Source organism: Hibiscus syriacus, unplaced genomic scaffold, assembly GCF_006381635.1.
Source record: "Hibiscus syriacus cultivar Baekdansim isolate YM2019G1 unplaced genomic scaffold, ASM638163v2 tig00110151_pilon, whole genome shotgun sequence".
In the NCBI taxonomy this organism is placed as follows: Eukaryota; Viridiplantae; Streptophyta; class Magnoliopsida; order Malvales; family Malvaceae; genus Hibiscus; species Hibiscus syriacus.
This window is the reverse complement of record NW_024062603.1, coordinates 3903166-3975254: the sequence shown is the minus strand read 5'-3', so window position 1 is coordinate 3975254 and position 72089 is coordinate 3903166. Positions and strand designations below refer to the sequence as shown.

General features: G+C 33.6%; 1 long non-coding RNA gene across 1 annotated transcript; it reads left to right on the top strand.

Moving 5' to 3' along the window:
• The first annotated feature begins 17571 nt into the window (after window positions 1-17571).
• On the top strand, window positions 17572-23266 carry LOC120215679. The gene is made up of 3 exons (XR_005524983.1): window positions 17572-17609; window positions 23075-23120; window positions 23231-23266. It is a non-coding gene; the product is annotated as an uncharacterized LOC120215679 (long non-coding RNA).
• The last annotated feature ends 48823 nt before the right edge of the window (window positions 23267-72089 follow it).

The window sequence follows — 72089 nt, the reverse complement described above, 5'->3', positions numbered from 1 at the left end:
CCTTTAGCATTTTTTATTTTTGTGATTGGCGATAGCAGTAGTCTTAATTTTTTCTTTTTCGCCACCGTTAATTTTTTATCTTTGTTACTGGCAATAGCAGCAGTCTTAATATTAATTACCGATCATTGATATTCATTATTTTTTATTTTATTTTATTATACCATATTTTTTTATTTTTAATAACTCTACCTTTATGATACATTTTTCTTCCTTTATAACATATTTCTTTTGCTTTGGTAAGTTTTTGATCGTTTGGTCATTACTTTCGTTTATCCTTTTCTCAGGGTTAGATTTGATATCGTCACGATTAATTAAGGTGGTATTTATTTGTTATCATGTTGATCTTCCCTATTTTGGACCCTAGATTGGATTTGGATACACAATTTGCGCTCGTAGATAGTTTTCTCATGTTGTTCGATTCTGATTTGTAGCTTATTGAACTATATTTTGATATAAAAAATAAGGGCAAAATTGTTTTGAACTTAATTGAATTTGTTCAAAGATTTCAAAAATAACTCAAGCTCCATAAAACAAGAATTTGAACAAAAAATAATTTTATGGGTATGTAGTATAGATATTGTTCTTATAATATCGATATTGCATCAACAATATCGATACTACATGAACAATACCAATAATGTTCTTATAGTATTGATACAAAATAATTTTTCAATATGCACAATTGATATCAATACTCTAGGAGTATTGATACTATTTTACATAATAGTACTGGTACTGCAAAACCCTAGTATTAATACTGGTCAAGCCCGATGATCATTAATTACTATTTTTTTCAAATATTATAAAGGAAGTACCAATACTTTAAACCTCAGTATTGATTCTCCTTGTGCTAGGCAATTTTATTTGGAGCTAAATAAGTCCCCAATGACTCTAAACTTCCTCAAACGGCTAGAAACAACCATAAGCTCATTTCAACTTATAAAAACAAGTCAAGAACACTTGAAGAATGTTACAACACCTATCCAAGCTTAAAGATCAAGAGATAAGCCCTTCAATCTTTATTTTTCATTTTCTCTTGTACATAATGTTTTGAGTTCATTGTAAATCTTTATATTCATTCTTTGTGAGCTTTAAATCTTGTAAACACCTACCTTGTGAGGTTTTCTTGTTTGCATTTTTTATCTTTTGTAAAAGGAAAACAATTCCATCTTAACCTTTAAAAAGATAGGAATTTGTAAAGGTTACTCTTGAGCCTAGAAAGGAAAAGAACAAATTAATGAATTATTTAGTAATCCTTAGTGTGGAGCTAAGATAGTAGATGTAGAATTTGATTGATAAAGTCAAACCACTCTAAATCTTTGTGCAAATTTTCCTATCTTTATTCCTTCTACATCTAAAATTTTAAAAAGGCAAATTTACCCTTTCTTGGCGATTTTTGTATGATCATAAAGCCTAAAAATCCCAACAATTAATATTAGACTATGTCACAATAGATGGTTTAACAACCTTGTGAAGATCCTAGAAGTGCTCAATCAATTCCCAATTCAATCGAGAAGATGTAACACCCATATCCCATATACCTTTCCGTACACGAGATACAGAGGTCACATCACTTTATAAAACTTTTGTCATTTGAAAACCCGTAAAATTTTTTGTATCAATTTGATCAACTACGAATATGATATTTATAGAAGAAACATACTAAAACTATCACTTAAGAACATTACAAAATATTTACTATGGTTTAATTACATGTTAACTAAGTTCTCAAAATGAATAAGATTGACATAATGTTACTGATGAGTCAACCTTTAATTGATGAAAACTGTTGCTACTGCTACACTCCTTACTCAACTAATCTTTGCTTTTACCTACGTGTGAAATAAACACACGTTAAGTATTTACTTAGTGAGACATAATACTGTAAAGATATTACTATTATACAACAGTATCTTATGAATACTGAATGAAGAATTTAATTTCATTATTCATAAGGACCATTTAAGCTATTCTCAATTAAACCATAATTCTTTCATACCCTCATAGAAAATTATTCCAAATATGTCCATCTTACTTATCATTCTGTATGTTTTTCCCCTTTATTCTTTATTTGCCCTGTGTACATTAAATATGAATGTACTATACATATATTGCTCCAAGATGCTAATTGATAATGTATCTTTTATAATCATTATGGCGTCACCTTAAAAACTGATAGTACACTGTTTTGTATTTTCTTTCGGGTATCCTTTCATGCCTATTATGTTCTGTTTACGTTTTCTTTTATAACATCCATTCATACTAGTTATGCATTGTGGTAGATTATATATATATATATATATATATATATATATATCATCCCTTGATATCATTTATATATCCTTCATATCACAGTACATGATAATTCATTTATTCTTTTACCCAAATATATTTAACTTTTCACCTAACTTGCATATTTGACACAATGCACAGCTAGTACATTATCCATTTACTCGACAGTGTTTAACCGTTCATCTTTTACTTAACAGTGTTTAACCTTTCATCTTTTACTCAACAGTGTTTAACCGTTTATCTTACTAGCATAATTGACACCTTTCTGCCAATTACTCAGTTAGGCCTCAAAGGCACTTAGCCTTTCATCTAATTGGCATAAATGACACCTTTCTGTCAAATACACAGTAAGGCCTCAAAGGCACTTAGCCTTTCATCTAACTGGCATAAATGACACCTTTATGTCAAATGCACAGTTAGACTTTTAATCTTGTATCTTGAAACAGTTTCTACTATAATAATTATTCTTATATATCAATGAACTCTTTCAACTCATTATAAACTCTATAGTTTACATTGGTAGTGTTAATACCATCATTTCTTAACCCTTACTATAATTTAGGTGAATTGCATACCCGCCACTACTATGAAAATTCATAAACTTATTATGAATTTCTTAGTTTTTGAACTAATTTGATCATCCATAAGGATTAGATAAGTCCCTATTATTGAAACCAACTTCTTTCATAATTTTTATCATAAACATTCTTAGTATTTTCAACATACCTTTCTTTTCATTTTTCTTTAATAATTATTCGTTAATTTTCACTTATGACATCCTTTCATGTCTTAATGCATCCGTTCATGCATTTTTAGTTATGGCATCCATTCATGCCAATAATGCATCTGTTCATGCTTTTTTTGTCATGGCATCTTTTCACGCCAATAATACACCCATATACATTTCAGCTATGACATCCTTTCATGCCAATAATGCACCCATATGCATTATTATTTTATGCCGAGAATGCACCCATATACATTTCAGCTATGGAATCCTTTCATGCCAATAATGCACCCATATGCATTATTCTTTAACTCTTTTATGCCGAGAATACACCCATATGCATTTCAGCTATGGCATCCTTTCATGACAATAATGCACCCATATGCATTATTCTTTTATTCATTCGTTCTAGAACAGTTCATACTCTAAAACTTATTCATTATATTCTTTCCATACATTAAATAAAACTTAGTAACTATTGTAAAACATACTTCAAAATTTAAACATTCTCATTATACTTATTGCATATCGCCTTTAAATAAATCGCATACAATAAATGTACTCACTTGACTTTCCTTGATATGTATCTAAAACGTAAGGCTAATTACTCCAGTATTGTGCCTTTACCCTTAGTTTTGTTAGTCTCTGGACCTTGGTTCCGATATACTTAAACATCCATTAAAACATGTACCATACCCAAATATTAGTATACTCTTTAACCTTATACTTTAAGAATATTCAAAATATCATTATCTCAATTTCTATAAAAATTTTAACATAATTAGTCATTCCAAGCTCAATAGTATCGATACTACTACCCTGGTACCGATACCCTATTTTGGTATTGATACCCATTTTGGGTTTGATGTTTCCTGGTATCGATACCCTTACCATGGTATCGATACTACCATACTATGGTACCGATATCCTTTTCGGTATCGATACCAATTTTAGATTCGATGTTTCCTGGTAACGATACCCTTACCATGGTATCGATACTACCCGTCGGTATCGATACTGATTGAATCAGTATAGATACTACTCAGCTAATTCATCCCATTTTAGCCTATAGTATCGGTACTGTTCTATCAATACTGATACCCTTGCCCAGAGTTTCCAGTTTTTACCCCAATTGTTATACAAATGAGGTCAATTTTTGTTAGGATTACCTTCCATATTACTATTAAACTCTTCATTACTTATACATACTAACTTTCCCCCATTTAGTTACTTAAAACATCTAGCATCCTTCAATATCATTTGATTCTAAGAATCACACCACATTTTCTAACTTGTTTTTAAACTCATCCATTGCTTCTAATCTCTTATTTACCTTTTTGACAAGTCAAAACTACTAACAAACATCAATAAACACTTATATATTAACATATCATTTCAAAACCCATTTTCTATAATCTCTCTTATCTCATAGTTTTAATCTCGTCTAATCCTTCCTTAAGCCTCTATTATGCTCAAGGCTTTAATAACTAACCAAAAATACAAGGATAAACCATCAAATTGAAATCTCACATTTGTTATGAGGGAGAGTTTTTCCACGGGCAAGAAGAGAAAAGAGAGAGATATGGCAAACTTTCCTCTTTTCCCCCTTTTTAAATCCCTAATAAGGATATATTAAATTTCAATTCCCTCTTAAAAGACCAAAGTGCCCTCTTTATTCATCTTTCTATACAATTTAGTACAAAACACTATTCCAAATCATTTTCTCATCTTTTAGCATTTATTCAATTAAATCTTCAAATTTTAATTCTTTTCAATTTAATCTCTGACCTAATATTTGGGGTATTACAGAAGATAACTTTGATTTTTGGCTCGTACTACCATGAGGATTCTCACTTCATTATAAGACCTTCATACTTCAATGGTGCCAACTACTCCTATTGGAAAAATAGGATGATGTTGTTCGTTCAAGCTAGCGACCGTTCAATTTAGGTTGTCATCACTGATGGTTCTCCCACCTCTCCAAGAAATAGGTCAGAATGGACAAGTAAAGATGGAAAGCTAGCCTAACTCAATCTCAAGGCTATGAACATCCTCTTTTATGCTCTTGGCCCTGATGAGTATAGTAAAGTATCTTCATGCTCTACTACTAAGGAGATTTGGGATAATTTGGAGGTGACATATGAATAGATAAGCCAAGTGAAGAAGTCAAAAGTTAACATTCTCATTCTGAACTACAAGAACTTCAAGTTGAACCCCGATGAATACATGAAAATGATATCCACTCAGTTCACATACATCATCGATAAGATCAAGAGTTTTGGGAAGGGTTATCAAAATGATGTAGTGATAAATATATTATCTTCCTTACCAATGTCATACGAAGAAAATAGAACCATCATCGAAGAATCCAAGGATTGAAGGTTTTCATTCTTGATGAACTCATTGGATCATTGCTCACTTATGAGATGAGATTCTAAAGGAAAGAAGAAGATAGTGAAGAAAAAAGGATAAGAATAATAATAAAGTAGACAATGCCTTTAATTCCGCCAATGAAAGTAATGTAGACCCAAGTTAAGAGGTGGATAAAGAAGAAGAAATTACCAAGATCTTCAAAAGATCCATGACTTATAAAGGAAATGAAGTGAAACACGAATCTAAAATGGGTCACCCCAATTTGCTTTGAATGCGAAAAGCTGGGACATATCAAGTATGAGTATATTCTTCTAAAGAAGAAGTCATTTGTGGCTTCTTAAAGTGGTGAGGATAACTCTTGTAACAACCAAATCTGATCCGACCCAAAATCTAAAGGATTTGATACATGGAACTACTAGAGTAGCTAATTATTTTTTTTGAAATCATTTTTCATATTCCTAATAACCCATACATAATTTAAAACATAAACATTCAAGTTTTACAAAACGGGGAGATCCTGAAATAACATCTCAAAACATTTGAGTTTAATAAAAGGAATTAGACTCAATTATACATAAGGTCTATGAAATATATGCCCTATAAAATAACCAATACATACTTTGAAGCTTGAATGAATCTAGAATTCATAACTTGACGATAACCTCCTCAAACTAGCACATAAGAACTTATGAATATAAATAATTATGAACACTGAGTTACGAGCTCGATGCCGTACAAATAACTCTAATATACTATATAAATCCACTAAATGAGTATACTAACAAGTATAGTCACGAAAAAACTAAATGCATCAAACATAGATCACAACAAAGTAGTACATGTTATTCAAAAATTTTAGAGCATAGTGGAAATGCATTCATATAACTAAAGTTCCTCAGCACTGATACAAAAGTACATTAGCATTGATACTAAAGTGCCTTAGCATTGGTGGAGTTATGTTCGGATATTTTACATTCATATACTTTAGACGATCAACGTACATTTAAGTAGCTCAGGTGTCTTCTTCTTTTCCTGAGTGTCAAACAAAGAAATAAATCTTATGAAATATTTCCTCTTAATGTTCTTATGCTTATCATACAAATATTAGGGGTTCTCACTTGTAAGCTTTTATTATTAAGTTTATCGACCCTTAAACCCCTCTCATGAACCTCAAGGATAAACAAACTTTAGTCCATTCTTATTTACGATGGAACCAATACTCATCTTATAGTATCAGTACTACTCTCTTATGATATCGATACTGCCTCGAGTATCGATACCTAAAATACAGCTAATGTTTTGAGAGAGCCATAGTATCAATACTCCAATATGTAGTATCGGTTAGGGGTGTTAAAAAAATAGTCTACCCGGTTGACCCAGGCTCGTCGACCTAAACCTAAAAAACTTGGTATTTTTTTAAAAAAATTACCCAACTGGCTCGGGTACCCAACCCATGATTTTTCTCAGGTAGTTGGACCAGGTTTGGGTCAAAATGTTTTGTATAACCGGGTACCCAACCCGACCAGACCTAATAGTTTTAATATATATATATATATATAACACTTTAAATTATATTTTTATTTTATGTTCCTTAATATTTTTATCTTAAAATTAAATTAAAATCCCTATTTTTTTCTTCGATTTGTATTATGTACTTTTAAGTTTTGAATTTATCAAATACATTTTTATTAATTTCTCAATATATGATTCGAAAGAAAAAAAATCATGATTGATTTTAATATTTTTAATGTTTTCTTTTGGAAATAAACTTTTATATATATATATATATATATATATCCTTAAAACCAACTTCAAATCACTAATTTTTGTGTATAAACTGTATATTATGAACTTTTAAACTTTTATGTATTTCTTATGTGATTTTTAATAAAATTAAATAAAAAATAAAAAAATATATAAATCAGGTACCCATGACCCAAAAATACAAGTACCCAGATTTTACGAGTACCCAGACTTAACGAGCCAGGTCACGGGCTGACAAATACACTACTCGGAGAACTGAGTATCCGGTACTTTGGGTACCCGAAAATGTAGGTACATGATCTTGAACACCCTTAGTATCAATACTACACTCTTAGGGTACCGACACCACCTTAGGTTTCGATATCAAATTTAAATTTGATATTTGAGAAAAATAATTCAGCATCAATACCCTTACTTAGAATATTGATACTTCTTCTTTGTGGGGGTATCAATATTGCCCAAGTACTTATACCAAAATTAGCTACTGAAATTTATAACTTAACCTTGGTATCAATACCCTTCCTTTGATATCGACACTCTAAAAACAGAGCATCGATACTTTCTGACCGAAATCCCTTGAACTTGTATTTTCAGACGAATAATATCGGTTTTGTTCATCCAATACCAATATCCCAAACCCATAAAACTTTGTTTCCTTATGATAAAGTCACTTCTCTTTTACCCAAAGCCCTCCTATGGCCCTTAAATGATATTTAAAGATAATGATAGTTTAAGGGGATCATAATATATCATTTTCATGAATGAGAAACACCAAAACACCTTATATCCCTCATGAACACAAATGTACACATTATGCACTCAAGAACTGATACAAGCAAGCGACCTACACATAGTGATACGCAAGTATTATAGACGAGTTAGGAATGTGTTACTTTGATTCAAGTTGCTGTGAAGCACTCAAGGTTACCTAAGAACAAGTTTTTTCTTGTTCTTACCTTTGGAGCTCTCTCCAACTTCTCTCACTAATCAAAAGCAAGAAAATAGATTACTAACTCATTTAAAGACTTAAAATAGGTAGAAATATGATTCTCAATCCTTAAATATGGATTAGGAACTCCCTAGAGCCGTAAAACCCAAAACCCATCTAAACCCCACCATGGCCACCATAGCCAATCCTAGAAATTAACTTAAAAGGAAAATTCTAGGGCAGGAGATTATCACTATTACCTTCCCAAATCTGACCTAGCAAGGAGGAATGGAGAAATTCTCACCTTAAAAAATCTTACAATGGTAAGAAGAAGAAAGAAAGAAAAAAAAAGAAAGAAGACAATGAAACATGTCTTCCCAATGTGTGACTTCATCAAATTTAATGGAGATCATCCTTATTTTCAAACAAGGGTCTAATTTTCATTTTACTCATTTCGTTTTTTTTATCATAAATTAAAAACACCCTTTTTATTATCTTTTGGTCTCAAAATAAGCCCGACCCATACTACACTTAACCCAAGTCCTTCATAAAGGCCTACCTTAGTCACCCTAACCCAAACAGGTTGACCAAAACTACTAGCTTGATATTTAGGGTGTTACAGTTCTACCCTCATAAAAAATTTCTATCCTCAAAATTTATTTGAATTGAGCAAGTGTAGGTGCTACAGTTGCATAGCTTCCTCGATTTCCCATGTCACCTCCTCAAGGCCATGATTCATCTAAAGGACCTTTATAATCGATATCCTCTTGTTTCGTTGTTCCATGACCTATCGTGACAATATTCTTAATGATTTCTCGATATAATACATGTCTTAACTCACTTCGATATGTTCTAACAGAATGATATGTGATGGGTCATAATGATATCTTCTAAACACGAACATATGGAACAAGTTATGGGTGTGTTCCATCTCTGGTGACAAGGCTAGAAAGTATGATACTAGACCAACTCCCTCAAGTACTTTGTAAGGTCCAATAAAATGTGGGGTTGACTTTCCTTTCACCTAAAAAGAATTATTTTCCTCCAAGACACAATGAACTCTATTTCCTTTTTCTTCATATATGTGTAAGATCTTTATTTGTCGAAGACCTGTCTCAAAAGACCTTAAATTAAGCAAACTTTTTCCTTCACCTGTCGAATCAAATATGGGCCACCTAATTTCCTCTGGGTGAGTTTCATCTAACACAAAGGATCCCTACACTTCCATCCATATAATGCCTCATAAGAAGCCATCTGAATACTAGTCTGGTAGTTGTTGTTATAGGAAAACTCGACCAACAGAAACTGATCCTTCCAACTGCCAACAAATTTGATGCCACAATATAGAAGCATATCTTACAAAATCTTGTTCATTCGCTTAGATTGACCATTTGTCTAAGGATGGTAAACATGACTAAAGTGTAAGCGAGTGCCTAAGGCCTTGTGAAGATCATTCTAAAACCTTAAAGTGAAACACAAATCTCTATCAGAAATAATTGATGTAGGCACCCCATAAAGTCTCAATATCTATCAAATGTACAATCGAGCTAATCTCTCAAGGGTGAAAATTATTCGTACTAGAAGAAATTGGATTTTCTCTATTAGTCAGTCCACTACTACCCAAACCGTGTCATGTTGTTAAAGTGTAATCGACAACCCGATCATAAAATCCATGGTCACCCTATCTCATTTCCACTACGATATATGAATGGATGAACTAAACCATAAGGGACTTGATTTTCCTCCTTAACTTACTGATAAGCCAAACACTTAGACATAAATTTCATAGGCCTCTCTCTTCATGCCCGACCACCAATACAACTATCGAAGCTTCTAATACATCTTTTCACTCCCGTGGTGGACTGTGAACGGATTATTAGCACTAGTACCCTATGCATATTATATGGATATGGTATTTTAATTATTTTTTATTATTATCATTTGCATGCAATTTTTTTTTATCAATATCCTTGAATAATATTGTTAATTATTATAAATATCCCTAATCGGTTATTATTGTGAGGATAATAATAAAATAAGATTGATATGAAATTTGATAGATATTCATGAGATGAATATATGAATGAGATGCAAATCAAATTCGTATGTATTTGTTGAGAACATATATTAGATCGACTCAATTTTAGATTAAATCATGGATTAAAGTTATATATTAATTTCAAAAACTTTTGTCATTTTACACTTATAGCTAAAATTACTACTATAACATCCCAAAATCTGGGTTAGTAGTTTTGGGTCGGTAACAAGTCATTTTCATGATTTTCAAAAAGATTATGTTTTAAGTATTTGCAAATATGGTGTTATTAAATATTTTGTTAAGTCCATACACACAAAAGCTAAGCAAAGAATGGAGAAAACTTGTGAGGCAATTAAAAACGGAGTTAACAAGGGCTAGCGCCATGTTTTCTTTTAACCAAGAGATTGGGTTTTGGTTCACATACGAAAAGAATGATTTCTAAAGCATATGAAATCTAAACCTGATTCTTGAGGAGATGAACCATTCCAAGTCATCGAGCGAATCAATGACAATGCCTACCGTATTGATCTCCTAGGTGAGTATGATTTGAGTGCATCTTTTAATGTTTCTGACTTATCTCCCTTTGATGTTTCAGATTCGAGGATGAATACTTTTAAGGACGGGGGAGATAATACATGCACTACACATCATACATCAAATGAAGATTGGCTAGCTCTTCCACTTGGTCCAATCAAATAGGCTAAGTCCAAACTTCTGAAAGACAAGATTCAAATTTCTATTCAAGCATTCATCAGTTGAAGAATTCAAGGAAGAAAATCTATCACTCATTCCAACAACATCTACTTAGATCACAATAACTAAACTTGAAACAACTTTAGGATCAATTAATGACACATCTAGAGTCAGTCTTGAAAATGTCTTTAAAGTCCCTTAAAGGATCATTTTATAAATATTACAAATTTTCAATATTTTTATTGATTATTTGTAATATAATTTAATGTATTATCTTTTAGGACTAGATTTATTATTTTATTAGGAATTAAAATAGAGTTAAAACATTATCTTTAGTTTATTATTATTTTTATTAGGAATTAGGATAGACATAATGCAATAAAATACCCCTAACATTTGACAATATTGTCAAATTTGCCCTTGTTTTTTTGGAACATTTAACCCCTTAACATTTCATTTTTGGTCAAAAACACATTCATTGGATGAAAACCTTTAGTCAACTAATAATCAACGCTTGAAGTAGACTCAACAAGAACATGTGGAGGAAGATGCTGACATGGCATATCCATATCATAGTAGATTATGACATGGCATGTCAATGTGTGATGCCACATTAGTAATTTTTTCAAATTAATTATAAATAATTATTTTTTATTAAATTAATAACACCAATCAAGAAAGGACTTGACCAACAAATGAAAGCATATCAGTGGTTTTGATGACTACCATATAATCTAAATAGCATTATTAGTTTAATTTTAACATACAAGGGATATGACCTGGTGGTTAAGCGTTGAGCTTTTTCATTCACCAGACTTGGGATTGAATCCCATTGATATGCTTCATTTGTTAATCAAGAACTTTCTTCATTTTAAACCAATCATATATTGCCACGTGGTAACATTTGATTGGTGCTATTAATTTAATAAGAAATCATTATTTATAATTAATTTGACAAAATTTGCTAACATGGCATCACACGTGTACATGACACGTCATCATCTACTATGACATGGAAATGCCACATCAGCATCTCCCTCCACATGTTCTTGTTGAGTCAGCTCCAAGTGTTGATCGTTAGTTGACTAATGATTTTCATCCAACGAGGGTGTTTTTTGACCCCAAAATATGTTCCAAAAAAAATAATAAGGGTAAATTTGACAATACTGTCAAACATTAGGGGTATTTAGAGACTCCATTCACCATTGTAAACATACATATTTTCTTGAATAATAATACAATATGAGTACATTTTTGCAAGTGTTGATAGCCTTGTGCCTTCGAAGCATTCTTCAACTCTAAGTTCTTCAAGCTCTTCGTGAGGGAGATCTTCACACTTTAGGTTTCCTTTTCATTGTGATTAGAAGGGATGGTTATAACTTATTATCTAGTTTAGTCAATTACAACTAGGAGGGTTCATCACATCAATTAATCTTCATCATCATCATCACCATTATCCACGACAACTACATCTCCATAAACCCTAGATCATGCCATCACCATACATACTAGGGGGAATTTTCAGTTCGAGTTATTTCCAATCATTATCTATCTTTTTGTTGATCTTTTTATATATTCTTTATATATTTTCAATTGTCTTTCAAAGGATTACCTTCTTGTTTGATTCTGTGTCAATAATCATTTCAGCCGAAAACTCTTGTTCTTATTTGAGGAAAACAACTTCAAATTAAGAACCCTAATTTGGGTGTTAAACTCCATTCTTCAACCAACCTAGACTATCCATGCTTGAATTCTTCAACTATGAACAACATTCAACAATCTGCCACGATCTTTTGTCACTCAATAGTTATATTGAAACCAAAAAAAAAGTTCAGTGCTAAAATTATAATGTTTTAAAGTTCATGAGTAAAATGTGTAATACATTATATTTATATTATTTATTATTAAAAATAATAAGTTTAAAATGGTTTATCAAAACACATCAATATAAATATATACTAGTAAAACGTAAACGACACCAACTTCATGATTACAGAGCATTCTCCATTTCTCCTCATTTGAGGCATCAAGCTCAGGCTACGGACCTCATTCTCCATTTCTCCTTCCCTAATTTTGGATGTAATAAGAAATTAAATTGGAAACAATTTGCTGGTAATAATAGTTCGTCATCTCAATTTTTAAGAAAATCTGATTGGAGAGAGTTGATGCACATAATACATGTAAAATCGAATAAGCTAATAAATAAAATAAAAATATATTAATTATTTTATTAATTTAAAGTGATTATAATGTAGTATTTATTTAGAATTTTATTAATGAATTGAGAATATATTTTTTACAAACACAACTCTTTGAATCTAAATTTTTTATAAAAACTAATATTTTTATCACTTAAATCACTCATCGGCATAAAAAATATAATGCACATAGTAAAAACAGAATAGATTACAAAGGATAATTTTATTTTCAACCTCAGCAAAGAAATAAATAAATGTATAGTGGCAAGTGGCAACACCACACCCACTACTCAAACCACTCAATGTGTTTTGGGTGTAAATACGCTCAAATCAAAACTAAACATAAATTTCCATAGGCTTGTAACATAATCAAATCTCCACTATTTAATAGATGCGTCTTCATCTAATACTAGCTCATTGGAGGCTACCATATAAGAATTTATAGCAAATACAAGGACAATGCTGCAACAGCATTCTTCAGCTATCACTATACCCACTTTACAGCATAGCCATTTTGTGCACATTAAGTCATTTCTCACTTCCAATAGTTTATTTATAAATCTCCATTTTTAAAAGAAAAAAAGAAGAAGGGGAATATTGGTATAAATGGTCAACGTCTTGTCTTGTTATACGTAGATTCTGTAAGGAAACCCACCAAATACATTTGAAACATAAGTCGTGGACTAATCAGGACAGACAAAAAGCAGTGTTTAACTGAACACTGAAAATGTAACAGGCACGCTCGGTCCTATTGGTAAGATGCAAAAACTATTATGAGTTTGAATTTTATGTATCTTTAATTTGTTTTATGCTGTCAAATAGAGGGGAAAAAGCGTTGAATTTGATTTTGTTGATGCCTGGAGGAATTGGGACTATTTCGGGTGCCTCCTTCAGCTTCTTTGGGTGTCTTTTTTATCATGTTAATAATAATATTATAAAACGAGACGTTAATATTGACAGAACAATTAAAATAAAAATTATATAAAAAGAATTTACAAACTATGTTATGGGAAACTATTATTTTAGCAGTAAATTCACCTCTATTAATGCAATTGTTGCATTAGAACCTCAATTTTTTTTTTGAGATTAACATAGTCTCTATAATTTGTATACCCGAAATTTTGAAAACAATTTTTTTTTTCATTTAGTCCCTCAACTTTACTTGTTTTCATTGTTTCCTCAATTTATCCTTTGTTTTAAGTTCATTTTGATCAAATTTAAACCAAATGATCCTCTACCATTATAGAATAATATGTCAACTAAATTTCTCTTTTTGATAATAATTTTTCTCTTTTTCAAAATTAAATCCCTCAACTTTGTTTTCATCCAAAAGTTTATTGACTTCTTTGTACTCTCATTAATATTTTTTTCTTAAATTCTATTCTTTAAAAAATAACATTATAAATATGTTATATAATTTTACATGATTTTGATTTATTACAAATCTAATTACAAATAAAAAAGAATATATATATATGTGTGGGGGGGGGGGTTATTGAGAGTTATTTAATTAGAATCAATTAGTAACCTGATATTATAAATAATTAAATTTGAATTGAAATTCAAATAAATATATTTATTTTGACTCGAATCTCAAAAACACTTGACTTAAATTTTTTAAAAATAAAGTTTGAATGACAAAATGAACTCGTAAACTTGAGTAATCTAAATTCGTTTTACTCGAATCGATCGAATACTCACACCTACTCGAAAGGGCACCTAGGGTCAAATTTTATCTAAATTTTAATGGTTAAATTAAATGTTACTATTTATTAATGTGACATGCCATCAAACTAGCATGAGTTAATGGCTCAATGACTAAAATGTAATGAATTGATAACATGAGTTACCAAATTTTTGTTTAAATTGATGACCAAAATCAAATGAATAAAAAATATAATGGATCATCCGCATTGTTTAACTTAAATATTATTTTGGAAAGAATAAAAGTAAAATCTTTTTTAAATATAAACATTCAATCATATTTAGTTTTAAATAATAAATGATGACAAACTTATCAAACGAGTTCAATGGTTAAAAGAATGTTATTATTTATTATTATATTTTTTAAAATAAGAATGTTATTTATTGAATATGTATTATGTTGTGATCACCTCATGTAAAATAATAATAATAATGATAATAGATAGCAACGCTCTATCTTTAATGCAACTTTGTATTTCTCAAAAAAATCTAATTAGGCCGGTAAGCGAACCGAATGTTCAATGAATCGTTCGTGAACCGTTCAGTAAGAAGTTTATTTATTTATTAAACTAACGAACATGAACAAGATTTTATATTTGTTTATTTAAATGAATGAACATTAACAAAATGTTCGTTCGTTCATTTACGTTCATGAACGTTTGATAATCTGTTCTTTTATATTCATTTATTTATGTTTGTTCGTTTATGTCGTTTATATTCTCCAAGCCTGTTTGAAATATAAAGATTTAATAAATTTTAACCTTATACCCATTAATATTTTTAAACTCGATTAATTTTAAACCCGATTAATTTTAAACCCAAATAAAAAGTACTCAAATCAATTAAAAAATATAAATCCTAAAATTATTTGAAAAGAAAAAAAAACTCTTCTCAAATATAGACCCAATTAATTTTATGTTCGTTCATTTATGATCTTGCATTTGTGTTCGTTTATCATTTAAACGAATGAACATGAACGAACACGAGCAAGCTAAATCTCTTAATGAACAAGAACAAGTGATTTTGTTTGTTAGTTATTTGCGTTCGTTCGTTTATTCGGTTAAAGTTAAATGAACAAATATGAAATACTTTTATTCGATTAATTATAAGTCTAAATCTAATCACATACATATTTAATGATAATATAAAAAAATCACCGTCCAACCATGAAAAATCGTTAGACATAATGTTGATATAATAACTTGTGTTGATGGAATTATAGATTAGTAGAGTTAGAATATCCTCGTGCAACACCTCATTTAACATCTGAAGCGTTGAAAAAAAAAATACGAAAGAGTAGGGTGGGGTGTGAAATCTAGCGATTTGACCAAACTGACACTCTTTAATCGAATATCTCATTTTTTAGCACTGTTTGTTCTATATTTCCTGAAGTGACACCCTTTCGGCTAAGGTGGCGAAATACGCATCCCCGGGGACGCGCTTTACCTGGTTTTACGTTGAGTTGGATGCCACGTGTGAAAGGCGCATCACCGGGGACGCGGTTTACCTTTATTTTGCTGATTCAGTTGCCACAAGTGAAAGGCGCATCCCCGGGGACGCGCCTTTCATTAAATGTCTTAAATGCCCATCCGATTTTTCCCCAACTACCCCTCCTCCTCCTATATAAACCCCCTCAACCCCCCTCATTCTTCACACCAAAATCATCTTCTCATTTCTTATATAACTCAAATTCTCCAAATCTTTGAGTTTTAAATTTCTTATTAGTGGTAAGAAATTTATTTTTCAGTTATTATTATTTTAAATAGTTATTATATTTTATATTAATATAATTATATAAATATTATTTTTTTATTAAAATAATATTTATATAATTATTATTTATTTAAATTTATTAATTAATTATTTTTTGTGTTATTATTTTTTTTGTCTACAGTTATAATGGAAAGTGAAATGCTGATGCTATTGGATGCTGACCATATCTTTAGACATTTTAGCGATATGGTAATATTTTTTTATAATTAATGTTAATATTTATTGTTATGTTTAATTTAAATTTATTATGAATTTATATTAATTTTAATTTTTTATAATGCATATTATTTAGGATACTGATCGTATTTTAGAGACATTTATTAAAAATCCACGTATACCGACACCAGAACGTATTTTGCCATATTTGGCTTCTGCCGGGTTCGGATATATTGCAACAATTATTGGCGGTTGCAAACTCGAACCTGTCCTAATTTCTGCATTAATTGAGAGGTGAAGGCCCGAGACACACTTTTCACCTTCCATGTGGAGAGGCTACAATTACATTGGAGGATGTCTCTATGCATCTGGGGCTTCTCGTCGACGGAAATATGATGTGTGGTATGGCGGATGGTGATTGGCAGTCAATGTGCATTGATTATCTTGGAGCTGCTCCGCCAGAGTTTAATGGATGTAGAATAACTTTATCTTGGTTGAAAGCTAATTTTGAGGTTTTAAATGAAAATGCTTCAGAGGATCAAGCAAAGGCATGTACTCGGGCATATATTCTACGAATAATTGGAGGAATATTGATGCCCGCCAAATCTCGCAACCAGGTGTATTGTATGTGGTTGCGGCATCTGATCGATTTTGATGAAGCTGGAAGATATAGTTGGGGTGCTACAGTTTTGGCATTTCTCTTTAGAGAAATGTGTCGGGCGACGAATTATAAGAAAACTGCTATCGGTGGATGTCTCCTGCTTTTGCAATCATGGGCGTGGTTCCGCATGCCTTTCTTATGCCCGATCATGAATGAACCATACGTATTCCCCTTATTGTTGAGGTAATTATCGAACTAAATTTTGATTTAAATATTTTTAATTAAATAGGGTGATATTTAGTTTATATTATATTTCATAGGTGCTCGATGAAAAGAAAGAACCATAAAAGTATACCTACTGGGTTAGAGAAAATTCGTCTACTTATTGATCAAAAGCTGGGTCTGAGTTATGTTTTTACACTTGTTTAAATATTTATATTTTAATTTAAAATGCTAGATATAATTAGAATATTTTATTTATTTGAGTTGTATATTTATATTTCAGTTTCAATGGATACCTTATGCGAGCGATGAAGTGAAGGCTTGCATCCCACCCCACCTTGGTGGGTCATTAGAGGTTTGGATATCGGTTATACCTCTTATATGTTATGTTATTATTGAGTGGAATCCAGTTGATCGCATGCTCCGTCAGTATGGTTGTACGCAATATATTCCTGGAGCACCTAGGAATTTAGATGACGTGCATAACATAGATAGACGAGGAAAGAAAGATGTTAATTGGGTGGTGAGACACAGAGATTGGATTGCGCTTTGGGAGAACCGGTATGCACAGTTGGCCCCTCGACAATATTACGCTGAAACTGGTCATATGGTTATGGATAACTATATGGACTGGTTTAATGAAAATGGGAATTCGTTTCTACTTTCGGAAGAAGAACGAGGGGTTAGCATTCCTAGGCACCGAGAAAGACGTCAACCGTCTCAATATCATCGTCCCCCGACGCATGGACGAAGAGAATGTGCTACCGGTTCTGTATCAGTCCCACCACAACATCCTTATCCACCGATGCCACAATGGTACATACCCAGCCCTCCACTTCAGATGCTATCTCATCAAGGGTATATGCCAAGCCCACCAGTTCATATGTCATCTCTGCAGGGTTACATTCCTAGCCCGCAGGGTTACATTCCTAGCCCGCCAGGTTACATGCCTATCCCGTAGGGTTATACCATATGGAGGTGCATATACGGCTATGTTTAATGATCCAACATATGGTTCATATGCATCTTATTTGGCTGGTGGTGCTTCCCCTCAGACACTGAGTCTTGGGTTTTTTCCTTAAAAATTTACATTTACATGTTGTCACCAGGGAACGAGTATGCATTATTTCAGACCGAGTAGTCGAGATAAAAACATCAATGGACTATTTGGGTACAATGTATAGACCTCCACATGTTCAACATCGTTATTGTGTCCGTCATATTGCTGCAAACTATTACAGAAAATACAAGAAGGACAATGAACGTCAATTAGTCATGCGGGTTGGTGTGTTATTTTTCCCCAATTTTTCTATCATTTTCGTATTACTTATTTATACTTCATATTAACTATTACATATTCCTAATGGCTTAGGTTACGAACTCTTACCTCAAAGGTTTGAGTCGATGCTACAAGAGTTGTTTGGCAAAAATAAGAAGGGGTGCGAGTACATTATGGACATTAGCAAAGAAATGTGGACAAATGCTTATGAAGGGGGCATCGCTATGGTCATATGACAACAAACTTGGCTGAAGCAATAAATTCAACCTTAAAGGGGGCACGTCATTTACCAGTCACGACAATGGTCAAAACGACTTATTTTCATTTGGGTCAACTCTTTGCAAAGCTCGGTGGACAAGCTCTTACTTGGATGCAAAACGGTCATATTTACCACCTGATGTAAGGCTCTTCTGATGCCTTAACAAATGATTGTGGATCTAGGAAGGAAGCAAAACAACCTGCGAAGTGAATGGCTCAAAACAGAATGGTTAAGGGTGGTAGGCGTATGGTGAATAGGTGGGCTATTTAATTGAGAGATAGAACCGGAAGATGGTTGAAATGGCTATGGTTATGGTTTATGAAACAAAGACCCACAACTCTTTATAGAGCAAATACTCAAAGAAGAACCAATGCTATATATAGCAAAGACCCAAACTTTATATTGCTTCTTTAAGGGGTGGTATGAAGTACTTTGACCCACTAGTTATAAAGAACTAGGAACTAGAAGTATCAAGATGAAAGGAAAGGGGTTGATGCCACAAGTATAAAATATACTTGATAAGTCGATAAAAGTCAACATGACTTAAGGAAGAGAATAATCTCACTTTAATTAAACAAAAAGGTCTGATTACAAATGATGATTGCTTTCCTATTTATAGGAAATGGAGAGACATGGCCGAATAATTACAAGGAGATTCGGCCAGCCTTGTGCCTTCCTAAAATGACACAATTTAATTAATAAAATAACTTGAATAAATAGGTGCTGGTTCGGTTGAACTATAAGGGTATGTCTCATGGCCGAATAACACTTGAAACCCTTCAAGTTGGCACCAAATTGGAGAAGTAATGGTGTTTGGCCGAATGGATAGATGGACATTCATCTTGGAGCCTAAATGGAGTCATATGCAAGGCATATGGGGGATGATCACATGCAAAACACATGGCTTGGCCGAATAGGGAGATAACTCTTCATCTTGGCGCCTAAATGATCTATATGCAAGGCAAATGGGGGCTGGTCATATGCAATGCACATGGGTGTTTTAGGAAGCCTTGTGGTGCAGCCTTGTGCATGGAATGATGGCTGGTCATGCTCTCTCTCTCTTGGGTGTGCATGTGTCTCCTTCAAGCTAGCTTGAGTTGTGGAGCTAGCTAGCAAACATGGGCTGTTTGTGAACAAGCTTCCTAGCTAAGTCCTTGTGAGCTCCTCAACATTATGTTCAGCTACCTTTGACATCACTTTTGGCAACTCAGCTCCAAATAGTCCAACTAGCTAAGTTTAGCTAGCCTTAAGCTCCTCCAGCTGAATCGAGCATCCCTTAGTATTCCATGAGCTGCCTTGTACTTTGTAAGCTGTTTGTGAGCTGCATATGACGTCCAAATCATTCACCAAGCTACCTCAACATGCATCATGCTCCAATGTACCTACATGTGCAAGGAAATAAGGTAAGTCCATGATATTGAGCTAAGACGAGCTAAATACCTTGCTGCCATGTTTGATTATGGTAATGTGAGCTAAGTTTGAAGGACATGAGCTAATTATATCATCTCATAATATGTGTAATATTATGCATGAGGCTTAAGAGTTAATATGAATGCATATGAACTAACGAAATGCATTATAAGTATGCTGCCTTGATGTATAAATAATAATCATGCTTAATATGTTTATAAAGTTATCATAACATGCTTAACATATTAAAATAACAATGTGCCAGATGTATTCATACTAAGTTATTCTTTGACTATTAAAACATTATATAACATAACATAGGAGGCTGTTAAGTTATTGAAACATTGTTTGGCCCTTGACCTAGTAATGGGACCTTACGGTATGACTTCCGGATCTGGGGTAGGTGCGATCACATCACCACCCAAGACTAGTAGCTGATTTACAGAAAAAAGTGGCTGCATCAAATGGGATGTTGGTTACAAATTTTTCAATATTTTGGTTAAATAATAATAACAGATGACTAGATTGATAATATTTAAATAATTAAGTGATAAAATTAATAGATCGATAATCAAAATAAAAAATAATAATATAACCATACGTGTAATATAATAATTTTATACATTTTTCCAATAACTACAATAAAATAAAAACTAGTTTTCATCTGTTGTTCTATCCGATTAATGTGGATAATACACTCCACCTTTAACACACATTAAAAAAATACATTCGCTAATTATTAAATTATAACTGAAACAATTTACATTATATATTACTAATTTATAATAACAATAAAAATAAAATTTTTATTATTAAAAAAAATACTACGTGGCAACTGAATCAGCAAAACTAGGTAAAGCGCGTCCCTAAGGATACGCCTTTCACACGTGGCATCCAACTTAGCGTAAAACCATGTAAAGCGCGTTCCCAAGGATGCGCCTTTCGCCACCTCAACCGAAAGGGTGCCACTTCAAGAAATATAGAACAAACGATACTAAAAAAAATATTCGATTAAAAGGTGTCAGATTAAATCGCCGTGAAATTTAGAGATTTGTAAGGGAAAATAGATGTTTTGCTTTTGGAACTATAAATTAACGGCGATTTGACCAAAATGACACATATTTAACGATTATTTACCTTTTTAGCACCGTTTAATATATATTTCCCGAAGTGGCACCCTTTCGGCTGAGGTGGCGAAAGGCGAATCCCCGGGGACGCGCTTTACCCGTGTTTTCGTTGAGTTGGATTCCACGTGTGGAAGGCGCATCCCCGGGGACGCGCCTTCACTGACTCGACTACCACGTGTGGAAAGCGCATCCCCGGGGACGCGCCTTCCATTAAATGCCATAAATGCCCCCATCCGTTTTCCCTAACTACCCCTCCTCCTCCCCTATATAAACCCCCTCAACCCTCCCTCATTCTTCACACCAAAATCATATTCTCATCTCTTATATAACTCAAATTCTCCAACTATTTGAGTTTTAAATTTGTTATTAGTGGTAAGAAATTTATTTTTATGTTAGTATTTTTTTAAATAGTTATTATATTTTATATTAATATATTTATGTAAATATTATTTTTTATTAAAATAATATTTATATAATTATTATTTATTTAGAATTATTAATTTTTTTGTGCTAATTATATTGTTTTGTCTACAGTTATAATGGAAAACGAAATGCTGTTGCGATTGAATATTGACCATATCTCCAAACATTTTGGCGATATGGTAATATTTTTTATAATTAATGTTAATATTTAAATTTATTTTTATTTTAAAGTTATTATGAATTTATATTAATTTTTATTTTTTATAATGTATATTATTTAGGATACTGATCGTATTTTAGAGACTTTTTTTAAAAATCCACATATATCGACATCGGAACGTATTTTGCCATATTTGGCTTCTGCCAGGTTCGGGTATATTGCAACAATTATTGGCGGTTGCAAACTCGAACCTGTCCTAATTTCTGCACTGATTGAGAGGTGGAGGCCCGAGACACACACTTTTCACCTTCCATGTGGAGAGGCCACAATTATATTGGAGGATGTCTCTATGCATCTGGGGCTTCCCGTCGACGGAAATATGATGTGTGGTATGGCGGATGGTGATTGGCAGTCAATGTGTATTGATTATCTTGGAGCTGCTCCGCCAGAGTATAATGGAGGTAGAATAGCTTTATCTTGGTTGAAAGCTAATTTTGAGGTTTTAAATGAAAATTCTTCAGAGGATCAAGCAAAGGCATGTGCTCGGGCATATATTCTACGAATAATTGGAGGAATATTGATGCCCGACAAATCTCGCAACCAGGTGCATTGTATGTGGTTGCGGCATCTGATTGATTTTGATGAAGCTGGAAGATATAGTTGGGGCACTGCAGTTTTGGCATTTCTCTTTAGAGAAATGTGTCGGGTGAGGAATTATAAGAAAACTGCTATCGGTGGATGTCTCCTGCTTCTACAATCATGGGCGTGGTTCTGCATGCCTTTCTTATGCCCGATCGTGAATGAACCAAATATATTCCCCTTATTGAGGTAATTTTCGAACTAAATTTTGATTTAAATATTTTCAATTAAATAGGGTGATATTTAGTTTATATTATATTTCATAGGTGGTCGATGAAAAGAAAGGACCATAAAAGTATACCTATTAGGTTAGAGGAAATTCGTTTACTTATTGATACGAAAACTGGGTCTGAGGTATGTTTTTAAATTTGTTTAATTATTAATATTTTAATTTAAAATGCTAGATATAATTAGAATATTTTATTTATTTGAATTGTATATTTATATTTATATTTATATTTCAGTTTCAGTGGATACCTTATGCGAGCGATGAAGTGAAAGCTTGCATCCCACCCCACCTTAGTGGGTCATTAGAGGTATGAATATCGGTTATACCTCTTATATGTTATGCTATTATTGAGTGGCATCCAGTTGATCGCGTGCTCCGTCAGTATGGTTGTACGCAATATATTCTTGGAGCACCTAGGAATTTAGACGACGTACATAACATAGATAGACGAGGAAAGAAAGATGTTAACTGGGTGGTGAGACAAGAGATTGGATTTCGCTTTGGGAGAACCGATATACACTGTTGGCCCCTCGACAATATTACGCTGAAACTGGTCATATGGTTACGGATAACTATATGGACTGGTTTAATGAAAATGGGAAGCCGTTTCTACTTTCGGCGGAAGCACGAGGGGTTAACATTCCTAGGCGCCGAGAAAGACGTCAACCGTCTCAATATCATCGTCCCCCGACGCGTGGACGGAGAGAAGGCGTTGCCGGTTCCACATCAGTCCCACTACAACATCCTTATCCATCGATACCGCAGGGGTACATGCCCAGCCCTCCATTTCATATGCCAAGCCCACCAGTTCATATGCCAAGCCCACCAGTTCATATGCCATCTCCGCAGGGTTACATTCCGAGCCCGCAGGGTTACATTCCTAGCCCGCCAGGTTACATGCCTAGCCCGCAGGGTTTTATACCATATGGAGGTGCATATACGACTATGTTTAATGATCCAACATATGGTTCATATGCATATTATTTGGCCTGTGGTGCTTCTCCGTAGACACCTCAATCTCCATCTGGATCACAGAATCGATGCCAACGTTTCCACAGTTTTCACAGTTACCGGGGAGCGATGGGATTGTTACTAGCACTCCTCCAGGGTCGTTATTTTATACAGGCTCTTCAGCCCCTTCAGCGTCATCTACACCAAATGAAGAAAATGTTGCTGATGATGATAGTGATGATGAGGAGACTGAAGAACAAGTTCCACGAAGAAATCCTCCACGAAATAGACAACCACCGCCATGTGGAACTCATTCGAGAAGACGACATCGGTGATCCAGTTGTATTTTAATGTTATTTAAATAGTTATATTTCAGAATTTTATGTAATTTGGTTATGTTATTTAAATGTTTCATGGTTGTTACATACATATTTTTAATGTTATTTTTTATTCACATTTAACATTAAATGTTTGATAAATATTTTTAAAATACAAATTATATTATTCGAAATTTAAAATAAAAATAAAAATAATATTATTCGAAATTTAAAATTAAAATATAAATTATAGTATTCGAAATTTAACATTAATTTAATAAATTAAATTATATTATTCCAATTTCAACTTAAATTATATAATTTGTCAATGTATGTACACCTAAATAATTTTTTAAACTTTTAAATACATAAATATTTTTAATATATTTATTTAATATAATAATTAATATTATTAGTTATAAATTTTTTTAAAATATAATAATAATTCTACCTTCTAAGTAGAGAAAAATATTAAATTAAACAAATTAAAAGTTATTAAAAAATTTATGTATACAATGACACATTTCATGTTCTGATTTGAGGATTAAATTTATTAAATTAAATTTTCAATAAGACTAATTTCATAAAATATGTAAGTCTTGAAGATTAAATATGTAATTATACTAATTTATTAACTTATGCATCGATATTTTCGTTAAATATTAATAAGAGATGACTAGATTGATAACATTTAAATATTAACTGATAAAATTAATAGATCGATAATCAAAATCAAAAATAATAATATAACCATATGTGTTATATTATAATTTCATACATTTTTCCTATAACTACAATAAAATCAAAACTGATTTTCATATATTGTTCTATCATATTAATGTAGATAATTCACTCCACCTTTAACACATATTAACAAAATACATTTGATAATTCTTACATTATAATCGAAACATTTTACATAATATATTACTAATTTATAATAATAATAAAAATAAAATATTTATTATTAAACAAAATACGTGGCAGTCGAGCTGGCGAAAGGCGCGTCCCCGGGGATGCACCTTCCACACGTGGCATCCAACTCAGCGAAAACACGGGTAAAGAGCGTCCCCATGGACGCACCTTTCGCCAACTCAACCGAAAAGGAGCCACTCCGAGAAATATATATTAAACGGTACTAAAAAAATATAAATAATCGTTAAATATGTGTTAGTTTTATTAAATCACCATAAATTAACTACTACTATTCTAGCAGAGACTCATAAAGCCTGCATGGAATTGCGTGCTGTTGGTTTGGCTACACCTACGTGGTTTACGAGTCTGCTTTGTCAAAACGTAGGCGGTGTCTTAATTCATTTACTTGCCGCCCACATTTTCACAAATGCTTTTTTTCCACCCTTCTTGTTTGCGGCGCAAACTGCTATGTACTTTAAACTGTTGAGTAAGGACAACCCCTTTTCTGTGTCAGACCAGACGCCAGAATTGGGGTAACCGGCTAGGCCGCTCAACATAACCTTCAACTCCACCATATTAATAGTAACAAGGTTAAACTACCCAATTATTCCTCCTATTTTTTATTTGATCATCTAATTATTTCTTTATTATATTTTGATTACTAACGTAATTATCAATATGATATTTTTTATATTTTCAATGACAAAATGATATTATTTCAGGGTGATATGTTAATATTATTGTTATTTTTTAACAAATAGTGACAAAAAAATCAATAAATGACGTTGGATATAATTATAAAAAAATAATTAAAATGAAATCATAAAAATAATTGGGTGACTAAATACATAATTTCTAATAATAATAATAGTGTGAGTGAATTTGATTTATTTTATCATGTCAAACGGCCACCATCTTTGGTCTCGTTAGTCATTAGGAGTTGTCGTCAAAGCCCAATTTACATATTTCTGATGCTGTTGCCAATGGCCCAGATTGCTAATAGAAGAGTTTCTTCTTCCCTCATTATCAAATGTCGAAGGACAAGTCATACGATTCTCTTTATTATATATACTATCAATCAGTAATAATTAATTATTTTATTATTTTTAAATATATTCAATCTACTAAAAAGTTGATTTTTAAGTATCTATTCACTCTATATTTTCATGAAAAAAACTTTAAAAAATAATGATATAAAAATAAAGGAGTATTTTTATTAATCAAGATAATAAAAGACGCGATGAAATAAATTTATAAAAGGATAAACTACTCTAATGGTCACTAATGTTTGGGTATATTTTTGTTTTCACCACTGATGTTTTAAAAATCACAAATCGGTCACTAATATTATCATTTGTTACAAATTGGTCACTCGCCGTTAACAGGCGTGACGGAAAACACACGTGGACTGTTAACAACAGTTAACAGACTTACCTGGATGGTATAAGTACACAAGTAGTCTATATTATTTACATATTCTTTCAATTTGATCATAGTTTTAATAAATTAAAATAAATTTACTTACGAATCAAGAGGTGCTATGTGTCATTGGTTACACACTTGTGATGACACATGTCATCATTTGATTGAAAAAATAATTTTTGACTAATAAGATATTGACATGTCATATAAAATTAGGTACTTGTTTTGACCAAAACTATTTTTTATGGGCTTAAAGAAAAAAAAATATATAGTTTAGAAACTTATTTTTGACGAAGAAATAATTGAGGTGCTTAAAGTGGTTACATATAATAGTTTAAGCACTTAGTTTGACCAAAAAATATTTTAGGTACCTAAAAAAATAACATATTTTAAGTAATTTTTTTAGTTTAAGTCTTCTTTTGAAAAATAAAAATTCTTTATAAATTTAGAATTACGATGTATTTATTTTTGGGTAAACTATAGAAATGATTATTTTCGTTTGAGTTTTATAAGCTTTTCCTTACTGAATTCAAAAAATATAAAATTTGATCAATTTCGTTTCGTTTTAATTAAGATGTAGTCGCTAAAGGTTAACGTCAGTTAAATCATTAAAAGCTTGCTGACGTGGCATGGTAAATATATAAAATTAAAATTATATCATTTACACGTAGATAATACGTGGATTAAGTTTTGGTCACTTTCCTTTCATATTTGTACACTTTTGGCCACTTATGTTATTGTTTTATTAAGTTTTGGTCACTTACGTTATCGTTTTATTAGGTTTTGGTAACTTGGACGTTGTATGTCGTTAGTTTGATAACGTGGTCCGTTAGTAAATTGGTTTAATTTTTATTTTAACCCCTACACTTTAGATAAAATATTTATTATGGGTCTTCTGTAAATCCAAATTAGTTTAGGGACAATATTTCAATTTGTCCATTTTAATAGGTTTTCTTTCCAATCCCATTGTTGTTCATCTTCTCCTTGCTTCTTCTTCATACATCTTTGCTCCATTGCTCCATTTGTCTTCTTTCAAGGACTCATGTTGCATTTCAAGAATAATGAAAGATTTCCAACTTCCTATAACAAAGTAAGAACACCACAAGTTCAGAGAAAAATGAGAGGGTAGACATCTAGAGATAAAATAAAGATGCGTAATCTTAGTTATACAAACTAAAATTCAATTTCCAAAGATTAAGATTGTAGAATGTCAAATCCAACAAAGACCAAGATGACAAATTAATGGATTCAAATAATCCGATAACCGAATATCACTCTCCATGGTGGTTTCCCTTTCAGAAACGCCACCAGTGAATTATAATCAATGTGTCCAAACAACCTGATAATTGGATCCGTGAATTCATCCACTGAACTTAATCCAAAATCCGAGATCTTCAACGTTGAATTTTTTTCTCAAGAACAAACAATTTTTTTATTCTGTATCCATATGAATCATTGTTAATCCATGTGACCCACACGATATATCAAACCACCGCCACCACATCGTCCTTCGAGTACCTCATTTCAACAATGATTCGATCAAACAACTCACGCGAGAGTAGATCTCCGGTACGAAGTGAATATTGATTTCATATTCATAACATCGTGGAGGTCGATCACGTTCAGATGTGAAGAACGTTCTCGATGATCTTTCACATCACGAGGATTTTGTTGGTCAACAATGCGTCGGAGATTGAAACCAGGTACTGTGTTATCAATAACGCCACCATTGAAGAATCTTTAGTTTTCTCTGCTCAAGGCAGTGGTTGTAACACCCCCAACCCGGATACGAATCCGAGGTATCACATTAACTTTTAAATTCTTTGACTCTTGAAAAGTTGTTGAAATTTTAATCTTTTATTTGTATTAGTGAAACCCTTAAATTAAAGTTAATATTGAACATTCAAACTCAAATTGATAATAAATACTTAATAATTTACATAAATACAAAATAGTATGATTACAAAATTGATCAGAGAATTAAAATTTTAAAACCGTATGATACATGCCAACAAAATTACAAAATAATATAAAACCTACGGTTCAAATTGTTCTGATATGATCTTCTTCATGTGTATGTTATCCTTTCCTAGCTTTAATCTCCTGATCTCTTCGAACATACGTGTGAAACAATCACACGCTAAGTCGCCGACTTAGTGAGGAAATAATGAGTATAAATAAACATTGAAAAACATTTTCTTATTCATCGCATATAATACATTTCATACAAAACTCAATTTACATTTCATGAAAAGAGAGTATACTTTTACACATTGTTCAATTCATATCACTTTGTTTTAATAGCCCAATGCATATTACTGAGAACTCAAGGTATCTGAATACATTAAAGTTGTGCACGAAATGCAGTCACTACTGCTCATATAATTTGCACCGAAGTGCCACGTATAATTTCTCCCGAAGGACCGCGTAGAATTTGTTCCGAATGACCACGTAGAATTGTCCTGAAGGACCACATAGATTTGTCCCGAAGGACAGTGTAGAACGCACGACTCTTGGCATGCCAACTATACCTCCAATTCTCATACATATACTTTGGGCTTTAACCATATAACTATTTCTCATTATATTATTCAAAGTGTGTCTTATTCACATACATTACATTTACATATGGCATTTTCACGTAGAACATTTTCATATAAAACATAATCATGTACATACAAAATTAAAACAATACTTTGAAAATACACTTTATATAAAACATAATAAAACATTGCATAAAATAAATAAACAGTTTTCGATCGAAAACTTCAAGGTTGGCTTATCGCAAGCAGTCCCCAAATCTAATATAAAACAAATGAGTTACACTCACCTTTGTCTCACTTAAGTCCTAAATGGAATCCTTTTCCTTTCGATCAACCTCGTATTATATCAATTCTTTCGATCAAAATCTACATATCAATATTTCCAAGATCAATACTGAATTTCTAGTAACAATTAACCAATTAACACTTACAATAACGGAATAAAAACTCCTAATTTAAAATTTTGACTAAATAGTATCGGTACCCCTCCTACAGCACTGATATTCCTCTTATATGGCATCAATACCCACTTTAGTACCGATACCATTTTGACATTATGGAATTCCATTTTCAATTACAATATTGATACCTTACTCATGGTATCTGTCGTAACCGGTTTTTGCCCGGGCACGAAATTTTTACTTGGCGGGAAAACTAAAATGAAATGATTTTGATTTAAAAAATGTTTTGGGAGTCGCCATTGACCTTTTGGGTTAGATAGGTCAAATACCTAAAACTTATCTTTTAAAAAAGTTTTTAAGAAAACATCAGTTAAAAGATAAACTGATCTGCTTTTAACAAAAAAATTTAGTAAAAAAGGATTCGTGGTCAGTTACGTTTAGGGAAGGATTAGCACCCGTATAACGCCCAAAATTAGTACTCATTAATTATAATTTGTCTCTATTATTTGAAATTTAAGAATTCAAAAATATATTTAATTCATAATTTTATTATTTTAAATTTATTAGTATAATTTTAAGAAAATATTTATATTTTTATAAATAAGATATTTATTTACTTAGAAATATCAGAAAAGGACTTCTAGGTGCTTTAAGACAACAAATTTCTTAATATTAAAAAATAAATAAATATTAATAAAATATTTCTCTAAAAATAATTAAAATAAATTATTATTTAATTTATAAAAATATGATATTTATTTATTTAAGAATATCAGAAAATGACTTCTAGGTGCTTTAAGATAGCCCATTTCTTAATATTAAAAATAAATAAACATTTTTATTTAATTAAATATATATATTGATATAAAAATAAAAATAAAACAATAATTAAATAATATATTTAAAATATTAAAGTAAATATTTTAAAACGTGGTTTTATATTATATATAATATATTATCGGTATATACGTAAACATACCACAACACAAATTTCTCCTTATGAGGTAAAGGTGCATGCATATCAGTAAACTACTTTTACTAAATATTACATAATATATTACAACTACCTAACTTTGAATTTGTAATGTGCAGAGGACCCAATTCTTATTGTTTAATAATTCAATTTGTATCATATGGATATATTCAAAGGAATGGGACCCAATTTTTTATAATCAAGCTGACTTTCCTAATTTGGATTCAAATATCATTTTGATTTTATGGTTTAGAAATTTTGGAAAATAATTTCCAGCTATTCGGGATCAAAATAAATAAAAAAATTTAAAATTTTAAGGATTAAATAAGATATTTTACTTAAATATATATAACTATGGTGCAGTGACTAAAACATAATAAAGTAAAATTGAAAGTCGAAATTAAAAGGCACATAAACTGATTTCAGTGACCAAATTGGAAGTTTATAAACTTCGACGGACTGCGGAAGGGTTTTATTATTATGGAATTACACAAACACCCCTCCCCAAAACAGCGTCGTTTGGAGAGGGGTATATAAACCTAAAATTTGGCCCTTAGGGCCAAACCTCTCATTTTTTTTCATTTTGGCTTCTCTCTCTAGAGAGAAGCTCTCTCTTCAATTCTCTCGCCGAGTTCCGGCCGGCCACCGTTTCCGACGCCGATCACCACCACCGACCACCGCCGGCGGTGGCCGAAAATTACAAAAAATACCCTTATTTAAAGCCCTAAATTTTCTAAGCCCAAATCCAAAATTATTTTAGCTTAAATCCCTTTAGATCAATGTAAATCTAAAATTTTTTACCTTTAAAGTTCTGGTTTTTCACCGACCTTTGAAGAGCTCAGATGACAGAATAAGTTGCTTTCCTCCTTTTCTTTTCATTCGGTTTGTAGTTTTCTGGGATCGTTGGTGGTTGTTCTTGATTCTGTTCATTTTTTGCTGTTTGTCTTCGTTCTCCTCTATTGGTTGTTGTTGTCCTCTCTTTCTTCTTGGCAGGATCAGTGGCTTTTATAGCCACCACCGGTGATGGCTTCGGACCGGTCACCGAACTTGTGGTGACTCACCGAAAAATGGTGACGTGTGTGCGGCTGTTGTCGTGGCAGCAAAGCTTTTGGAGTCTTCTGGCGAGACGTCGTGGTAGTGGAGCGGCGGCAATAGAGACGGCGGGCGCGTGGATGTTCTGGAATCAGCGGCGGCTGGATGATAACCTAAGGTTATGAAACCCTAGGGCTTCATTCTGGTATCCTGTAGACCGTTGGATCATGCCAGATCCAACGGCTAATGGTGGATGGCGGCTGGAGAAGATGTTGTAACCCTAGAGGGTTTAGGGTTATTATCTGGGCTTCTGGAACTAGGCCACCGTGTTTGGGCTTGTAAATTGGGTCGGTTTGTATATATTTGGGCTTGTATTTTTTATTTAATAATAATAATAATATATTAAAATATAATAATAATATGATGATGAAAAAATTAATGTCTACAGCTGCCCCTCTTTGCTCATTCTTGTGTTAACAAGAATAGAGCAAAGACGAAAAAGACAATAATTTTTTCATTTGGCTTCTTTTGAGTAGGATGAAAATGTTGAAAACATTCTGCCCAGAGGTCTTATGAATGGCCCTGAGGTCTTATTATCTTGCACTGTAGGTCTTACAAATGACCCGAAGGCTTTAAAAACATCATGCACTGAAGGGCTTACAGATAGCCCGAAGGTTTTGAAAACATCATGCACTGAAGGGCTTACAGATGACCCGAAGGTTTTGAAAACATCATGCACTGAAGGGCTTACAGATGAACCGAAGGCTTTAAAAACATCATGCACTAAAGGGCTTATAAATAACCCGAAGGTTTTGAAAACATCATGCACTGAAGGGCTTACAGATGACCTGAAGGTTTTGAAAACATCATGCACTGAAGGTCTTACAGATGACCCGAAGGTTTTGAAAGTATCAAAAAGCTCCCGAAGGCTTTTTGAAAACATCCTGCACTGTAGGTCTTATGGATGACCCAAAGGTTTTGAAAACATCATGCACTGTAGGTCTTACAGATGACCCGAAGGTTTTGAAAATATTAAAAAGCTCCCGAAGGCTTTTTCAAAACATCCTACACTGTAGGTCTTATGGATGACCCCGAAGGTTTTGAAAACATCACGCACTGAAGGGCTTACAGATAACCCGAAGGTTTTGAAAACATCATGCACTGAAGGGCTTACAGATGTGGGAAATAGTTTACTAAGTAAGAAACTATGGAAATCGTTTTCTTACTATTCAACAATTTCATTTTTAGAAAATATTAAATGAGAAACTTTGGAAATTGTTTTCTCATTGAAATAACTTGTTGATTGGGTAACATGCCCCATTTTTAAAATAATGCTTCTTTTGTGGATTGCGTCCATCTATTCCTCAGATGTTTGCGTGATTCCTACATATGAGGTTTTGAATTCTACATTCTTCTTGTAAGGTATTTTCATAATGAATCTTCTTTTTCATATGAAAATATGAAAAAACCTTATGTTTGAATGCAATCAAATGTATCAATGTAATGCATTGTCTATTGTGCAAATGATGTTCTTATGAATGCATGAATGTTGATGTAATCTTCATTTGTCTTCAAAGTGGTGAACTCGGTCTTCCTTCACTTGATCTTTTATTGCCAGGGTTACCTTTGGATATCAGTGTAGCAACTTATGCTATAAAGCTTGCATTTCTGAAGAACCATCTGATCAACTTGTATCTTTGTATCTTCTTTGCTTGTATTAAAATCTCAGAAGAAATGTTTCATTTATGGAACTCTTGTCGTAGTCAGAATTATGACCTTGATGCCCCATTTTGTATTGGATAAAACAAACTTTCTTTGCTTGGACTTGTGTAAAAATCCAATAAGGATTTCATCTTTAAAAAGAGAATCTATCATCTTTGAAAAAAGAATCTATCATCTTTGAAGAGTGTGTCTATCATCTTTGAAGAATGTAGATGTAGATATGTTAAACTCAGTAGAGATTAATTAAGAGATCAACGTCTGTTCTAATTTGACTCTTGTAACACATCATAAGGAGGATTTATCCTAATTCCTTTCAGGTCTCCACATCTAATTGGATCTTGAATAGGGCAACTTGGACCATATCATGTGGAGATGCTTAACAACAACCTGTCGTTCAACATTAGTTGGCTCCACTAGTTTCTTGTTGTTAAAATTTCTGCTTCCCTTTTGTGGAAAGAAATCTTCATCATATCTCACTTCTGACCTTGGGGTTGAAGAAGTCAAACATTATCTCATATCAATAAATGAAAATACCCTATGATAGCAATATTGGTTCAGCACCATAATCACTGGTTTGTAAAACATGTGACAATTCATCATTTCTCATGGATTTTCGTAAAGCTTTTGATAACACATTAATCCTTTCTTGTGGCTTCTGGCTAGATGTTCGTAAAGTATTTGACAACACATTCATCTTTTCATGTGACTTCTGCACAGATGTTTGTAAAACATTTGACAACATATTCATCATTTTCTGTGGTTTCTGCTCAGATGTTTCGTAAACATTTGACAACATATTCATCATTTCCTATGGCTACTACTTAGATGTTCAATCATTTAAGCCCTTTGCATATTGTTCAAAGTTTTTGTATGATGTTACAGGACCACTTGAGAACAAAATTCAGTGGGAATACAAGTGAGATGTTGGCGTGTTTCATGACAAAAAGTTGGTCAAATTCACAAAATATGCTAGTGCTGAATTGAATAAGAGACACTAATTGATCTTGATATCATCTCGGGCAAGGCAACTGTGATACCGATCACGTTTTCTTCCGTAATGAGCATTGTAGAAAGTAGAAATACATCAGCTATAGGATCCATGTACTGAAGGAGGTTCATGGAATTCTTATTACTATAGATGAAACGCACATGATAAACCAAATAGATGAAGACTCAGTTTACCCTGGCTGGTAATGATAACCAGAGTAACAACGGGAAAGGGCAATATACATAAGTTGAGCCTCTTTATTTAATGTCATCAAGTAAACAAAAACTGATGTTGAAAACAACTTCGTAACATCAACAGTATGGTTGAAACTAACTGCCAGGAATCTCAAAGAAATATTTCCAATCACCATCGATACACAAAATACCAAACTCAAAGCCGAGATTTTGAGGAACTGAACCCTGGATCGAGTAGTCTGCCTGGGGACCATCTTTATCCATGCAACCGTGATGTAGCTTAACCAAGAACACGCTGTCATGTGACACATGGTTAAGAAGATTGGGTATTTGAAACCATACTTGCTGAGTAAATATTTGTTCAACAACATGATCCTAATGCAGCTGCCTGATGAATGAAGCAATTATGTATAGTTAGCTCGACTGTCACTGCTTTACCATTTTCATTCTTCATTCCTTTATGTCTCATTGGAAATATTTGCTCAAGTCAATGATCTTTTCATAAGATATGGGCCTTCAGCATGCCCCATCATTTGCTTATACAAGCGTTCAGAATACATTCAAAATTGTTGATTCTGATTGAAATGGGTTTTCAGCATGCCCCAACGTTCAAAATGCGTTAACATTCCTGATTCTGATTGAAATGGGCTTTCAGCATGCCCCAACATTTACTGATACAAATGTTCAAAATGCATTAATATTCCTTATTCTGATTGAAATGGGCTTTCAGCATGCCCGAGCATTTGCTGATACAAATGTTCAAAATGCATTAATATTCCACCTTCTGATTGAAACGGGCTTTCAGCATGCCTCAGCATTTGCTTCTTGTTGATGTGAGCTTTCAAAATGCCCAAATATTCATACTAACATGGGCCTTCAAAATGCCCTACATGGATCATTTCTGTCTGAAATGGGCTTTTGAGATATCCCATATGGATCTGGAGGGATCTAGTCGGAAAGAGTGGTATAAATCGCTTGGTAATTTATTCCAGGCCGACACAGTGAACCTTATTTTCAGTGAAGGCTATTTTTGGAATATACTTTTCTATGGAAGAGAAACCAATTTATGTGAACAGTAATCTTATTTTGATGCAATAGCAAGACTACATATACAATGATACAAGCTCTTGAAAAGTTCGCACTCATGCAACATGTTGATTCTGATAACTAGTCATCTGATTATGAAGCGATCTTTCAAGATGATTTCACGGATATTGATAGTTCTTCTGATACCGAGGAAATCCTGAATTCTGATTCCGATGAGGAGAATAAACTGTTATGCTTGACGAAAATGGGGTACTCAGAGGCTGAGGCTTCAATAGCCATGGAGAGATGTGATACAGATTCATCAATTGAAGAGTTGACAAATTTTATATGTGTTGCTCAAATGGCTAAGGCTGCTGATGCACTTCTTCCGATAGAAGATAGGAAACCATTATACAATGACCCTAATTACAAGAAAAGGTAAAACTCGGGCTATGATTTTTGGAAAAGGAAGAAGAAAAGGAAGCTTGAAAAGAAGCTTCTTAATGAAGACGATCATGTAGTTCATCTTCTAAATCTAATGATTGGTTTTAGGGTTCCTACCGAACCAGATCAGATAACTCAAAGAACACTTCCAGAAGATGCTATTGGGCATCCTTACTTCTACTATGAGAACGTGGCACTTGCTCCAGTTGGTGTTTGGACCGAAATGTCACAGTACTTATACGATGTAGAGCCAAAATTTGTAGATTCAAAGTATGTTTATGCTGCTGCACGGAAAAGGGGCTATATTCATAATCTGCCAATTGAGAACAGATTTTCTCTTATTTCACTTCCTCCACGCACCATACATGATTCTTTTCCATTTACAAAAAAATGGTGGCCTTCCTGGGATCCAAGAACAAAGTTGAACTGTTTAGAAACATGTACAAGAAGTGCCAAATTGACAGAAAGTATTTGTAAGGCTCTTGAAGCTTATGACGATGAGCCACCTTCGAATGTCCAGAAGTATGTTCTTGATGAGTGTCGAAAATGGAATCTAGTATGGGTTGGAAGGAATAAAGTTGTTCCACTTGAACCTGATGAGGTGGAAATGATTATAGGTTTCCCTAAAAACCATACACGAGGAGGAGGACTACTAGAGACATGTTCCCTGGTGGTATCAATGTCTTGTCTCTTTTCCCTGGGATCAATGATGCAGAGGTTGCCATCTACTATCTTATCATACCTTTGAAAACAGATGTGTAAGAACTGAATGGTGATCAGTTGGAGAAATTGATGAGTAGATTAATCGAATTCGACCTTGTTATTGGTGGCATTCCGTGTAACAACCTTACCGGAAGATATAAACATCATCAGGATGAACTAGAAGATTTTTGTTGGTGCATTTTCTTGCAATGGCTGCTACAACAACTTTCTTTTCTGTAACCCCAAGATACGCACTGCCATATCTCACTATTCCCGAAACATGGAAAGGTTTAGTTGATAGCAAAACTTGGTTATCTCTATTTTTGGAATCCTGTAACCAAGATTATCCAATATGAAATATCTATAAGTGTAGAATCTGTTCCAATGTCTTATTCCGTGCCATAGATTCTCAAATTCAAGTTCAACAATCTTCTAAAGGACATAATGGATATAATCCTGACAAAGAAAATGATCGACATGGAAGATGCAGAAATGATGTAACAATACTTGAGTTAGCATCAAGGTATAACCAGAGTGCAGGTGGTGGACTTGTTCATTCCTATATTACACCTAATTAACTTATGGCTCTATGATTGGAGGATCTGCTAGAGGACATGGATTGATGGTTGGGGAAAATAATTTGTCTAGTGATGCTTATCGCCCTCAGCATGAGATAAGTGATAATCTTTCTTGATGGATTGCTAATGATGTCACATGAGAGCGTTACAAGTTCAATTCTCCAGACTTTCTGGCTTTTTGGACCACTTACTTTCAAGAAAGTGAAATGCTTCATCATTTTAGCCTTGTTCATTCTTTTTCTTCAATAGAGGTAGAATAAACAATAACTTGCTTCAAGGACCTTCCTCATTTGAGAGTGTCCTGTTTGAAAATGTTTTTTCTCCTTTCTTTATCAAAGAATGAAAGAATTTTGTAAAATGTTACCTATCACAGATTCGCAATAGAATCAAATCATAAGCATGAATTCAAAAATATCAAAAGAATCAACAACTCTTTAATGTTTGAGAATTATAGCTCTTTGACAAGTATCAAGATTTGTGGGTTAATTTCAGGATGACTTTCCTATTTTCTATGGTTACATCTATTTAAGATGTCACTCTTCTCTCTCTTTGTGAACTTAGTCACATGCCTCACTTTAAGGATTTGGTATTTTAATCGGATGCGTACAAAATGACACAATCTAGCATAACAGTTACTAGACTTTCTAGAATACTTCCATTTCAATTCTCTGAAATCCTTGATAAAGTAATGTGAAAACATTTATCTAATAACCAAATTTCTATGTGTACGTGTGTGAAATAGACTATAAAAAGTCTTCTTTTGACACTTTGACTAGCTGAATTCAGCTCTATTGACATTAGCCTTCATTGGACTAATTAAACGGTTCAACTCATTACAATGTCTTCGACTTGACAATCATAGTAGAGCAAACACCGAACTACCAAATATCCGATCAAGGTCATGTTTTGAATATATGACTCTTTTTTTATTGGACTAAATAAAGGGTTCAACTCATAACAATGTCTTTGACTTGACAATCACAGTGGAGCAAACACCGAACTACCAAATATCCGATCAAGGTCATGCTTTGAATATATGACTTTTTTTATAAGAACTTGTTATAGCCTAGGTGTCTGATGGAGTTTAGAAAATCTCATTACCAAATGAATTTAGACTAGATTTGTCAAAGTTTCATCGTCGAACTTCATCAATAAAAAAGCAATCTAGTCAGCTTTGCAATGTTACATAAGATGCCCCACATTGTACACCTTTATATGTAAATACCAAGCCTTTTTATAATTCCTTTCAATAGGAGAAGGCTATCTCATATTTGTAATAGGATAGTGTTTGGGTGTATTTCTTCTGAGGTAAGGTCAAGGGTCCTTGGTTTTCTGGTTTTCAATCTTGATATTCTGTCAAAGATTATAACTCTAATCATGAAGAGTTTTTAAATCCAGTTGATATTCAAAGAACTGGAAGATTACAAAATTGACTCAATGTTCATACCCTTAAAAGCATCACAAATTTATTTATTGCACAAAAGACGGAGAAAGGAACAAAAAACATGTGCAAACAAGATGCTAAAAATAGAAAGTACTATAGTGGTAGATAACAACTTCCACTTGTTTTGTTTAGCTTGCTTTGAATGTTGGCTATGTACTTGGTCCAGGATTTTCATCCTTATTTGCCCCACATTTCTTGATCATTTTTTGTGTCAAGACCCCCTTGTCAACAAGCGTCTCTATTTCTTTTAACAGTGGCCAACAACTCCCTGTTGAATGCACCTTCACCCCCAAGTGAAAATTACAGAAACTATTTTGATCATGGCAATAGTCAGAAGGGTTTGGTGGCACTTTCATTGGTCTTGGTGTGATGTATCAACCTTTAACCAAATGGGGGTACAAGTCTGAAATGGAAGTTTGGAACACTTCCAAAGTTTTTCTTGATCGCATGATTTTCTTTGGTCGATCCAACCAACTACTTGCTCTTTTTCTTTTGCAAATACGGGGACTCTGGATGCGACATTTTTTAACATCATCAGCTTTCACTTTTTGATCCGTCAGGCTTCTGGATGTGACTTTTGAATTTCCTTCACTGATTACATTTTCAATTAATTCTCCATTTGTCACAAGATTCTCGAATTCCTTCGTCGGATTTGCCAGTATTAACTCAAAGAAAGGAGCGGGAAGGGAATCCCGAAACATGTGTGATATCTCTTTTTCTAACATGGGAGGTTGAACTTGGGCTGCTACTCCTCTCCATCTTAAGGCATACTTCTGAAACCCTTCATTGGCTTTCATTTTTACTCCTTGAAGATACATACGTGTTGGAGCTAAGCCTTTAACATACCGATATTGTCCAAAAATTGTATCAGCTAGATCAACCCATCTTTTGATCTGTTCTTGGGTTAACTGATTGTACCAGACTACTGTTGGGCCAACAAGACTATCATGGAAGGAGTGAATTAACAAATCATCATAATTTAAATATCATTCCATTTTTCTGTAAAACATTCTTAAATGGATTAGGGGACAATTGGTGCCATCATACTTCTCAAAATCTGGCATTTTGAATTCATGGGGAATAATCAAGTCTGGAACCAAATTGAGCTCTCTTGCTTTTAATTCTTTGTGGGAAGTATTAACACATTTCATATTTCTGATTGCTTCATCTATCCTATTGAATCTCTCTTCATATTGTGAATAATTAATGAGGACATTCTTTGGGCTCAAGTGGGATGCCCCAGGGTTTGTTATCATTCTCGACTCTTCAATCTGATAGTATGTTACTCTTTATTAGTTATCTCTTCTTTATCAGATGCCATCCTCTGAGTAATTTGATTTGATCCATCTGGTACTGAATCCGATGCTTCTTTCCTTGTATCTTGAGGTAACCTTGTCAATTGTTCTGGCCACTGATCTTGTAGTCCTTTATAAGATTGCTCCATTGTTTTCATCATGATGATACAATAATATGAATGAATAATCTCAATTTTATTGTTACAAAACCTTTGATGAATTATTTACATGTTTTTATAATTAATGTATATAACAATACTTAAATAAATAAAAAAATAATGTAAATGTGAAAATGCAAAATAAGAACGCAAACTGTGCAATGCAAAAGCAAACACAAAAGTATGAATACAAAAATGAAAATGCAAAGATGTGAAATGCAAATGCATATATGAAAAGGTGTTACTCAAGAGTGATCATCTTAGAACATATTTTATTGAACACAAAAGTTTCCGTGCATCAAACAAAACTTTTACATGTAGGGGATAGCTTTCACTCCTAACTTCAACAAAACTTTACATATAGGGGATAACTTTCCCATTTTCTCCTCTAAAGCCAAGTTAGTCTATCAGCTTATGGGCCATATTGCTTGTCTGAACTGCAGCTTCTTCTATGGCATTCTCTTTTTCCTTAATCTTCTTGTGTCACTTCTCAGAGTTGCTCGTTTTCCCTTGTAAGAGAACCTTTGTGTTCAAGAAGTTTTTGGACAAGATCTTCATATATGTTGCAGTTCTTTTTCAGTTTGGTGACCCCTGTTATCCACTCTTCTGGGGTATTTCCTATGCCAGCATTTTAAAAGGCTTGACTGACCTTCTGGAAATCTTCATGCATGGTTTTCATTTTTGTGCTCAATTTCTTGTTTTCATTCTTTAAATGACGTATTTGAGCCTCGGACCTCAGCAAATCTTCTTCCTTCTGGACGCCCTACTGATGCTCTTACCTTTGAATACTTTTGGTATTAATCTAGCAGGATCTTTAGTTACCAAACTAGGTTGATCATTTATCATAAATTGTAAGGTTCCATGATGCAAAATACTTTAGACTCGACGTTTGAAGGCAAGACAATTCTCAATGGCATGTCCTTGAGCGCCGGTATGATATTCACAATAAACGTTGATGTCATACCAATTCGGATACGGAGGTTGGAACGGTTTTATGTAGTACAGAGCCACTTCTCGCTCTTCAAGTAGCTTCTTATATAACTCTTTATATGATATAGGGATAGCATCAAAATGAGAACCACCTTTTGTCTTGGATTGAACCTAAGTTTTAGACGTTGGGAGCAGACTAAACTTCGACGATTTTAGATTACATGATTTCTTCTCATCTCTGGGAGCTTTTACAGTTGTCACCATTTCTTTGGTATCTCCAGACAATTTGTGATTACGAATGATGACTGTTTGTAATTTTTCAAATTGATTAGGATCAGAAGTTCCTTGTATATCTGAAATTACAGGGTTATGTTCATTGACCTCTCTCTCTTTTTGTGCAGGGGTCTCTTTTCCTTTGGCCAAAACAGATATTTTACCCATCATCTTGGACATCTGCTCTCTTATTTCTTGTATCTCCTTTTTCCCTTCAATGGGCATACGATCTTTAGGTGCATAGCTCTCCTCTATCCTCGGAATTCCCTCCGGATGCCATTCTATGGTTACGTCATATTTTGTTCGATCATAAAACTTTTTGTCCATTTATGAATTCTTTCCAATTTGATGAAAAATCTTTCAAGTCAACACCTTTTGGTTATGCCATGATCATGCAATGCAAACAAAAGAAATCAATATAAACAAGTTAGAGCAAAATAACATGCATGGGAAAAAATAAGAAAAAATAAAATGGTTAGTACCAACTAATGGAAAGAAAAAAATTTCTATCTATCAAGGTATAAATCCTAACCTCATGCTTTCTAGTTCCATGCTTTGTTTGGAAAAATTAACCTAACTGCATGATTTCTAGTTTGAATGCATTTATTCAGGAAAAAGAAAAGAAAATAAATTAAAAGCTAGAGCTTATTTCTCTTTTGTGTACACCTATGGACAGAGATTCAGTACAGTCTTAGATCAGAAGAATTTCTAGGGTGTATTATATGCAAGGTTTCAGTTCTTTTAGTAAAGGTACTCAAATTGTCCTTGTTGGTGCCCCATTGGGCTGTCAAACCCTCAATCCTAGTTCATTACATACTTAAGCGGATCGAGTTCAATTCGAGGGGACACATTTTCCTATGCCTGACACGGAGAATAAATTCTCACGAAGACATAGAGCATATGAACCCCGGAGCTACTTGCTAGGTCTGACACGGAGAATAAATTCTCACGAAGACGTCGCTTTCACTCCCACTTAAAAGGGACAAGCTTGATTATTATGCAATGCATGTGTTGTGTGTGAGGAGAAATATTCAAACCTCTGACAAACAATTAAATAATGAAATTTAATACTTGAAAATAAAAAAAAATAAAGAAGAATATATATATATATATATATATATATATATATATATATATATATATAGTATAAAAACTATAAGTATAAAAAATTGAAAGAAAAGAATTATAAATTAAATAAATATGAATTTTTAATTTCTAATTGATAGAGACAATTTGTAATTGATTTTAAAGCTTGACCAGGTCCCCAGCGGAGTCGCCAAGCTATCGTAACCGGTTTTCGTCCGGGCACGAAATTTTTACTTGGCAGGAAAACTAAAATGAATAAATAAATGATTTTGATTTAAAAAAATGTTTTGGGAGTCGCCATTGACCTTTTTGGGTTAGGTAGGTCAAATACCTAAAAATTGTCTTTTAAAAGAGTTTTTAAGAAAAAATCAGTTAAAAGATAAACTGATCTGCGTATAACAAAATTTTTTTAGTAAAAAAGAATTCATGGTCGGTTACGTTTAGGGAAGGATTAGCACCCCTATAACGCCCAAAATTGGTACTCATTAATTATAATTTGTCTCTATTATTGGAAATTTAAGAATTTAAAAATATATTTAATTCATAATTTTATTATTTCAAATTTATTAGTATAATTTTAAGAAAATATTGATATTTTTATAAATAAGATATTTATTTACTTAGAAATATCAGAAAAGGACTTCTAGGTGCTTTAAGACAGCCCATTTCTTAATATTAAAAAAATATTAATAAAACATTTCTCTAAAAATAATTAAAATAAATTATTATTTAATTTATAAAAATAGGATATTTATTTATTTAAGAATATCAGAAAATGACTTCTAGGTTCTTTAAGACAGCCCATTTCTTAATATTAAAAATAAATAAACATTTTTATTTAATTAAATATATATATGTTCATATAAAAATAAAAATAAAACAATAATTAAATACTATATTTAAAATATTAAAGTAAATATTTTAAAACATGGCTTGATATTATATATAATATATTATCGGTATATACATAAACATACCACATCACAAATTTCTCCTTATGAGGTAAAGGTGTATGCATATCGGTAAACTACTCTTACTAAATATTACATAATATATTACAACTACCTAACTTTGAATTTGTAATGTGCAGAGGACCCAATTCTTATTGTTTAATAATTCAATTTGTATCATATGGATATATTCAAAGGAATGGGACCCAATTTTTTATAATCAAGCTGACTTTCCTAATTTGGATTCAAATATCATTTTGATTTTATAGTTTAGAAATTTTGGAAAATAATTTCCAGCTATTCGGGATCAGAATAAATAAATAAAATTAAAATTTTAAGGATTAAATAAGATATTTTACTTAAATATATATAACTATGGTGCAGTGACTAAAACATAATAAAGTAAAATTGAAAGTCGAAATTAAAAGGAACATAAACTGATTTCAGTGACCAAATTGGAAGTTTACAAACTTCGACGGACTGCGGAAAGGGTTTTATTATTATGAAATTACACAGACACCCCTCCCCAAATCGACGTCGTTTGGAGAGGGGTATATAAACCCAAAATTTGGCCCTTAGGGCTAAACCTCTCATTTTTTTTCTTCATTTTGGCTTCTCTCTCTAGAGAGAAGCTCTCTCTTCTCTCTTCAATTCTCTCGTCAAGTTCTGGCCGGCCACCGTTTCTGACGCCGATCACCGCCACCGGTCACCGTCGTCGGTGGTCGGAAATTACAAAAAAATACCCTTAATTAAAGCCCCAAATTTTCTAAGCCCAAATCCAAAATTATTTTAGCTTAAATCCCTTTAGATCAATGTAAATCTAAAATTTTTTACCTTTAAAGTTTCGGTTTTCCAACGACCTTTGAAGAACTCCGATGACAGAGTGAGTTTCTCTCTTTTTTTTCTTTTCCTTCCGTTTGTAGTTGTCTGGGATCGTTGGTGGTTGTTCTTGATGCTGTTCATTTTTTGCTGTTTGTCTTCGTTCTCCTCTATTGGTTGCTATCATCCTCTCTTTCTTCTTGGCAGAATCGATGGCTTTTATAGCCACCACCGGTGATGGCTTCGGACCAGTTAAAGGAGCAAACTTTGGTGAGTCACCGAACTTGTGGTGACTCACCAAAAAATGGTGACGCGTATGCGGCTGTTGTTGAGGTAGCAAAGCTTCTGGAGTCTTCTGGCGAGACGTCGTGGCAATGGAGCGTCGACAGTAGAGGCGGCGGCCGCCTGGATGTTCTGGAATCAGCGACGGCTGGATGATAACCTAGGGTTATGAAACCCTAGGGCTTCATGCTGGTATCCTATGAACCGTTGGATCATGCCAGATCCAACGACTAATGGTGGATGGTGGCTCGAGAAGATGTTGTAACCCTAGAAGGGTTTAGGGTTATCATCTGGGCTTCTGGAACTGGGCCACCGTGTTTGGGCTTGTAAATTGGGTCGGTTTGTATATCTTTGTGCTTGTATTTTTTTATTTAATAATAATAATAATAAATAATAATAATAATAATATGATGAAAAAATTAATGTCTACAGTATCGATACTTCTTAAATCAATATCGATATTGTTCATCGAATTCATACTCTTTATTTCAATTTTAACCTTATCGTATCGGTACTGTTCTTCTAGTACCGATAACCTTACCCAGATTTCACTTATTTAACTTCGAAATTTACCCACACTTCACCTAAATCTCATGCTTTTAGCTCCATTCATACTCTCAAACTCATTATCACTTATCCTAACTAATTTACCTTCATTAATCCCTTTATAACATCTAATTTCTCCTTATAACACATAAAACTAAAAACAATACCTATTCTTCAAACATGTTCTTAATCATTTCTAATATTTCAAACACCTTAAGTTGGACTTTGACAAGTCAAAAATGCATTTAGAATCCAATTACTAACCATATTTCATAAATTCACTTAAAAGTCCATTATATTATTTCATCATTAATTCCTTAATCACTTAGTTTCTCTTCAACTTGTAGCTTCCTTAATCTTATATACCACTCAAAGATTCACAACCAATCCACAAATTAAAGAAACAACCAACTAGAAACACATCTCACCTTAGCAATAGAGGTTATGATGGAAGAGAAGAAGAAGAGAGAAGATAACCCAAGATTCCATATTTTTCATTTCCTTCTCTCTTTCCCACATGCTTAATATCTTTTAAAATGAAATATTAAATTCATTTCATTTAAAAGACCATAATGCCCTTCCAATATTTCATCTTTGATAATAAGTCTTTTACACAAATTTTCAGAATTAGTCCTTGAACTTTTCAATTTATTCAAATTAAACCACCAAATTTTAACTCCTTACATTTTAGTCATTAACCCAATGTTTGGATATTACAATGGCGTCGTTGTGGTGGTGAATCTTTTCAGATTCTTAATGGTGAATTCTTTATATTTTTCACGATTTTCATTACTTCTTTTGATATCTTTTCTTACAACTGAGAACCCTCCTAATTTGACATAAAATAATTACAACTAATAATTAGAAACAAGAAGATTATTGCAATGGAGTAAAGATATATGAAGAAGCAGCATGGAGAAGATGAACAAGAATAGGGGTTGGGAAGAAAAAAATATTAAAAAATGGGTAAATTGAAATGTTGTCTCAAAAATAATTTGAATTTATAAAAAGTCAGTATTTTGTATAAAGTTCAGAGGTTAAAATAAAAATTAAACTCTTTTACCAACAAATCAAGTCATTAAACTAACGACATTAACCTCCAAGTGACCAAAACTTAATAAAATGATAACATAAGTGACCAAAACTTAATAAAACAATAACATAAGTACCAAAAGCATACAAATATGAAAAGCAAGTGACCAAAATTTAATCCACATATTATCTATGTGGAATTGATGTAATTTTAATTTTATATATTTATCATGTCACGTCAACAAACCGTTAAAGGTTTAACAGCCATTAACCTTCCGTGAATACATCTTAATTAAAACGAAACGAAAGTGACGAAATCTTATGTTTTTTAAATTCAATGAGGAGAAGTTTATAAAACTCAAATGAAAGTGACCATTTATGTAATTTACCCTTTGTTTTTCATAATCTAAGATTAGGTAAACTACACCTGTAATCATTTAATTGTTTACCTATAATCATTTAATTATGGAGAAATTTTAATTTCATCATCGATCTTTCAATTGTCAATTAAATTATTTGGTTATTTAAATGATATCAATCAAGCACATGTAGTAAACATCTATGAGAAGCTAATGTGATAATTAAATGAATCATGAATATAAAAACAATAAATACTTGAATATATTTATGTAACTCACAAATTTATTGTTAATAGGTTGATTGAATTTTATGAAGCCGGACCTGACCGGACACTCACCGGTTTCTGATAATTCCAGCTTTCACCGGCGAGTAGCCTCAGCCCAGTGAAGCTGCATGAGAAATAAGAGGAATAGCATTGGAATGCTAACGGGTTTTGTCGGAGCATGGCTGGGCTTGAGAAACATTGAATACAGTATAATAGAACAACAGAAGTAATAAATTAACGAAATTTGTAGTCATAAACCAAAGGCTTTAACTGAAAAATTTACACAAACTACGTAATTTTTTCTTTAAATACCTAAACTATTTATTGATCAAATTAAAATTTTAAACTATTATATGTAACCACTTTAAGTACTTAAATTACATTTTTTTTAAAAATAAGTCTTAAATTACATTTCTTTAAATACTTAATTTTATATGACGTGTCAACATGTTATTTATCGAAAAATATTTTTCTAACTAAAAAAAGATAGAACTTAAAATGATTAAATTTAATAGTTTAAGAACTTAATTTAAGTAAAAAACAATTTAGATACTTAAAAGCAAAAGGAATAACATGGTACTTATTTTTTCTTTTAGCCTAAACCAAATTACAAATGTACATAGGCCAGGATATCAGTTGAATTTAAATGTTTAATGCAACATGCAAACCCCGAAAATCACAACCCACAAATTTATGATAACTAAACTTATGGAGCCAGGCTTGAACTGACACTCACCGGTTTTTTATAACTAAACTTGTCCAGAGGTCCGGAACGAGCAGCATTTTTAGACGAAAACCCATGCCCGGAACCCCATCCGGCAATGGCACCATCTGATGATGACCTCGCATGTTTTGTTTTATCCATTTCCCTGATCATCCTATGCCGCTCCTTTATCGGTTCACGGCTGTACGGTTGACCATCATAGTGAAGGTATGGATTCTCATTGGGTATACCCAGCGTAGAATGTGATCTCTTCATGATCTTTGATTTGGGGTCCTCTTTGATCAGATCACGGTAGTTGACGGAGGAGAAGACGTACGTTGCCGGGACATCCGAACCCAAAAGAACCGAAGTGCCAACATTATGAACCCCTAGAATCGACCGGAGGGTCGACGGACCTGAACTGCGTTCAGAGAAGGAACCCTCATGGGAATGTATGGCGAGCCGTTACCAACGAGCAATTAGACGATTCCCACCAGTGTATCGCGGAAGATACCATCGGCGAAAATTTCGATCTAAATGTCGGATGTTTCGTTGTAAAGAAACTCGGGTGAAACTCTGAAGAGGAACTTCTCGTTCCACATTGGGTTTTCACCATCAACACGGTCGATGCATGTGAAACTCTTGTCGGTAGAATCGATCCATTCGAGGGCGTACGTCTTCATGCGACGGAATTTGGATGTTTTATTGAGTCCTTGAGCGGATATTAAAGTTTTCTCCAAAATGTAATGGCTATCCATCTCAGCCTAGGCCTTACCTCTCTCTTTTTCCCTCCTCCTTTTCCGTTCTTGTTTCCTGTTCGTTCCGAGACTCGATCAAGAACGAAAAAGGAAAGGAAATCCTTTCGTTAGCGGAGGCGGCGAGAATATGCGGACGGAAGAGGAGGATTGAAAGGAAAGGGTCAAGAAGGCAATGAAGGAAGAGTAGGATTAGCGTTTATATACTCGCAGGGTCGAGGCAAATGCGAAAAACTAACTGCTTTGGACATAATTTTTAAACATAATTTTTTAACCTCCAATAACAATAATTCATATTATAATTTTTTTAACTAAAATTACTTCAATTTATTTTCCTCTAACGCCGTCATTTCAACAACCACTACTTCACACCAATAATTTCTGATTTAATTTGGTAATTGTTTTCCTCTGAGTACGTTTTCTAGTTTTTTGTTTCACTCTTCTTTCTTTCGAAGTTGGTGTTTGGCTCTTCAACATGAATCATGTTGAAAGTGATTTGGCTAATTTGGATATTAGGGAGGCTGAGGAAGATATTCTGGCGTTGGGTACACAAGAAACCATCTCCAATGTATCCTTTCACGACTGCTTTGAGGGAGCATTTTTAACATCCAGTGTTGTTCATTTCCAATCTATACGAGCTACTCTGGCAAATGTACGGAACCCAATTGGAGGTATTTCAATTTCAGAGTTTGAAGAAGGTAGATATTTGTTTCCTCTATACTTTGCAGTGGATGTGGATCGAATTGAAAAGGGAGGCCCTTGGAACTTTAACAATCATCTATTAATCATGCATCAGATACAAGAGGGGGATGATCCAATGATGGTTCCTCTCAATCACATCAATGTTTGGGTTCTCATCCATGATATGCCGCACTGGTTCATGTCGGTTACGGTGGCAGAACAACTGGGCAATTTTATTGGTGTCTTTCATAGAGTATGACACAAGTTCTTCAGTTGGGTTATAAACGAATTATGCATCTACGTACTAAGATTGATATTCGCCAGCCATTGAAAAGACGAAAACGTTTTGGGCTCCCGAATGGTACTTCTTCCTATGCTCGACTCGAGTATGAAATGATTACTTTGTTTTGCTTTATATGCGGTAAGTTGGGACATGGTGAGAGTTTTCGTTTGCTTGGGATGCTTCACTTCGAGCTCCTCCACGCCGAGCAGCAACATCAAAAAGTCGATGGCTGATAGATGAGGTTGCCGAAGAACCACCTTCCTCAAATCCCATAACTGCAAAATCAAGATCAGCAATGATAATGGCATCACAACTATCTCCTATTATTGTGGGAAGGAGTAGTGGCACTAGTGGAGACAATTTGACATCTACTGCAAGTCAAACAGTTAAAAATACCATAGTGGGGGTATTAATTCCGAGAAACCTGGAGTTGTGTTGGGGGTCTCTGACTGATAATTTTGGACTTGTCCCAACAAAAGTCCCACCTTTGGATTCTACTCTGCCACATGGTCTAAGGCCCTCTCCAGTGCATCGCTGGCACTTTAAAGATAATCCTATGTTTCAGCCCATTGTCATTGTTATACTGGATTGTGGCGTCGGGCTACAATGTACGTCACAACTGGCGTTGCACTGTAACTGTGTTATATTTTTTGTTATTTTTCTGATTTTTGGTTTTTTTAAAAATTTCTTTTGTTATTTTCTTATTATTTTCCTTTTCTTTGTTATATTATTTTCTCTTATTCTATCTTTTATGTTTTTTTATTGTAATTTCTACACAATAAAATAAAAATTAAATATAATATAATAAATTCAAGTAGATTAAATTATAAGATATATAAAAATATATTGAAATTAGATAAATAAACATACTTTTTATTTATGAACGTTATTTATTTATATTTTCGCAATGTTATTTATGAATGTTTTATTTATGCTTTTTATCTTAATATTTATTATAAATGTATATGTTTTATTTTATATTTACAAAATCAATATTATAATAGTTAAATATTGTGAATAAAGTAGAATTGGTGGTAATGTAGAGATAGTGCTGTAAATGAATTACTGTTTCATCTTTAGAGTAGAGATAGAGATATTGTAGAATAGAGATGAGGGCTGGATATGACCTAAATAGAGGCCCACTAAATCCAATTTCAGTTCCTATAATGGATGATTATATGGGCGTGCAGCTAAGGATAATCCCATCTCCCAAGCTTAGGGTCTTAAACGACAGCGTATGCAGGGTTTATGTGATAATACTATGGGGATTCCAGAATGTCACTGTGGGGAGTATGTCGAAGTGGATGGAATACACCATAAGATATCGGCAGGTCTATGCAATCAGACCTGTCGGAAGCCATGAAACTCATAAGTTGGAATGTCCGGGGTTTGGGGTAACCTTGGACTGTGCAATGTCTTCAACATGTGTTGCGAGATGTAAACCCTTCCGTTTTTTTCTTTTTGAGACAAAACTTCAGAGTGTAAGAATGGAACAAGTCAGGAAACGCTGTGGATTTCAGAATGGAATTGATGTTGATGCTATTGGTCGTAGTGGTGGTATTTCTATTAGCGGGAAAACGAACTGTACTGTCACCCTTCGCTCTTACTCTAGGAGGCATATTGATGTTATTATTAATGATGATTCAGATGGGAAAAAGTGACGTTGTACTGTATTTTATGGTGCCCTTGAGAAGCATAATAGAGAGGCTGCTTGGAACCTCCTTCGGCAGATTAATGACACTCCAAACATGCCATGGATGGTAATTGGCGATTTTAATTCCTAAATGAAAAGATGGGGTGTCTACCTCGAAATGAAAGACAAATGCGTGAGTTTTGAAGAGTTCTTTCAGATTGTGAATTGGAAGACATGGGCTATACTGGGCAGTGGTATACTTGGGCGAAGGGCAGATTGCCAGTAACATTCGGTAGAGATTAGACCGTGGGGTTGCAAATTCACTCTAGTGGCATTTATTCCTAGATTTCAGCCTAGAACATCTAACCCACTCTTTCTCGGATCATTGTCTACTCTTAGTGAACACGTCACCTGGGTTAAATACAAACCGTGTTTGGCATTTTCGGTTTGAGGCTTCTTGGTTACTAGAGGAGTCTTGCGAAGCTGAGGTTCATAACTTATGGGATTCTTCATCTGGAATGGTCCCGGAGAAATTAAACCAAGTCAGGAAAGGTCTTGATCGGTGGTTTCACAGGCTGAAAAAAGATCATAAAGTCACGGTTAAAAGTTTACGTGATAGACTTACTGATTTATGTGCCCAAAACTCAACTGATGATATCCTTGCGTACATTACAGACACTAAATTAGCTTTGAATATGAAAGCTGATAAAGAAGAGCTATATTGGAAACAAAGAGCGTTAGATGCAAAATGGAAACAGGAATACAACTTTTTTCACATATTTGTCTCGTATCGTAAAAAACAAAACAGAGTTGAGAGGTTAGTTGATGACATTGGGAACTCCTTTGATACGAATGATGATTTGTTGAGTACAGCTACTGCTTATTTTACTAAATTATTCACTTCAAATGGTGTTAGTGATCCTGCTCCAATTTTAGATAGCATTGCACTGTCTATATCAAATTATATGAATGCGGAGTTGGACCATGAATTTACGAGTGCTGAAGTTTTTGCTTCTTTACAAGGTATGTGCCCTTTGAAAGCATCGGGAGAAGATGGATTGGGGGCTGTTTTTTACCAACGTTTTTGGCATATTATAGGTCAGGATGTGTCCAGATACAGTGTGAATGTTTTAAATGAAGATTACGATATCAAAGATATAAATCATACCAGAATTGGGCTCATTCCTAAGGTGGGACATTCCCAACACATGGCAATATTTCGCCCAATAAGCCTCTGCAATGTTCTTTATAAACTCATCTCCAAAATGTTGGCGAATATATTTCAGAAGATCCATAATTTCTGCATTGATGAGGCTCAATGTGATTTCGTAACAGGCAGACTTATCACAGATAATATCCTCGTTGCTTATGAGTAAGGCTTATGATATGGTTGAATGGCCTTTTATTAAATCCATACTGCGCTGATTGGGTTTTTCAGATCTTTGGAATCTTCGCATTATGCTTTGTGTGAAAACGGTGTCCTATTCTATGGTCCTAAATGGTGTGGTTGGCCCTATTTTTTCCCCCAACTAGGGGTCTTCGGCAAGGGGATCCTTTAAGCCCTTATTTATTTTTAATTTGCTGTGAAGGACTATCGGCTTTATTGCGTCGTGCGGCAGTGAATAACTCTCTCAAAGGTGCCCGAATTAATAGATATGCCCCTCTTGTCACTCATTTGTTTTTTTTACAGATGATAGTCTGATTTTTGGTGAGGCTAATGCAGCTGGAGCAGCAACAATAAAAGGGCTATTGGACATTTCTTTTCGATGTTCAGGCCAAGAGGTTAATTTTGAGAAGTCGGAGGTGGTTTTTAGTGCCAATGTTTGCCTTTCAAATAAGCAAGATGTCTATTGCATAATGCAGGTTCATAATTGCAGTAATCCAGAGAAGTATATGGGATTGCCAGTCATAATTGGACGCAACAAGATATTGATTTTTCGAGAACTAAAAGAGAAATTCCTGAAGCGAGTTGAGAACTGGAATACTAAGACTCTATCTATAGGAGGGAGGGAGATTTTCATTAGGTCTGTTTTGCATGCTATCCCCTTTTTGCTATGACTTGTTTTCTTCTCCTGTCTTCTTTTTGAAAAGAGCTGGAAAGCCTAGCCGCCCGTTTTTGGTGGCAAAAATCTGGAAATAGAAGGGGTCTACATTGGTGTTCTTCGTCTTCTTTATGTACTTTGAGGGAGGATGGAGGCATGGGATTTAGAGACTTGTCAAAGTTTAATGTGGCTCCACTAGCTAAACAACTAAACAAGGGTGGCGCATAATTGAAAATCCTAATTCTCTTGTGGCAAGGATCTTCAAAGCTCATTATTTCCCCAAATCTACTTTTCTCGATTCAAGGATGGGGTCAGATCCTTCTTATACACGCTGTATTATTTGGAGCTCAAAAGATCTGTTGGAAAAGGGATTAAAATGGAGCATAGGTGATGGAACTAATGTATCTATTTTGGGATGATTTTTGGCGACCAGGAGATGTGAAAAAAAGGTTGAATCACCTAGAGTCGATGGGCTTATTTGGGTAAAGGACTTGATTCATAATGGTTCGAACACTTGGAATAGGGAGTTAATTGAGAGTTCTTTTAACCAGTATGATGCAGAGGCTAGTCTCAGTTTTATCTTGGCCGAATCATGACCTCACGACAAGTTAGTTTGGCGAGGTGAACACTCTGGAATCTATTCAGTCAGGAGTGGGTATAAACTCCTTTTGGGTCAGAGTCAGATAACTCTAGTAAGAAAAAGGTGTTCAAACAAGTTTGGGATCTTGACTGCCCTTTAAAATTGTGGAAACCCTATGGAATTATTTGCCTATGTAACACCCCAACCCGTACCCGACCCGAATACGAGTCCGATGTGTCACATTGACTGTTCAAAACGTTTACTTTGATAAAATCTAATGAAATTCAGTTAGACATTTCCAATAAAACCCAAATAATTTCTATTGTATAAAATGTATGGTTTTACAAATTAATCAGAGCGTATCCAGTACAAATATTTTATCTTACATGCCAACTACATTTCATATGACAAAATACATATAATTTAAACACATTTCTGATCTGAATTGTGGAAAGGAGAATCTGGCCTATCTTGCTCCTCTAAACTTCTCTTCTTGCTTTCCGGAACCTACGTGTGAAACACTCACACGCTAAGTCTATGACTTAGTGAGGCATTAAACACATAAAAGTAACTCTAACTACTTAATCATGCATGAACATATCATATCATGCTATCACACAAAACAATATAACATTTCATGTAATCAAATGTACACATATACACATCATTCATCCTTTCCATCATTAACCTTACTTCACTATCAATGTGATTATTATTTATATCTTGTAATCATATCCTTTCGTACTTAACATTTTAACCAACATGACTCATTTAACCACGCAATACACATATCATCATTAAAATCATATGATACAATTCATCTCACAAAAGCATATACATCACATGTAATATGTTTATTATTATATCTTTGTTTAGCCCATGTACACTTTTGAGAACTATAGCTATGTGAGTCTATTGAGGTTGTGCACTATGTTGTCACCACAGCTCGTATGGGGTCCCACTAGGGGCTATGAAATTTGTCCCAAATGACCACCGAATGACCACTATGTCCCGAAGGACCACTGTAAATCCTCGACTCTTGGCATGCCAACTATATCTCTAGATCTCATAACACATAACATGGGCATTATCTTTATATCGTTTCATATAGTCATATAATCATGTAGTTCACTTCTCATATCACTTTGCATGGTTTTACATAAACATATATCATAACTTATTCATATATATATATATATATCATATCTTATTCATATATATATATCCGCAAATACATGTAAGCACATATTTTCTTATCTTATAACTTATGTTACATATGTCTGTAATCTTATGACTTATTGTTAAGTAACTCAAATAACATTGTATTATTACATACATTATTCCATAACCATATATTCACATAGATCACATAGCACATATGCACTCATACAATCAAGCATACATACATTTCATATTAATCCCATACTTAATGTATTATACTATCGGAATAGACTTATCGTAAGTCAATTTCCATATAATCCTATGCAATAAGATGCACTCACCTTGGCCTCACTACGTTCCAATCCACTTTTATGATTTTCCTCTCTTTCGATCGAATCTTAACTTGATAATCGTTCCGGAACTTGTTCGTACTCGATATCTATATAATCATACATTGATACATATCAGTATCCAATTGATGTATTCTAATCTATCATTTCTTAGACCAAAAGAAAGGTATAATTCTATTTTCCCTTGAAGTGCATCGATACATTCTACAGTGTATCGATGCATTCTTTAACATGTACATCGATGCACTACCCATGCATCGATACACAAATCACCTTCGATGTTTTCATTTTAAGGGGGTGCATCGATGCACTCCTTATGCATCGATGCACTAATTGCATTCGATGTTCATTTATTTGAGAGTGCATTGATGCACATTGAAGATGCATCGATGCACACAACCCAGAAATTCCATTTTGAGCCCGAAAATTCTTACTTTGTCCTCAAATTCTACTTATTAACCCCTCCTTATACCATAAAACTTATCTATACATATGCAAACCTTCTTATAACATTATAACACTTCACTATCCCTCATAGTTCACCAAAATTCTTGAATTAAAGAATTTAATCAAATTTTCCAAGTGTTTTTAATTCAATTCTATCACCTCTAACTTCTTAACAAACCCTTTGACAAGTCAAATTTAACCTCCAACTTCAATTACTAACTCTTTTCCAAGATTTCAATTTGAAACCTCTTATTTTCAATCTCTCATAACTTGATAATATTTGAGTTTTAATTCATCTCAAGCTTTTCCAGCACTCTAAGAATCAAAACCAACTTTAAAACAAAAGAATTAATCAACTTGGAACCAACTTACCTTTGCCATGGAGCTTACGAGAAGAGAAGAAGAAGAAGGTTGAACCAAAGTCTCCAGACTTTTCTATTTTCTTTCTTTTATTTTCACGTGCCATCTCCAATATAAAGGAGAAATAAAAATCTTTCTTATGAAATTACTATTATACCCTTCAAAATTTCCACAATTACCATTTAATATAATACTGAAATTTTTCTATTTAAGTCCTTGAACTTTTAACTTGTTTCAAAATTAAGCACAAAGTTTACTAAAATTCCATTTTAGTCACTAACCCCAATTTTGGGATATTACAGCCTACACTAGAGAACTTATTTTAGAAGAGAATTGCATTTGGTACTAAGTGTTTGCGTTGTAATCATGCTCCTAAATCCAGAGTTCATATTTTTCGAGACTGTGTTTTTGTGCAACATGTGTGGTAGAAGCTTAATGTTAGATGGTCGGCTAACGCTAAACACCTATCTTGTTTTGAATGGCTTTCATGGCTATTTACCAATGGAAGAGGCTACAAAAAGGAAATTATCGCATACACAATATGGGCAGTATGGTTTGCACGCAACAAGCAACTTCATGAAGGTAAAATTCAAGGGGTGGAATGTATAGTTACCTTTGTTCGGAGCTACTGCCAAGATTATGAAACCTCCCTGCAAAATATGCATCGCCCTCACCCTTCTACTTTTGTTCAGTGGTCTCCTCCTCTGCCTAATTGGGTTAAGATAAATGTTGATTCATGTTGTTTACCTGCAATTAACAAAGCTTATTCAGGGTTCATTATCCGAATTGAATTGAGGCTCATTATGGGATCCGACGTCAAATCTTAACCTGATTTTGTTTCGGTTTTTCTGGCTGAGGCAAGGGCAGTTAGACATGGTGTCCTCTTTGCGGCTAAGTTAGGCTTCCAATTGGTGACCTTGGAGAGTGACTTGAGAACCGTAATTCAGAAAATTGAAGAGTTGGGAGATGATTACTCAGAACTCCGACCTGTGATTTGGGATATTAAGGCCATTGCTCATCGATTTGTTTGCTGGCGCTTCAGTTTCTCACCTCGCTCCAGTAATCCAGCAGCTCATGCAATGGCTTCTTATGGTAAAAAATTGGTTGTTGATTCTCTTTGGATTGAAGAAGCTCCACCAGAAGTTTCAACCTTCATCGATGCTGACCGGAGGAACATACCTCTCATTTGAAGATGTTACGTGGTACAATTTTGGGGTGGATTTCATTATCACATTTCTCTTTGCAGGAACCCCCAAAGTCCCTCATTTGATTTTGGTTATTCTCTCTTTGCTTGGTTGGAGAATGAGGGACCTATGCCGTTCCTTTCTATTTGTGTTTTAGGGACTTTTCCTTTGTCTTCGTCTGTTTTTGTTTTTCCCGTGTGCTGCAGGAGCTTAGCTTGTTTTTTCCATTCCTAGTCTTTGTATTTGTTTTCAAGTTTTATCTAATGAACAAACGGTATTATTTAAATTTATATTAATTAAATTATTTATTTCAAGTATTTTATTTTTTATCAATTGAATATTGGTTCAATTATAATATTATTCTTAAAATACTTTGGACAATTTTATTGTATAACTATGTAATTATTTTTATTAAAAATATATGAAATTATATGTGATTTATGGTACATTAGAAATATTTTTTTAGATCTATCAAGAATATTCATTATTGGAGTGTTCTAGAATGAGTCTAGAATGTTGAGTGATCTGTTGTGCATGTGTTGTAGAATGTTAAGGTAGTTAGGTTGTTAGTTGCACCAGATTAGGGAGCTGGTTATTGAGTGTATATAAGCCATGTATTCATTAATGAAAATCAATCAAGAAGTTTCTTTTAGTTTTAATGTTTCCTACATATTCTAATATGGTATCATTCGCCTTTTGATCCTGGAGCTTACGATTTCCATGGGTGACTGTGGCAACATTGCTTTCGAGCTCGGTGAATCTGTTCGCAGTGGCAAGATCTTCACACATAAGAAGATCAACATCTTGCTGGATGGAGCGAATTTCTTGATGTGGAAACAAGTACTGATCACGGTTCGTAGTCATAGGCTGGAGAGACTACTCAATGGAGAGTTGTTACTACCATTGGCGCGAATAACTGATGAATCAGGTGCAAGTATTGTTAATGAAGATTATGAAAGCTTTGTTGCTCAGGACAGTGCTCTTATGTCCTGGCTGTTTTCTACGACTAGCGATCCTTTGTTGGTTTTTGCCAATGACAGAACCACTTCAGCTTATGGCTTTAGCTGATGCTGACTAGGGAGGCATCGTTGATGATAGAAGGTCTATATCTGGAACTTGTGTCTTCCTTGGTGGTAGCATGGTTCAATGGAACTCAAAGAAACAGAAGACAATCTCTAGGTCCACCACAGAGGTTGAATACAGGAGCCTAGCTGATGTCACCTCTGATGTTGTTTGACTTGAAGCATTACTGAGTGACATGAAGATTCAAGTTCAAGTTGCTTCGGTGGTGTGAAATGATAATACTAGTACAATTGCAATGAGCTCCAATCCAGTGTACAACTCTAAAACCAAGCACGTGGAATTAGACATACATTTTGTTAGAGAACGTGTTGCTGCAGAAAGCTTCAAGTGAATTTTGTACCCTCTGAACATCAAGTAGCAGACGGGTTGACAAAGACGCTAACAAAGGATAGTTTTGCTGAGTTTAAGCAAAGGCTTGGCGTATTTTCAATTGATGAGAAGTTGAGAAGAGAAAAAGTAAGGGAAATATTGGAGTGTTCTAGATTAAGTCTAGAATGTTGAGTGATCTGCTGTGCATGTGTTGTAGACTGTTAAGGTAGTTAGGTTGTTAGTTAATTATACCATATTAGGGAGCTGGTTATTAAGTTTATATAAGCCATGTATTCATTAATGGAAATCAATCAAGAAGTTTCTTTTAGTTTTAATGTTTCCTACATATTCTAATATTCATATTATTTAATCTTTATCATGAAAATATTTTTACAAATAGTTATAACTAAATCTACAAAAGAATCTGAATTTATTACCCTATATAATGTTGGTTGAATGACTGCATAATTTATTGAAAGATATTCTAGAACCTACAGAGTCTGTGCCCACTATATGTATATATTTTAATAACCGATCAACAGTTTCTATAGCACAAACCATGAAATATAATGGTAAATCGACACATATGAGTCGCTGACTTAATGCTATTAGACAACTGATTTTAACTGACTTTATTGATTTTGTAAAATCAAAGGATAATCAAGTTAATAAAATATTAAAAGAAATAAGACTAAAATCTATGAATATTTATGACATTATGTGAAGGATAATCCAATCTAATTGATTGAAGATCTCAAAATATAAATTCAATATAATCTTGTGGAGTCGCTGTGGAAGTTTCATCCCAAGTTCATTCTTTATATAAAAAAAATGATTAAAATAATAGAAAATATTAAACAATATTTTTAATAACCACGGTGCACTTCAGTGAGTTAAACTACATTAATTATCAATGTAAGAGTGAAACGATACCACTTCAAAGATAATGAGACATAATTCTTTAAGCTCTTGTAGAACCATGAGATATTCACAACTACATGGACATGATGATGAGAACTAAAGCCTTATCATGAAGGTATGTCATCGCTTATACAAATGATACAACAATGATAACCCTTAGAACCGATCTAGACGTTATGATCGAATCTTGAAAGTCATATTGATCACTGAAGAGATCCATAATTTAATTCAAAATTTTGAGCATACATAAAATAATATTTTCAAATAGTTTATTTAGTTATTTCCCTTTATTAGAAAATAATATAATAAAATATAATTCAAATTTAAGGTGTGGATCGAATCCTAATGTCTTGAAATATTTGAAAGTGATAAATAAAAGGGGTGAGCTATAGAGCTTAATGCGGTCAAAATGTGTGTACAAATAGAGTATTCAGAATGTCATACAATCACACACAACAATTTTAGAAACACATACATATTAAAATGCATACACGAGCTAATAAGCTCCTAACTATCCAATCATCCGCTAAGCTTCACAGGAAGGGTTCCCCATAACCTACAATCAACCGAGCGTCAAACAAGATGCAACGAATCACGTAAACATGAGTAGCGATCGTTAAAATTAAAAGAAAATAATTTGTAAGAACCGTGTCACGGATACACCACTAATAGCAATAAATTACTATAAAAAAGAGCGGTGGAGCACTTATAAATATGTGGCGTTAAATTCGACGATCAAGATCTTTTCGTCGATCGGAAATAGAGCTGAGACCATGTGACTGACAAACTGTTGGATTGGCTTAATCAATCGCTAAAACACCGACTTCAATTTGATGAAAAGACTAATATACTATTGGATGTACGGATTAATGAGATTACAAAAAACGATGGCTTGAAGGAGAACAAGACAAAGTTTTGATCTGACGAAATAAAATGATTTCGGTGTGAAAGTTTTCATGAACGACTTGATGAAGCAATTGAAGGAATACCTTGAACATGGCTCCAAGGCGGCATGGAAAATATAAGCATGAGATTTTTCTTATATTTTTTATTATATATAAAATATAAAATAATTGTTATATCAAATAAATAAATAAATAAATAAATATAAAAGAATATGTAAAAGATTTGTCGGAATTGAATTTCAAATTCATTTAAGAGTTAATCATATAAAAGGTATAAAAAGTTTTTAGAAAATTTGAAAATGCCCATAAAATTTATAAGATTTCAGAAAAATATCTCCAAAATTGACATTTATTCAATATAATCTTAAATTTGAAATTAAAGCGAATAGAACTTTTGAATTATAAAGACTAAAATCTTAATCTAGACTTTGGGGTGTGACAATACTCCCCTCCTTAAGGAAATTTCGTACTAGAAAATTTTCTCGACTTGACAACAGATTTATATTACAGATCTAACAAATTTTTTTTACCCAAACATAAAGAAAAATAAAGTAACTAGACTTAGGATCGACATAAGAATCTCGAAACCTGTCAAAAATAATTTCAAAATATTTGTAGCATAAAACTAGTTAAAAATCTCATTTCTCAATTTGGAAATCAGGTTTACAAATCTTTTTATTTATCAATTTCAAATCATATGATTCTAGTAGGCTTTACAGTTCTTGATTGATGATCCAATAACTTTGATACCAACAAATATACCTCTTAGACCGAGCTTAGACGTTACGACCGAATTTTAAAAGTCATGTTGATCACTGAAGTGATCCATAATTTAATTCAAAATTTTTAACGGACATGAAATTATTTTTTTCAAATAGTTTATTTAGTTAATGTCTTTTATTAGAAAATAATATAACAAAATATAATTTAAATTTGAGACACTGATCTTCGAGATGCCGATTCGATCCTAACGTCCTGAAATATTTGAAAGGGAGAAATAAAGGGGTGAGCTATAGAGCTTAATACAGTTAAAATATTCGTATAAATAGAGTATTCAGAAGGTCGTACAATCACACACAATCATTTCAGAAACACAAACAAACCAAAATGCGTCCTAAATACTAAACCATCCACTAAACTTCACAGGACGAGTTCCCTAGTACTCGTAATCAACGGAACGCAAAACAGGATATGACAAATCGCATAAATAGGAATAATGATTATTAAAATTAAAAAAATAGTGTATGAGAATTGTGTCATTGATACACCACCGGGAACAATAAATTGTTAAAGAAGAGCGGTGAACCACAACAGTTTCTCATTCACATCCCAACCCAAGAAATCAAACAAGTGTGATATGCTTATACAAATTACAGAACAATGCAAGACATGTGATACATAAATCAAAGTAGTTTCAAGAGCATGCACAAATATGGACAATCACAGTTCAAGAAACATATTGTTAAAAAAATCACAGTTCAGAGAATATATTGTTCAGATAGTCGTAATTCAGGAAACATGTTGTTCATACAGTTGTCGTTTAGGAAACATACTGCTCAAATAATCACAATTCAGGAAACATATTATTACAGTTCAAGAAACATATTGTATATATAATCATAGTTCAGGAAGCATTTTGTTTAGACAGCACGGTTCTTGATACATGTTTAAACATCTTATAGGTAATTTTGAAACATGTGATTCGTACATCTCATAAGTAATTCAAAAACATATTGTTCGAAAATCTCACGGATAATTCAAAAATATGTTTGATAATTAATTGATAAATTATGTAATTCAGAATACAAATCGCAGTTACACAGATAAAGAGACGAGAATTTATATTCGTATCACGACATCGATCAAAATTTAAACAGAAAATTTATTAAATAGAAGTAAAACAATTATAGCACGCTAATACAGGCACCTAGAAATATGTGTTGTTAAATTCGTTGATCAAAATCCTTTTCTCGATCGAAAATAGAGATGAGACCATGTGATAGACAAACCGTTCAATTGGCTCAATCAACCGCCAAAGCACGTCTTCAATTTGATGGAAAGATTAATATACTATTGGGTGTACGGATTAAATTACAAAGAACGATGGCTTAAAGGAGAACATGATTTTGGAATGAGAGATTTCTTACTAGGCATGAACGGCTTGATGAAGCAATTGAAGTAATGCCTTGAACATGGCTCCAAGGCGGCAGGAAAAATACAAGGAGGAACATTTAGGTTTTCTTTATTTTTTTATTCTATATTATAGATAAAATAATTGATATCAAATAAACAAATAAATATCAACGAGGATGATTTAAGTGGTAATTTGTTTGATATTGTTTAAGTAAAGTCTCGAGTTAAAGTCCTTATATATGAAGAAAAAAATCCTCACCAGGAGATTCCCTACTAAAGCCAGGTATATAACACATGTCGGTTTAGATTAATCAGGGTGAAGCCCTGAGAACCGAAAAAGCAACAAAAAAATTAAAGAAATATAAAGGGAAAAATAGGGAAACGGGTTAGTGATTCGATGGAACTGGATTTCAAATTCTCATTTATGGATTAATCATATAAAATATCTCACAAGTTTTCAGAATTTTTTAAAATATCCCTAAAATTTAATAGGTTTTAAAAAAATCTCCAAAATAGACATTTATTCAATCTAGTCTCAAATTTGAAATTAAATCCAACAAAATTTTGAATTATAAAGATTAAAATATAAACGCGAGGCGTGACAATAATTCAAGAACGTAACATTTACCGGATAATAAGATAAACGTACTTTCAAAAGGCAAGGTTCAAAGATTGATGTCTACCTATCCTATACAAATATCGAATTGGAATCTACAGCCACATCGAGCCAATAATTTTGAAATATTAATTTTCATTAATGTGGGGATTGTCGGAAAATAATAGGTATTTGAATCTTTTGAGGCATATTATTTTATTGATAAATTGGGGGCTTGAATAATAATAAATTATTAATTTATATTTTACTTCATGAGACCTTTAAAATGTTATATAATTTGTTCAAAACGATTGAGTGATAAATGATAAACTAATGGTTAAATTTAGTTACTTGCAAATGTAGTTGAGAAAAACTTGATGCTTAAGATACCCTCATCTCACATGAAAATCTATGGGAGTTTGAAAGGTGATTATAAGCAAAAACCAACTTATTTTTTCGGTACATTGCAATAACCAACTTGGTGATTATTTTGAATGTGCATGTAAATGTACGAGGAATGCAAATTGCTACAAATCCATCCCATTCAGTATTGGGAGTGCACTCACACGACCTGGACGACATGCAGGGCCGACCCTGGGCCAGGGCAGGAGGGGTGCCCGCCTAGGACCCATAATGTTTTCCATACTATTCAGCAAAGAATTAAATTATTTAGGCCACATTTCTTTTATTTCGTCCCGGACCAAAAAATAAAGAACATAAATAGGGGCTCATTTCTTTTATTTCGTCCTGGGTCAAAAAATACTCAGAGCCGGGACATGAAATCAATTGGGTCTATATGACCCTACCGAGATTTTAGCTCACGTAACTTTTTTCTAACAGAACATATTTCTGCATATAGCAATGATTTTAAAATCAATTTTCACTAATGTTCTTGATATGAAATCAATTGTCATTAATTTTAGAAAAATAGTTTTCATCAATAAATCAATTTCCAAATTTTTATTAGCTCCTATTAAATCACCTTCTTATATAAAAGAATGTTGGTCAACCAATTTGAAAAACACATAAAAATATACTATATTCAAAAATATTTGTCTGATGCAAAAGAAGATAAGGTTAAGTTCTATTGTTCACAAAGGTTGTACTGCTGGAAGTTAAACTTTTGTCATTATATCTTGAAAGATTGTCATCCAACGTTCTCGAGCATCAAAGAGAGGACAAATTTATTTTAAGGAGACTGATCATAAAATCCTCAACAAAATATATCAATTCCATAATGTTTGATATAACAATAACAAATTACGTCTCTGTACTAATTTTAATTATATATAATTCAATTTAATTTTACAGTTAAATTCTTCATATTCTAATTTTTCCAGTAATATGTAACTTAGATTCATTATAATACTGCTAATAGTTTTGCTTATGTTAAAAAATCTTTTATTATTATTATTATTATTATCATCATCATCATCATCATCATCATCATCATCATCATCATCATCATCATCATCATCATCATCATCATCATCATCATCATCATCGTCGTCGTCGTCGTCGTCATCATGATACAATCTTGATTGACAAATTCAAGTTCCCCGTTCAAATATGGTTCTTGATACATTTGTTCATCTCATATTCTGCCTATGTTATCATGAATTCTTATTGTGATGATGCAATTGTGAAAGAGAAATTCGGGTTTCAAGCTCAAATAGGTTTGATACATCTTCTCATTTGATGTTTTGCCTATGCTAAAATATCTTGTATTGTACAAGCTTGAGAAAGCCAAAAAAATATCAAGCTTAGGTTAAGCCGAAAAAAAGAAAAGTAACTAGTGAAAACAAGGCCTAAATCAATGTCATCGATAACTCTAGTAGTGACGAATCTAAAAATATTTTTCAAGGTGGGTAAATATGTATTACTAATGAAAATATTTAATACAAGATAGGTACAATTGAATTTCAGGGTGTTTACTTTCAGTAAAATGAACAACTAACATAAAAAAATTCATATTCCTTAATAATATGATCAGTATACATCATTGTGTCCCTATACATCCATCACTGAACTTTAGGCGTGTAAGAAGATAAATTCAGATAAAAAAGAAAGATAAATTAACATGCCCACTCTAAACTTCATATACATACGTCAGTAAACTTTAGGCTTGTAAGAAGATAAATTCGGATAAAAAGAAAGATAAATTATATCAATGACTATTTATCTATTTATTCCTTTTATTTTTATTATCGAATTTTTAATTTTATCAATCAAATCATCTAATTATTTAATTAAATCCAACCAAATCATTTACCGTCAATATTTAATAGAAATATTAAAAAAATTAATATAATTATATATTTAATCCTTAATAATTATACATTCTAAATATTAATTTGATAGGAGTGAAAGTCGACCATTATTTGATGGGAGTAAAATCGACCAAACCGTTAGGCACGCAAAGAATTGTTTCATCGAAAGTTGTGTATTTCTTTTGCTGCTTCCGCCTGGGGTTTTGTTTTCTTTCTGTCGCCAACTTTTAGTAAGGTAAAGACATCTCTGGGTCTTCATTCATACCATCCTCTAATATAATAATCTTAAACAACATCAGCCTCACTATTAGATAATTCACTGAATCCAAACGTGTAGAATTTGAGGAGGAAAGTGTTATGTTTGGCTTGAAAGTTGACATCTTTGGTTGGTGGCCAACTTATTGGAAAATTCATCTTGGTTGGTGGTCAACTTATTGGAAAATTCATCTTTGACAGGTGGCCAACTTTACACATGGGAATTTCATCTTTGGTCTATAAAATATTAGGTTATTTATAAGTTTAGGCTTTAAAACTCAACTATAAATAGGACTAAGTATTTCAATAGAAATCATCCCAAAAAATAAGTTCTCTCTTCCATTTGTTTTCTTCATTCTCTCACTTTGGGAATTCTAAAGAATTCCATTTGTTGTAATATTTGTTGATAGTGAAGTTATCATCCGGTGTGGTGCCCGAGGAGTAGACGATATTCTCGTCGAACCTCGTAAATTTGGTGTGTTCTCTCCTTTATTGTTTTTTATTCGGTTTTTCCATTGTGTTTCAATATTCAATAGTTTGATGGGTTTATCCGCTGTGCAACCTTTGGTGGTTTTGATCTTGACATTTTAGGTCAATTTTGAAACTATGTTCGTGTGGGAAATAACCTAGTTTCCCCAACAATTGGCATCAGAGCTTCGGTTGAGGTTTTCCTAGTGGTCCCGTTGCTGAAAATATACAATTCGTGCTATTGAATATTATTCGTTAGAATTAAAATGACAAAATTCGGATCAGTTGAGACATCAAGCTCTTCATCTGGACCAGTGAGGAGGGTAATGTCAAATGCAAACTTCTCGGTGGAGTTGTTTGATGGATCCGATCATTTTGGCATGTGGCAAGGCGAGGTGTTAGACACTTTATTCCAACAAGGTCTAGACATCTCCATTGAGGAAGAAAAGCCTGAATATATGGAGGAGAAAAAATGGGGAACAATCAATCGTTTGGCGTGCAACACAATTCGATCTTGTCTTTCCAGGGAACAGAAGTATGTCTAGAAGAACGAGACTTCTGCAAGTAAGATGAGGAAAGAATTAGAGGAAAAATTCCTAAAGAAAAGCTCTCAGAATTATCTCCATATGAAGAAAAGATTGTTCATATTTGATTATCAACCAGGCACCAGTATGAATGAACACATCACTGCGTTCAATGAGCTAGTGGCAGATTTATTAGGCATGGATGAAACCTTCAAAGATGAAGATTTGGCTTTGATATTGTTGTCATCTCTTCCAGATGAATTTGAGCACCTTGAGAGAACGTTACTTCATGGTAAGGATAATGTTACCCTTAAAGATGTAACTACTGCTTTGTATAATTATGAGCTCAGAAAGAAAACCAAGAAGGAGAGCAAGTATGAAGCAGCGGAGGCCATGGTAGAAAAAGTCAAAAGCCAGATAGGAGAGGGAGATGAAAGTTGAAGTGCAGACTGGGAAAAGATGAATGTGCCTTTTGTCATGAGAAAGGCCATTGGAAGAAAGATTGTCCGAAGCTGAAGAAGAAAGGAAAAACTACTCCAGATGCATGTGTTGCAGAGCATGATGCAAATGACTCTGACATATCATTGGTTGCTTCATCAACAACATTCCATTTAGATGAGTGGATAGTAGATTTGGGTTGTACCTATCATATGTCCCCTAATTGGGAGTGGTTCTTCAATTTAGTAGAACTAAATGTAGGAGTTGTTTATATGGGCAATGACAACACCTTTAAAAATGTTGGGATAGGTTCAATTCGATTGAAAAATCAAGATGGATCAACTAGAGTTCTAACTGATGTCTGGTACGTGCCCAATTTGAAGAAAAATCTCATCTCCTTGGGAGCCTTGGAATCCAAAGGCTTAGTAGTCACTATGAGAGATGGAGTTTTAAAAATCACATCTGGCGCACTTGTGATGATGAAGGGCATCAGGAAAAATAATTTGTATTACTACCAACGTAGTATAATTATTGGAGCAGTTGCAGCAGTTTCCAGAGGTGATGATTTGGACACAACCCAGTTGTTGTATTTGCGGTTGGGACATGCTGGAGAGAAATCCTTGCAAATTCCTGAAAAAGAAAGGATTGTTGAAAGGTGCAAAGGCTTGCAAATTGAACTTTTGTGAGTATTGTGTTCTGGGAAAGTAGAAGAGAGTGAAGTTTGGCACCACTATTCATAATACAAAAGGTATTGTGGATTATATTCACTCAGATGTATGGGGTCCTTCAAAGACACCGTCTTTGGGAGGAGACCATTATTTTGTAACTTTTGTAGATGTCTTTTCCAGAAGAGTTTGGGTGTATCCGATGAAGTTTAAAGATGAAGTGCTTCGAATTTTCCTTAAATGAAAAAATATTATAGAGAACCAGACTGGTAGAAAGATCAAATGTCTTAGGACGGACAATGGAGGGGAATATAAAAGTGACCCATTCTTTGACATTTGCCATGAGAGTATTGTTCGACACTTCATTGTTAGAAATACACCACAATAGAATGGGGTAGTAGAGCGTATGAATCAAACACTATTTGAGAAAGTTCGATGTATGTTATCTAATGCTGGGTTAAGTAAGGCATTTTGGGCTGAGGTTGTGACATATGCTGGCAATCTCATCAATCGTTTGCCATCATCAACGATAAGAGGAAAAACACCATTGGAGGTATGGTCTGGAAAACCTGCTACTGATTATGATTTCTTACATGTATTTGGATCCACTGCTTATTATCATGTGAAGGAATCCAAACTTGATCCGAGAGAAAAGAAGACTCTCTTTATGGGAATCACCTATGGAGTAAAGGGATTTCGCCTTTGGTGTTTAGACACCAAGAAGATAATTTGTAGCAGAGATGTTACCTTCGATGAATCTGCCCTAGTAAAGAAAGTAGCAAATGAAGCTGTCCAGACAAGTAGTACTCTACAACAAGTGGAGCATACTCCAAAACAGGTGGAGTTTCAGCAAACGATGATCCATGAAGTTGATGCAACTGATTCTTTAAATCCAATAGAAAAATCAAAAGATGAAGAGGTTCAAACCCAAGAACCATTAGAGGCACCAGAACCATTTGCAGTTACAAGGCCAAGGAGAGAAATTCGTATACCTGCTTGATTTGTTGATACGGTGGCCTATACTCTTCCAGTTGTTGATGATGATATCCCTATCACTTACCAATAAGCAATACAAAGCTTGGAAAGTGAAAAGTGGAAAAGTGCCATGGATGAAGAAATGCAATCTCTCCAAAAGAATAACACTTAGAAACTGGCACAATTATCGAAAGGTAAAAGAGCAATTGGATGCAAGTGGGTATTTGTAAAGAAAGATGGATCTCATAGCAAGAAACATGCTCGCTACAAGGTAAGGTTGGTAGCTAAAGGCTATTCTCAAAAGGAGGGAATCGACTACAATGAATTATTTTCCCATGTTGTGAGACATTCCTCCATTAGAATATTTTTGGCCTTGGTAGCACAGTTTAATTTGGAGTTAGCTCAACTTCATGTAAAGACGACTTTCTTGCACGGTAATTTAGAAGAGGATATCTATATGACTCAACCAGAAGGATACAAAGATGGTGGTTGTGAGAAATGAGTTTGTAAGTTGAACAAATCGCTATATAGATTGAAGCAATCTCTGAGGTAGTGGTACAAGCGATTTGATAGCTTTATGAGGAGGCAAAAGTACACTAGAAGCAAATATGATCATTGTGCGTATTTGTAAAAGCTCAAAGATGGATATTTCATTTATCTTCTTTTGTACATTGATGATATGTTGATCACTTCAAAGAGTCAAAAGGAGATAGACAAATTAAAGGCTCAGTTGAATCATGAGTTTGAGATGAAAGATCTAGGTGTGGACAAGAAGATTCTCGGTATAGAGATAAGCAAAGATAAACAGAGATGAAAGCTTTGTTTAACTCAGAAGCAGTATCTGAGAAAGATATTACAATGTTTTGGCATGAATAAAAATACCAAACATGTAAGTATCCCACTAACTTCTCATTTGAAACTTAGTTCTCAGTTTTTTCCTAAAACTAATGAAGAACGAGAGTATATGGCAAAAGTTCTATATGCTAATGCAGTTGGGAGCTTGATGTATGCAATGGTGTGTACGCTTCCTGACATTTCACAAGCAGTTGGAGTTGTGAGCATGTACATGCATGATCCTGGAAAAGGACATTAGAAAGCTGTGAAATGGATTCTACAGTATCTCTAACAAACCGTGGATATTGGTTTAGTTTTTGAACAGGATGAAGCACTTGGTCAGTGTGTGGCTGAATATGTTGATTCTAACTATGTTGGTGATTTGGATAAGCGTCAATCAACTACTGGTATTTGTTTACTCTTACTAAAGCCCCAGTAAGTTGGAAGTCTACTTTGCAATCTACGGTGGCTTTGTCTACTACAGAGGTAGAATACATGGTAGTTTCAGAGGTTGTAAAGGAAACAATTTGGCTTAACGGGTTGATGAAAGACTTAGGAGTTGTTCAAAGTCACATTAGTCTCTATTGTGATAGTCAGAGCACTATTCACTTAGAGAAAAATCAAGTCTACCATTCAAGGATTAAGCATATCGATGTGAGGTATCAATTTGTTCGTGAGATCTTTGAAGAAGGAAAGATTCTGCTACTAAAAATTACAACATCAGAAAATCCTGCAGATATGATGACCAATGTAGTAACAGTAATCAAGTTCAATCATTGTTTGAACTTCATTAACATCCTGAAAGTTTTAGCACCTTTGGGTATATGGAGCTTGTGAGCGTAATTAGAGGCATAACATCAAATTTGGGGAGTTAAGAAGTTGAGTAGGCTTGGTAATTTCAAGCCAAGGTGGAGATTTGTTATGTTTGGCTTGAAAGTTGGCAAAGTTGAAAGTTTGCAAAGTTGACATCTTTGGTTGGTGGCCAACTTATTGGAAAATTAATCTTGGTTGGTGGCTAACTTATTGGAAAATCTATCTTTGGTAAGTGGCCAACTTTGCACACGGGAATTTCATCTTTGGTCCCTAAAATATTAGGTTATTTATAAGTTTAGTCCTTAAAACTCAACTATAAATAGGCCTAAGTATTTCATTAGAAATCATAAAAAAAACAAGTTCTCTCTTCCATTTGTTGTAGTATTTGTTAATAGTGAAGTTATCATCCGGTGTGGTTCCCGAGGAGTAGACGATATTCTCGTCGAACCTCGTAAATTTAGAGTGTTATCTCATTTATTGTTTTTTATTCGGTTTTTCCATTGTGTTTCAATATTCAATAGTTTGACTGGTTTATCCACTGTGTAACCTTTGGTGGTTTTGATCTTGACATTTTAGGTCAATTTTGAAACTACGTTCGTGTGGGAAATAACCCGGTTTCCCCAACAGAAAGCTCACTTTGCAGTTTCAGCAACCCTACTTTTTATAAGATTATTATAGGATGGTGCATATCTAACTTTTCTATTCCCTGCCTTGATCGACTTTTTAGTCCTCGTGAACTTTTCTTCGAGCTCTTTTACTATTTCAGTTAGGTTGGAAATGGCGCTAAGTAGATATCTTCCAGCATCCATGAGATTATCCATGACCTCATTCTATTTCTTATTCTCTTCAATCAGCTTCTCGTATTCTCTAGTCTTGACTAAATCATGATCTCTGTAGACACCCATTTTTGTTCGGGTGTTAATTATTATTAATTACAATATTTTAATTTACATGTTTTGCAGTCCCAGTTTACAAGAACCTGAAGCCCAACGAGCCCAACAATACAGGGTATGACCCAACTCAACCCAGACCCAATTACACCCGTTAACCCGAAGCCCAATGGCATGACTCAAAGCCCATATACGACCTGATCTAGTTTACCAAAATCCTAAACATATTAGGTTTTCTAGTAGCTTTCCAGCGCCGTTCAATGAAAGCCCTCAGATCTGGACCCATCAGTCCAGATCACTTGAAGCTAGGGTTTCTGGTTGACCCATCAGCCGCCGACTTGTTTCAGCCGTTGGATCTATCCAGATCCAACGGTTTTGATGATATATAGGGCCTGAAGCCCTAGCTTCCCTCCACTACCATCGCCGCCTAGGCCAAAGCTCCCATCACCGCCATTGTCGCACCTGCCAGAGTCATCTCAGTCGGTCGCCTACACCAAATCAATCCATCATCAGATTAATCACTTCAAAGAAACCCAATAAAAAATGAAAACACATCAAGATAGAGATTTCGAGGCAATCACATCCTCTCATCTCAGAAACCGAAGGCCACCACCACCAAAAGCCACATGCAACATAAAACGGGGAGGGAAAAAGAGAAAAGGATAAATTGGTTTTCTAAGAGGAAAAAACCAGAGAAAGAAAAAGTGCACAACCCAGAAAAACAAGAGAGAAAAAAACAGAGAAGAACTAAAGAAAAAAGAGAAAAATGGAGGAAACTAAACCGAAACTTACCTTAGATCTTGAAGTCATGGCCTCACCGGAGCTAGAAGATCCCACCACCGAAGGTAAAACGTTATTCTTTCTTAGATATAAGGATTTCGAGTAGGAGGGGTTCAATTTTTTGGGTAATAAAGGGTCTGTTTCAAAGAAAAGAGAAGATGGGGAGCTAAGGGTGGTTCTCGGGTTTGGTTTCCCATGCCATCACCACCGACTATGGAGGCCACGACTTCTTTTTTTTTCTCTCCTCGGCGGAGAAAGAGGCAGAGAGGGAGAGGGGTTTGATAACATTTTGCCCTCTGATTTTTGAAGAGAGAAGAGGAAAGGAGAAAATGAGAAATCTGGCCGAGTTAAGGCCTTTCGTTTGGCCTTATATCCAAGGCCCCAAACGATGTCATTTATAGAAGGGTCA